At 42.3% G+C, this 72,089-nt stretch overlaps 1 protein-coding gene across 1 annotated transcript; it reads left to right on the plus strand.

Moving 5' to 3' along the window:
- Positions 1–19,739: 19,739 nt before the first annotated feature.
- Positions 19,740–52,642, plus strand: map1b (microtubule-associated protein 1B; the record flags this gene model as incomplete). Its single annotated transcript, XM_084160100.1, has 7 exons — positions 19,740–19,998; positions 24,984–25,085; positions 42,490–42,572; positions 46,499–46,639; positions 46,883–51,860; positions 52,024–52,262; positions 52,487–52,642. Exons 1-7 carry the CDS (start codon positions 19,815–19,817, stop codon positions 52,640–52,642), a joined length of 5,883 nt encoding a protein of 1,960 aa, XP_084016226.1. The 5' UTR covers positions 19,740–19,814.
- Between the last annotated feature and the right edge of the window lie 19,447 nt (positions 52,643–72,089).

The following is a 72,089-nucleotide window of genomic DNA, read 5'->3' on the forward strand; positions in this document are numbered from 1 at the left end:
AGGGGAGAGGTGTTGTGCCGTGAGGTGTTGCTTTATATGTTTTTTGAAACCAGGTTTGCTGTTTATTTGAGCAATATGAGATGGAACGGAGTTCCATGCAATAATGGCTCTATACAATACGGTACGCTTTCTTGAATTTGTTCTGGATTTGGGGACTGTGAAAAGACCCCTGGTGGCATGTCTGGTGGGGAAAGTGTGTGTGTCAGAGCTGTGTGTAAATTGACTATGCAAACAATTTGGGATTTTCAACACATTCATGTGCAGTCAGTCTCTCCTCAACTCTTAGTCAAGAGAGACTGGCATGCATAGTATTTATATCAGCCCTCTGATTACAATGAAGAGCAAGACGTGCCGCTTTGTAAAGACCTAGCTTAACTAGGTCTTTACATTTACATTTACATTTTAGTCATTTAGCAGACGCTCTTATCCAGAGCGACTTATAGGAGCAATTAGGGTTAAGTGCCTTGCTCAAGGGCACATCGACAGACTTTTCACCTAGTCGGCTCGGGGATTACTGGCACAACGCTCTTAACCACTAAGCTACCTGCCGCCCTCTTTCCTTGCAGCACTGGACCACACGACTGGACAATAATCAAGATTAGACAAAACTAGGGCCTGCAGAACTTGCTTTTTGGAGTGTGGTGTCAAAAAAGCAGAGCATCTCTTTATTACGGACAGACCTCTCCCCATCTTTACAATGAAGGCAGAATGTAGTTCAGATAGAGCCTGGTCAACCGTGGGGGCAATAGCATACAAAACAGTATCATCGGCATACAAGTGCAGGTAACCATTTTTTACAGACAAGTTGATATTGTTACTGTAAAGAGTAAAAGGTAGAATTGACCACTGCGGGACACCTTTCAAAATACCCAGGAAACCTGATTTAACACAATCAGTAGATATACAGTGCATTCGGAAAGTATTCAGACCGCTTGACTTTTTCCACATTTTGTTACGTTACAGCCTTATTCTAAAATTGAATTAAATAAAAAAGGTTCCTCATCAATCTACACACAATACCCTTGAGTGGCCCAGCCAGAGCCCAGACTTGAACCCAATTTAACATCTCTGGAGAGACCTGAAAATAGCTGTGCAGCGACGCTCCCCATTCAACTTGACAGAGCTTGAGAGGATCTGCAGAGAAGAGTGGAAGAAACTCCTCAAATACAGGTGTGCCAAGCTTGTAGCGTCATACCCAAGAAGATGCCAAATGTGTTTCAACAAAGTACTGAGTAAAGGGTCTGAATACTTATGTAAATGTAATATGTCCGGGAGGAGTTTTGTATACCTTTGCTTTGCCATCATGGGGTATTGTGTGTAGATTGATGTGGGAAAAAAACAATTTAATCAATTTTAGAATAAGGCTGTAACGTAACAAAATGTGGAAAAAGTCAAGGGGTCTGAATACTTTCCGAATGCACTGTATGTACCATATGGGTTCATATGATCTATCTATATACCATATGCGTTCACATGATCTATCTATATACCATATGGGTTCACATGATCTATCTATGTACCATATGGGTTCACATGATCTATCTATATACCATATGGGTTCACATGATCTATCTATGTACCATATGGGTTCACATGATCTATCTATATACCATATGCGTTCACATGGTCTATCTATATACCATATGGGTTCACATGATCTATCTATACACCATATGGGTTCACATGATCTATCTATACACCATATGGGTTCACATGATCTATCTATGTACCATATGGGTTCACATGATCTATCTATACACCATATGCGTTCACATGATCTATCTATACACCATATGGGTTCACGTGATCTATCTAAATACCATATGGGTTCACATGATCCAACTACAGTTGAAGTCGTAAGTTCACATACACCTTAGCCAAATACATTTAAACTCAGTTTTTCACAATTCCTGACATTTAATCCTAGTAAAAATTTTAGGTTAGGATCACCACTTTATTTTAAGAATGTGAAATGTCAGAATAATAGTAGAGAGAAGGATTTATTTCAGCTTTTATTTCTTTCATCACATTCCCAGTGGGTCAGAAGTTTACATACACTTAATTAGTATTTGGTAGCATTGCCTTTAAATTGTTTAACTTGGGTCAAACGTTTCGGGTAGCCTTCCACAAACTTCCCACAATAAGTTGGGTGTTATTGTGGCCCATTCCTACTGACAGAGCTGGTGTAACTGAGTCAGGTATGTAGGCCTCCTTGCTCGCACACGCTTTTTCAGTTCTGCCCAAATCAAATCAAATGTATTTGTCACATACACGTGTTTATCAGATGTTATAGCGGGTGTAGCGAAATGCTTGTGCTTCTAGCTCCGACAGTGCAGTAACATCGAACAATTTCACAACATACAGTTGAAGTCGGATGTTTACATACACTTAGGTTAAAGTTATTAAAACTCTTTTTTCAACCACTCCACAAATGTCTTGTTAACAAACTATAGTTTTGGCAAGTCGGTTAGGACATCTACTTTGTGCAACAACTGTTTACAGACAGATTATTTCACTTATAATTCACTGTATCACAATTCCAGTGGGTCAGAAGTTTACATACACTAAGTTGACTGTGCCTTTAAACAGCTTGGAAAATTCCAGAAAATGATGTCATGGCTTTAGAAGCTTCTGATAGGCTAATTGACATCATTTGAGTCAATTGGAGGTGTACCTGTGGATGTATTTCAAGGCCGACCTTGGGAAAATCAAAAGAAATCTGCCAAGACCTCAGAAAAAAATTGTAGACCTCCACAAGTCTGTTTCATCCTTGGGAGCAATTTCCAAATGCCTGAGGGTACCGCATTCATCTGTACAAACAATAGTACGCAAGTATAAACACAATGGGACCACGCAGCCGTCATACCGCTCAGGAAGGAGTCTCCTAGAGATTAACATACTTTGGTGCGAAAAGTGCAAATCAATCCCAGAACAACAGCAAAGGACCTTGTGAAGATGCTGGAGGAAACAGGTACAAAAGTATCTATATCCATAGTAAAACGAGTCCTATATCAACATAACCTGAAAGGCCACTCAGCAAGGAAGAAGACACTGCTCCAAAACTGCCATTAAAAAGCCAGACTACGGTTTGCAACTGCACATGGGGACAAAGATCGTACTTTTTGGAGAAATGTCCTCTGGTCTGATGAAACAAAAATAGAACTGTTTGGCCATAATGACCATCGTTATGTTTGGAGGAAAAAGGGGGTTGCTTGCAAGCCGAAGAACACCATCCCAACCATGAAGCATGGGGGTGGCAGCATCATGCTGTGGGGGTGCTTTGCTGCATGAGGGACTGGTGCACTTCACAAAATAGATGGCATCATGAGGAAGGAAAATTATGTGGATATATTGAAGCAACATCTCAAGACATCAGTCAGGAAGTTAAAGCTTGGTCGCAAATGGGTCTTCCAAATGGACAACGACCCCAAGCATACTTCCAAAGTTGTGGCAAAATGGCTTAAGGACAACAAAGTCAAGGTATTGGAGTGGCTATCACAAAGCCCTGACCTCAATCCTATAGAAAATGTGTGGGCAGAACTAAAAATGCGTGTGCGAGCAAGGAGGCCTACAAACCTGACTCAGTTACACCAGCTCTGTCAGGAGGAATGGGCCAAAATTGACACAACTTATTGTGGGAAACTTGTGGAAGGCTACCCAAAATGTTTGACCCAAGTTAAACAATTTAATGGCAATGCTACCAAATACTAATTTAGTGTGGGTAAACTTCTGACCCACTGGGAATGTGATGAAATAACGTCAGAAAGTCCAGGACCCAGTTGCACAGTGCGGGATTCAGACCCAGGGCCTCAAGCTTAATGATGAGCTTGGAGGGTACTATGTTGTTGAATGCTGAGCTATAGTCAATGAACAGCATTCTTACATAGGTATTCATCTTGTCCAGATGGGATAGGGCAGTGTGCAGTGTGATGGCAATTGCATCGTCTGTGGATCTATTGGGAACGTTAAGCAAATTGAAGTGGGTCTAGGGTGACAGGTAAGGTAGAGGTGATATGAACCTTGACTAGTCTCTCAAAGCACTTCATGATGACAGAGGTGAGTGCTACAGGGCGATAGTCATTTTGTTCAGTTACCTTTGCTTTCGAGTTTTAATGACTCCAACCTAAGTGTATGTAGACTTCCGACTTCAACTGTATATACCATATGGGTTCAGATGATCTATCTATATACCATATGGATTCACGTGTGATATAAGTGGATTAAGGACCAATCACCTGACCAGCATGAGCCAGTAGCAGCGATCAGCAAAACGGTAGCTCTGTATTGCAATAGTCATGTGAAGATTAAGAACATCAACGCCCCAAAAAACAGGGAACCGCTTCTTTTGTTTTTCAGGGCTCAAGTTCCTTGTTTCCGTGGGAATGGATAACGGAACCACAGAGCACTTTGTATGACCCCCCTCCCCCACACTCCCTGGTCTCTGCTACTGAGCGTGCAGTCCAGGCATTTACATGACACACCGTGGCAGGGATGGAGTTCCCAAGAAAAATGAAGGGTATAATGACTCTAGTAATACTATAACAACTGATGTGGCACAAGATTCAACTATGAAAAATGACTGTTATTTGTTTCTAGGCTCTATGGAATTCTTTACAGTATTCCCCAGTAGCTAACAAATTCCACCGTAGCCCAAGGAATACGTTGTTGTGCTTTGTCCCAGTGATATTGAAAGGATGTGAGTGCCCCTGTATGCCCCTGTGTTTGTGTGTGTGTGTTTTTTTGCGTGTTTGCGTTTGTGCGAGTGTGCGCATATATGTGCATTTCTCCTATGACCTACAGATGTCTCCAGTCCTCTACAGCTGTTGGTGGGCCAGTGCCATTTGGAATGCCCCAACACACCCTGTCACTGGACAGCTGTCTAGCTCGTAGCTGCCACTTCTCAGGCACAAGTAATGAATTATACCAAGAGACCAATTTTCTCAAATTGATTTGCCTCTATCAACTGTGGGCTTTCAAACCTCGCCAAAAGCAGAGTGAAACTCTCCCTTCAGTACAAAAAGACCAGCATGCTTGACCATTGGTGACAAACTTGTATTCAATCTGTAGATAGATGCCTATCAGTCTTGTAAATGACAGTGAAAGAGGAATGTTTGGTAATTGATTGTGTGAGACAGACCTTTTCCACTTTTCCTTCGCTCTTTTACGAGGCATTGGTTCTGGCCAGCCAAACACTTTCCCTAAAATCTCGTCAGAATCATAATCTAAGAGGCTCCGGAATACTGAAACCTGTTTGTTCCAACTTCTAACGCTGCATGCCTTTCTGTGTTGTCATTGTTCCTGCAAACATGACTAAGCACAACACGGCCCTGTGGATGCACAACAATGCCAAGATGGACAATATAAACTAATACAATTTGGTGATATGGTATGGTATTCGATCATAAACATACAGTACATAGACTACTAACTATGTTTTTAGCCAATTTGATCGTAGTCATAAGAACCATATTTGTAATTATACACTGAGTGTACAAAACATTAGGAAGACATTCTCAATATTGAGTTGTGTGTGTGTATGCATGTGTGTGTGAATGTGTGTGTGTGTGTGTGTGTGTGTGTGTGTGTGTGTGTGTGTGTGTGTGTGTGTGTGTGTGTGTGTGTCTGTGTTTGTGTGTGTGTGTGTGTCTGTGTTTGTGTGTGTGCATGCACGTGTGTGTGTGTGGCTTGAGGAACTAGATTAGCTGGGTCTGTTTGCGGATGAAATCTCCCTCAGCCCTCTCTATGCTCAAGCCTGACTGAGCCAGCTCCCATACTACGATGCTGTGGTTCTTCATATTCTTCTGTCTGATCATGTCAAAACCATTCCCAAGGAGCGGTCCCATGGACTCTTAAAGCTGACCTTCTTTGCTTTCATAAACAGACTGTGTGCTTGGAAATCAGCGACAGCATGGCATCTTTGTTGGCAGAGACTGGTAACATTGGCCAGACATGGACACTACTAGTCCCTCAATACTGCTGAGAATGCACATACGAGAAGCTCCTTGTGAAATACCATTCAGGGAAGGGCTCTGGTAGTCAAACATGCAGTTTGAGAGAGAGAGAGTAGAAAACAGTGTTTACATGCAAAACTGAAAGGGAAATGTCACATCAATATTGAAGACATAATACTGTGATTGACTTCTCTCAAACCAATACTATACAGTGCACATATAGCTACCTCACAAGTCATACAATGAGTTTCAACTTGCACCCAGCTCTTTGTTGTATTCCACAGAATTTTCTGACTTTTTGAATCATTTACAGTATCTCAACATAAGACATGCTCTATTGCAAGCTACCTTTTAAGGATAAACTATTGAAAAAAATAATGAGTCATGTTTGTTTTGTTGGCACCTCAGCGTGAGAGGATGTGTATATGTGTGTGTGTGTGTGTGTGTGTGTGTGTGTGTGTGTGTGTGTGTGTGTGTGCATGAATCTAAACCATGTGTAAGGAGAGAAAGTCCCCAGAAAAGGAGCAGTTACATAGACTTCCCTTAAGTCTTCCCGCGGAGAATACTTCACGCTCAATATCACCTAGCCCTGCCATGACAGATCTGAATGAGTCATAGGCACTAACTAATTTAGATTGAACATACAGTCTGAATCCAGACTCGTTGTATACGCTGAAAGGTTGATTGGGAACAATGCATAGTGAGTGTGTGTGGGCTTGTGCGTGAGGGGTAACACATGCGTGCGTGTGCGTTCGTGCATGCACATATGTGTAGGTCTGTGTGTTAGTGTCTGTGTGTCTCAATGTGAGTGGACATGGTCCGTTGAGAAAATGGCATGGCGGTCTCGCTCTCTTTCCCTGAAAAGTCAATAGCCTCTATAGACACAGAACTGCAGCTCTTACGCTGTTTAAAGGGATACTTCGGGAATTTGGTAATGAGGCCCTTTATCTACTTCACCAGAGTCAAATAAACTAATGGCTAGCATTTTTAAGTCTCTGTGTCCAGTATGAAGGAAGTTAGAGGTGGTTTCGCGACCCAATGCTAACTAGCGTTAGAGCAATGTGCTAGCAGATACACTTCCAGTCATTGCGCTAATGCTAGTTAGCATTGGCTCGCAAAACTACCACTTCCCGAAGTATCCCTTTAAGTGATATCCAGGAGTGATGGGGAGGGGAGAGAGAGAGAAAGAGAGAGAGAGAGAGAGAGAGAGAGAGCGAGAGAGAGAGAGAGAGAGAGAGAGAGAGAGAGAGAGAGAGAGAGAGAGAGAGAGAGAGAGAGAGACTATAACATGATTTGATAGTCCAGAGATGGAAAACATGGAAACCAGTAATTGTGCCTCTGAGAGTCATACAGCTATTGTCTTTTATGGGCAGGTCCCCATTAGTAGCATATGGAGCATTAGTTTTTGATTTATGAAATATTTGAAATACCTGAAAGATTACCACTATATTTTCTACTTCTTCTAACTGGCTTATAGCTAAATACTGTAGTTATCCCGCTACATTAATAATCCAATGAGACATACTAATCGTGCCCGGCTAAAAGCATAAATCATATTACATAATCAAACGTTGTTGTTTTATCAAGTGGTGGTTGGATATTTTTTCGAGAGAGTTATGAGAAACCAAATCTCTCCTTATATGTTCTTGGGTATCCTCCAAAGGTCTGTAGCTAGCTAGGGTGAGGTATGAGAGACACTCAATCACACTGCATGAGGTCATGAGAGCCAATGTGTCGTCTTCTGCAGCAATACACAACACAAACCATGTCTCTAAAAGTCCTTGGAACTAGCAACGTCTGCAGAATTTCCCCATCATCCATTTTCTATAATTTGTTGGTTTTCATTCCACTACTCATTTTATATTCTACTCAGTATAGGATTAATTGGATTGGCTGTCATAGCTAGCCTAATGCCCAGTAGTGGCAGATAGAGGATGGTTTCTTCAGTCTTGTCTTCTCAAGGCTTCTCCTCCTGCTGTTACAACAGCCCCACAGCACCACTCTCTGGACACAGTGTGTAAATAATCTACAGACTGACTGACTGAAGCCCTGTGATACATCTGGGACTAGTACCTTACTGTTGTTTTGCTATTAAGTTCATTTAAAGGCTATACAAATCCCTTTGTTAAGTTGTGACAGAAACAACAATCGTCCTGCTAGCTGAGTTATCAAGGCGAAGTGGTTTGAACACTCTTCTTCAATGGTATGAAAACAAACACATAAACATGTCTCAATAAATACTGCAAGGTTGGAACTTCCCTGTTTTCTTTGGAAGGGGACAAAAAGCTATTGCTCATTGAAGGAAGGAGTAAGTACATCTCATAATATACAGTATTTATAGATTAGCTCTGTCATTCAACAGGACATTACTCAGCGGGGTCACTGTGTTCTAAAGAGATGGAATCTGTAGAAACTGTTTTGCTTAGTCAATTAAATGAATAGTGACGTGTGTGTCTGTGTTTTCGTGTCTGTGGAGTATGAAGTAGATGGAGATTCACTTACTTTTGAGGCTCTTTGCTCCACTTTAGGAGATACAAAAACCAAATATAAATTGTGTAGCTGTATATTTGTTGAGTGAAAATATGCTGTATTTAAGGTGCAAAAATAAATGGACCCTTAACACCACTAGAGGACGTTATCGCTCAGGTTGTCGCAAAGCTCCCTGGTCCTGAACCAGACTGCTTTCACAGCATCTCTTTACCTCGTTGGTCGTAATGAGGGACGCACACAAACACACACACTGATTATTATGGGTTGCGATGAAGCAGTCAGGGCTTCGGGTTCGGGGCTCAGCTCTACCTCCCTAAATCAGGTCTGACACCTCCTGGGGTGATGCCCAAAAAGCCATTACACTAAAGGCTCCTCTCTCTCTCTCACTCACTCTCTCTCTCTCTCTCTCTCTCTCTCTCTCTCTCTCTCTCTCTCTCTCTCTCTCTCTCTCTCTCTCTCTCTCTCTCTCTCTCTCTCTCTCTCTCTCTCTCTCTCTCTCTCTCTCTTTCTCTCTCTCTCCTCATCACTCCTGGATATCACTTAAAGGGATACTTCGGGATTTTGGCAATGAGGCCCTTTAACTACTTCCTCATAGTCAGATGAACTCGTGGATACCATTTTTATGTGTCTGTGTCCAGTATGAAGGAAGTTAGAGGTAGTTTTGCGAGCCAATGCTAACTAGCATTAGCACAATGACTGGAAGTGTATCTGCTAGCACATTGCTCTAACGCTAGTTAGCATTGGCTCGCGAAACTACCTCTAACTTCCTTCATACTGGACACAGAGACTTAAAAATGCTAGCCATGAGTTCGTTTGACTCTGGGGAAGTAGATAAAGGGCCTCATTACCAAATTTCAGAAGTATCCCTTTAAGCAGCGTAAGAGCTGCAGTTCTGTGTCTATAGAGGCTATTGACTTTTCAGGGAAAGAGAGAGAGACCGCCATGCCACCCTGAGCCTGCCAAGTTTCCCTTCCTCAGCATCACTGTTATGTCCTGTCCTGTCCTCTAAACTAATAACTAATGACCTCTCCATCCTGATCTGACATGGAAAAACAGGGAACATTTTTGGGTTCCTAACTGAAAACAGTGGCTGATAGTTATCGCCATAGTTGGTGGAACGATGCTATAGGCTACCTCACCTGTCAAAATATACAAAGTATGATGAAGTTAATCATTGATGGGAAAGGAAATGGTTGTGTTTTGAGACATTCAAACGACATGGCTTACATAAAGTAGAGAACAAGAAAGAGTCATAGATATCGAAGCTCTGAGGGTATAGCTGTGCTCTGTCTTTTTCCAGAGTCAGTGTCAGCTGAGGTTAGAGAACTAGAACAGCCTCCCAGCCAGTCAGCCCATCTCCCCGCCAGCCCAGTCAGTCCAGCCTAACATAGCTATGCCTAATGGAAACATGTCTCCAGCACAGAGCTGCAGACACAACACTGAGTTCAGCAGGAGGGCGGACAGTCAACAAGGGGATGCCTTCAACACACGCGTGCATCCCACGCACACACACACTGAAGGGCATGCATAGCGGGGTGCCTGTGACTAATGCCCTGATAAAACAGGTCTGACAGTGTTTGTCTGACTCTATACACTCTTAAAAAATAAAGCTTCAAGTTGGAACCAAATAAGGTTCTTCAGAGAGATGCCTTAGGGGAACAATTTTGGTTCTCTGAAGAACCTTAAATGGGATGGTTCGTTCTTCTTTGAAGAACCGCACACACTCAACACCTTATTTGCATATTTCCCCGGGTGCCTTTCGAGTGGATTTTAGAGTTACCAATACCACCCATGACTGTGTTTGCTAGCGACAGAGGCAAGGTCGTTGCATTCATACATTTTCAGTCGTGTGGCCTTTACCAAGTGAGATCCTAAGTGAATGTGTTATCATTCAAAATGAATTATTTAAGACAATACAATACATATTTCACAAGGCCTTACTTTGAGGGCCTAGTTTTATTCTAATACAGTGGCCTGAAACTCATGGTTTACAGGCCACATCAGGCCTGAAAGTCACATTATGCTGGCTTGCAAAGTGACAGCTAATTCCTATTGGAATCCAGCCTGAGCGGGGATATCCAACATTTTCTATTTTTATTCACCTGGCAGACATTCAGAATGACTGCCAGGGTAGGGAAGACTAAGATTTGACACTACCTAAAGCATCTAAACTTGAACAACCATTTCAGTAACGGGTGCATTAAGTCCAAGTAACAGATTGGTTTAGTTTAGAAAGATGTATTTTATTTTAGTAGCATAAGATCAATTAATCAATCAATGTACATGCAAAAGAAATTGATATTGAAACAAATATTCTAAAAATCTACCTGCAATAGAGCATGCTGGGAAATATGATAATGATGTGTGATAACTCCGGTTTATATTCACCAACCCTAGGGTTATTTTACACCACTGAGTGTTAATTTTTACAGTGTTAAATGCCCAGTGCAGTCAAAAACGGGATTTTCCTTTGTTTTATATTAACATTTTAGTCATTTAGCAGACGCTCTTATCCAGAGCGACTTACAGTTAGTGAGTGCATACAATTTATTTTATTTTTATTTTTTATACTGCCCCCCCGTGGGAATCAAACCCACAACCCTGGCGTTGCAAACGCCATGCTCTACCAACTAAGCTACATCCCTGCCAGCCATTCCCTCCCCCACCCTGGACAACTGTGCGCCGCCCCATGGGTCTCCCGGTCGCAGCCGGCTACGACAGAGCCTGGATTCAAACCAGGATCTCTAGTGGCACAGCTAGCACTGCGATGTAGTGCCTTAGACCACTGCGCCACTCGGGAGACTATTATATATTTCCACACTATGAGGTTGGAATAATACTGTGAAATTGCAAAAATTATGATAATGCCCTTTCAGTGTAAGAGTTGTTTGAAAAGACCGCCTGAAATTTCAGCCTGTTTTGGTGGGCTGGAGTTTTGGCCTGCCTGGTGACATCAGGTTTGGAACTCTCTTTCTTATTGGTCTATTAATTAATTTACCGCCTGGTGATGCCAGGCGGTAAATTAATTAATAGACTAATAAGAAAGGGAGTTCCAAACCTCTCTGCCAATAACAGCTAGTTTACAGTTTTCCCCTCCCCACTCAGACCAATCCCAGACAGTCCTATTTTTGTTACTTTTTGACCCTTTTAATTGAAAACAATCACTCTAAGGTACTTAACTGTTACCTAGAAATGATTTGACATTGAGATAAAAATGGCTGCATTGGACCTTTAATTTAACTCCTTAATCAACACTTTGCTGTGTGCTATGAAAGGGACACATCTGCAGGCTTCCATAGATTTCAAGAACCTTTTAGAATTCTGAAGAACAGTAGATGCCACATCAAGAATCCTCCACTTAACTCAAAGGTTCTTTCTCTTGCAAAAGTTATCCAAGGAACCTTACGAGCTGAGGAAGAACCATTTAAGAACGTTCCTTTTTTTTGTGTTGGTCACAATCTGCATCGCTTACTGTATATTATGAGGTAGGTCTGCACAAACCAGTGGTGTAAAGTACTTAAGTAAAAATACTTTAAAATACTACTTAAGTCGTTTTTTTGGGTATCTGTACTTTACTATTTATATTTTTGACAACTTTTCCAATTCACACACTTATCAAGAGAACATCCCTGGTCATCCCTACTGCCTCTTATCTGGCAGACTCACTAAACACAAATTCTTCCTTTGTAAATTATGTCTGAGTGTTGGAGTGTGACCCTGGCTATCCGTAAAATAATAAAACAAGAAAATCGTGCCGTCTGGTTTGCTTAATATTAGGAATGTGAAATGATTTATACTTTAACTTTTGATACTAAAGTATATTTAAAACCAAATACTTTTAGACTTTTACTCAAGTAGCATTTTACTGGGTGACTTTCACTTTTATTTGAGTCATTTTCTATTATGGTATCTTTACTTTTACTCAAGTATGACAATTGGGTACTTTTTCCACCACTGGCACAAACTAATGTACTGTATCATCATGCCCACTACGTAACAACTTTCTTTGATCATTTGGTTTTTTTCTTTAGAGACCTTGGGGTGACAAGCCATGTTTCCCCTCTAACTCCATGCGCTCAGTCTCTATCCTCATATGAACTATACAGAGATAGAGACAAGTAGCTACCCTCCCCATCCCTAACCTCCCCCCTCCACTCCATCGCTTGGGTGACACATCAGTTTTGGCAGCTCCATGGGGGCGCAGGCGGGCACTCTTCGCTGTGCTGCTGTGACCCACATCGTGCCCAGGGAGATGCCAGTGTCAGGGAGATGGGGGTCCCATGTACCATCCATGCCCAGTCCCTCACCCCGCCCTGCCTGCTTTAGTGCTTCCACCTTACAGATAGTTTTATCTCTATGCTAAAGCCTGACTCAGGACTGATTCACATTGGGTGATCTCCTACAGTGCAGCAATGCTTTAAGTAGGTCACATAGCACAAGGATTGTGGGGTGTATAGGAGTAGATATAAAGTGGGGTCCGAAATGATTCCCACCCTTGATAAAGATGAGCAAAAAATACTGTATAAAATAAATAATTATATTGTATGCTCAAAAAATTGGGAAATTATATCATTTTATACTAATACAATTGCTCAGAGAAAGAGATTTTGTTTAACACATTAAGACAAATTCTCAAAAAGGTAGGGGTCAAAGTTATTGACACCCCTGTTTTTAATACCATTCAATACCTTCCGAGGATAACAGCACTGAGCCTTTTTCTAAAATGTTTAATGAGTTGGAGAACACATTGCGAGGGATCTTAGTCCCTTCCGCCATACAGAATCCTTCCAGATCCTTGATATCCTTTGTCTGCACTTGTGGACTGCCCTCTTCAATTCAAACCACAGGTTTTCAATGGATTTCAAGTCCGGAGACTGAGATGGCCATTGCATAATGTTGATTTTGTTGCCAATTAACCAAATTCTTTGTGGATTTTGATGTGTGCTTGGGGTTATTGTCTTTCTGGAAGATCTACTTGCGGATCTTAGTATAAAATCATTTAATTTCCCAATTTTTTTGAGCCTACAATATAGCTCAGTGCAGTAAAACGTCAATCAAGTACACAAATAATAATAAAAAATCAAGAAATGTCAGAACCAATCCAATTAACTACCCAAATAACACTGTATCAGTAATCCAAAAGCAATCTATGTGAATACTGTATATACTGTATAGTAGACTATCTTACATGAGTATACTTACTGGCCTACTGTGTCTTGCCTGAACTCTTGAACTGTAACAGACCCATATCCTACTCAACATTAATCACAGCAGGATACTATTCACTTCTTCTCTCTTCTCCATCACTGGACACCAGCACTTTAGAGATCGCTTCGAGAGCACTACTACCCACAAACCCCTCCTCTCTCTCTAATCGTCCTGCAGTGCGTGGCGCCATGGCGATGAAGTCTTAATCTCTGACCCCATGCTGAGGCAGGGCAGATGGTCGCCATCCCGCCAAGGAACCATGGAAACGACCACTCTAATGTCAGATATGTCATTCAACGTACAGTAGACACTGGAGAAAGGTACAGCACACACCATAAGGAAGGTAAGGTACTGGAAGATGCATGCATTGTACCTGCTGTGCACAGATCTCTCCCTGTGTAACTGGGGCAATACGGGGGTGCAGCGAGACAAGGGATTCCCCAAAGATCTGCCCTTTGATTCGCTGATAAAGGAAATACACAGTGTGTATTGTGTATGCTTACCTACAGTTTATGATGGATGCTTCCAAACTCATCATGTCATTTGTTTCCCATGGACAGCCAACTGTCTTTCTGAATTACATCAGAACATTTGACATGCTCCCTCTCAGGCCCTTATCTTAAGACTACCGTTTACTTATTAAAGTCCTGGCCTGCCACCCACCCACCTCCCATCTCGACACTCTCTCTCTCTCGCGCTCTCGCTCACACACACACACACACACCCTCCGCCCCTCTCCATCCCTTCTCCCCCTGTCTGTGTCTGGGAGACCAGGAGACTAGGGGGAGAGAGACTGTCAGTGACAGCCTGCTGCATATTTTATGTTTTCATACTTTCCCAGCTGTGGGTAATGAATGTTTGATATGCTATTTCATCCCAGGACTTCAGTGGCCTCAACATGACCATGCCCCCTCCAACCCAGATCTGGGCCCGTATTCACAAGTATCAGAGTGCCTGTTAGAAATTCATGCAGTAGCGTTAACAAGTTCAAACACTCGAATTAGACTGATAGGCATAAATCCCACCATCCAAATTAACAAGAAAACATGTGTAAAGGATGTCACACTGCTTGCTTAGCGAGTACCGCTTCCCCCCGATTCGGTCCACACCTGGCGCAAACTCCGGACCTCTGCCTTGCTAGCACATGTGACCGTCTTCCCTCAAGCGTCTTACCAGTCAGCGCCATGCGAAAAGCTAGCTAATGAAGCAACGCAACAGGACACTTAAAGCTGAGGAGTATGTTTCATACATCTCCATGTGCTACATTCACCCTTCAAACTTACTCAACAGCGACCCCAGCGCAACTGTAGATCCAGGTCACGGCACCACTGTAAAGGACGTGAGGCTGCTTGCTTAGTGAGTACCACTTCCTCCTGATTTGGCTCACATCGAGGCTCCAACCCAGGACCTCTACTTTGCTAGCACACGTGACCACCCTCCTGAAGCGTCTTACCAGTCAGCGCCATGCGAAAAGCTAGCTAGTCGCTGGCGCAAGTGGGGACACTTCAGGCTGAGGAGTACGTTTTACACATCCCCATGCGCTATACATGCATTAGCCGAACATAAATGGTTTGATATTTGAGAGTCATTATTTCTAACATGAATGGAGCCTACACTTTCTAGCGCTGTTTTGAACTTCTAACACAGTAGGGATAACAAAGGGAGTGGTTTGTGACTCACAAGAGTCAGCTCATACCACAGTTACAGCTCCAACACCGCCAAAACACCGGCAACGCTGGTTAATGCTTGATCTGATTGAATCTAGGCCCTAGTCTCTTTTAATTTATCCTAGCTGTCTGGCTTTCATGTCCTTGTCTTTTCAATATTATTTTCATGTCAACAGCTTTTTGTTTTCCATGACAGAATCATCAGACAGTCAAAGACAGTTTCGGTCCTAATAAAGAAGAACACATCTGTTTATTGTGATGTATTTTACTAAATCAAAAGCTGGGGAGTCATGATGAGCAACAATGAGGGAAGCTGGATAATTAAATGAAGGGAACACTAGTGTAGCCATGTTATTAAAATCAAATCAAATCAAATTGTATTTGCCACATGCGCCGAATACAACAGGTGTAGACATTAGAGTGAAATGCTTACTTACAAGCCCTTAACCAACAATGCATTTAAAAAATAAAGAAAAAATAAAGAAAAGTGTTAAGTAAAAAAAATTAAATAAAATAACTAAAGAGCAGCAGTAAAATAAAATAACAGTAGGGAGGCTATATACAGGGGGGTACTGGTGCAGAGTCAATGTGGGGGGGCACCGGCTATTACCTGTATATATACAGTGAGGGAAAAAAGTATTTGATCCCCTGCTGATTTTGTACGTTTGCCCACTGACAAAGAAATGATCAGTCTATAATTTTAATGGTAGGTTTATTTGAACAGTGAGAGACAGAATAACAACAACAAAATCCAGAAAAACGCATGTCAAAAATGTTATAAATTGATTTGCATTTTAATGAGGGAAATAAGTATTTGACCCCTCTGCAAAACATGACTTAGTACTTGGTGGCAAAACCCTTGTTGGCAATCACAGAGGTCAGACGTTTCTTGTAGTTGGCCACCAGGTTTGCACACATCTCAGGAGGGATTTTGTCCCACTCCTCTTTGCAGATCTTCTCCAAGTCATTAAGGTTTCGAGCCTGACGTTTGGCAACTCGAACCTTCAGCTCCCTCCACAGATGTTCTATGAGACTAAGGTCTGGAGACTGGCTAGGCCACTCCAGGACCTTAATGTGTTTCTTCTTGAGCCACTCCTTTGTTGCCTTGGCCGTGTGTTTTGGGTCATTGTCATGCTGGAATACCCATCCACGACCCATTTTCAATGCCCTGGCTGAGGGAAGGAGGTTCTCACCCAAGATTTGACGGTACATGGCCCCGTCCATCGTCCCTTTGATGCGGTGAAGATGTCCTGTCCCCTTAGCAGAAAAACACCCCAAAAGCATAATGTTTCCACCTCCATGTTTGACGGTGGGGATGGTGTTCTTGGGGTCATAGGCAGCATTCCTCCTCCTCCAAACACGGCGAGTTGAGTAAATGCCAAAGAGCTCGATTTTGGTCTCATCTGACCACAACACTTTCACCCAGTTCTCCTCTGAATCATTCAGATGTTCATTGGCAAACTTGAGACGGCCCTGTATATGTGCTTTCTTGAGCAGGGGGACCTTGCGGGCGCTGCAGGATTTCAGTCCTTCATGGCGTAGTGTGTTACCAATTGTTTTCTTGGTGACTATGGTCCCAGCTGCCTTGAGATCATTGACAAGATCCTCCCGTGTAGTTCTGGGCTGATTCCTCACCGGGAGATTGACAGTTATTTTGTGTTTCTTCCATTTGCGAATAATCGCACCAACTGTTGTCACCTTCTCACCAAGCTGCTTGGCGATGGTCTTGTAGCCCATTCCAGCCTTGTGTAGGTCTACAATCTTGTCCCTGACATCCTTGGAGAGCTCTTTGGTCTTGGCAATGGTGGAGAGTTTGGAATCTGATTGATTGATTGCTTCTGTAGACAGGTGTATTTTATACAGGTAACAAACTGAGATTAGGAGCACTCCCTTTAAGAGTGTGCTCCTAATCTCAGCTCGTTACCTGTATAAAAGACACCTGGGAGCCAGAAATCTTTCTGATTGAGAGGGGGTCAAATACTTATTTCCCTCATTAAAATGCAAATCAATTTATAACATTTTTCACATGCATTTTTCTGGATTTTTGTTGTTGTTATTCTGTCTCTCACTGTTCAAATAAACCTACCATTAAAATTATAGACTGATCATTTCTTTGTCAGTGGGCAAACGTACAAAATCAGCAGGGGATCAAATACTTTTTTCCCTCACTGTATGTGTGACATATCACTTATCAATTCAGAAGTAAACTTGAACAGACATGAAAGTAAAGGGCAGAAGGTGCTGATAGAGGAGAGCTGAGGAGCTTACCCACTCATCATCCTGGTATTTGTGGGATTGACAGGTTCTGTGACAGCAGGCCCTTCTCAGGCAGTGACAGTGCAGACAGAGACAAGCACAGTATCTGAGGCAGAACCAATGGATCATACCAGAGATGATAAGAGATTCTAAATAAGGCTGCCATGACAAACACACACACACACACACACTTCCATACACACACAGGAGAAAGAGAGGGAGATGGAGAGAGAAAAAGAAAGAGAGAGAGAGAAAATAGTCAAATTAAGATATTACACTTACAGTGGGGAAAAAAAGTATTTAGTCAACCACCAATTGTGCAAGTTCTCCCACTTAAAAAGATGAGAGAGGCCTGTAATGTTCATCATAGGTACACGTCAACTGTGACAGACAAAATGAGATTTTTTTTCTCCAGAAAATCACATTGTAGGATTTTTAATGAATTTATTTGCAAATTATGGTGGAAAATAAGTATTTGGTCAATAACAAAAGTTTCTCAATACTTTGTTATATACCCTTTGTTGGCAATGACACAGGTCAAACGTTTTCTGTAAGTCTTCACAAGGTTTTCACACACTGTTGCTGGTATTTTGGCCCATTCCTCCATGCAGATCTCCTCTAGAGCAGTGATGTTTTGGGGCTGTCGCTGGGCAACACGGACTTTCAACTCCCTCCAAAGATTTTCTATGGGGTTGAGATCTGGAGACTGGCTAGGCCACTCCAGGACCTTGAAATGCTTCTTACGAAGCCACTCCTTCGTTGCCCGGGCGGTGTGTTTGGGATCATTGTCATGCTGAAAGACCCAGCCACGTTTCATCTTCAATGCCCTTGCTGATGGAAGGAGGTTTTCACTCAAAATCTCACGATACATGGCCCCATTCATTCTTTCCTTTACACGGATCAGTCGTCCTGGTCCCTTTGCAGAAAAACAGCCCCAAAGCATGATGTTTCCACCCCCATGCTTCACAGTAGGTATGGTGTTCTTTGGATGCAACTCAGCATTCTTTGTCCTCCAAACACGACGAGTTGAGTTTTTACCAAAAAGTTTTATTTTGGTTTCATCTGACCATATGACATTCTCCCAATCCTCTTCTGGATCATCCAAATGCACTCTAGCAAACTTCAGATGGGCCTGGACATGTACTGGCTTAAGCAGGGGGACACGTCTGGCACTGCAGGATTTGAGTCCCTGGCGGCGTAGTGTGTTACTGATGGTAGGCTTTGTTACTTTGGTCCCAGCTCTCTGCAGGTCATTCACTAGGTCCCCCCGTGTGGTTCTGGGATTTTTGCTCACCGTTCTTGTGATCATTTTGACCCCACGGGTGAGATCTTGCGTGGAGCCCCAGATCGAGGGAGATTATCAGTGGTCTTGTATGTCTTCCATTTCCTAATAATTGCTCCCACAGTTGATTTCTTCAAACCAAGCTGCTTACCTATTGCAGATTCAGTCTTCCCAGCCTGGTGCAGGTCTACAATTTTGTTTCTGGTGTCCTTTGACAGCTCTTTGGTCTTGGCCATAGTGGAGTTTGGAGTGTGACTGTTTGAGGTTGTGGACAGGTGTCTTTTATACTGATAACAAGTTCAAACAGGTGCCATTAATACAGGTAACGAGTGGAGGACATAGGAGCCTCTTAAAGAAGAAGTTACAGGTCTGTGAGAGCCAGAAATCTTGCTTGTTTGTAGGTGACCAAATACTTATTTTCCACCATAATTTGCAAATAAATTCATAAAAAATCCTACAATGTGATTTTCTGGATCTTTTTTTCTCAATTTGTCTGTCATAGTTGACGTGTACCTATGATGAAAATTACAGGCCTCTCTCATCTTTTTAAGTGGGAGAACTTGCACAATTGGTGGCTGACTAAATACTTTTTTTCCCCACTGTATATCCTTTCTAAAACATCAGTAGGCCAATATCAATAGGCCTGCACCTGCATTAACAGATGTTCAAATCTATAAAATAGTCATGGCACTTACCAAAATGAGAGGGACACGAAATTTCATTATAGAAAAGTAGGCCTACACCAAAACATTTTGGGGATTCATCAATCTCCCTCTAATCAGCTTCTGGGGAGTTTGATTCGCTGCGGATGACGTCTCCTCCCCCGGTTACCGATCATGACACAATGTCTAGGGGTATAAAAGGCAGGACCACTCCTTTCACGGCGTACTTTATGTCTGGTGACTACCACTCAGCTCCGTAGCTGGATAGGGGTGTGTGTTGCACGGTGTGTAAGCGAGGATGGCGACGCTTGTGGCATCTGCAGACATTGAGACTTTAAGCAGCTCGAGCAACGTTCTGGCATCCCCAATGTCCGCGAGTCTCTCGCACCGTTTTGACGACAACAAATTTTACCTGCTTGTGGTTATTGGGGAAATAGTCACGGAGGATCACTTGAAGTGTGCCATTGCGGATGTAGAAAAAGGTAAGAAGACTGAGGGATGCTATAGCCTTGCCCGGTGTTGAGGAGGTGGTAAGCTATGCACAGCCTAGGTGGTAGCAGCAGCAGCATCACTTTATGTGCTGAATGCTTTGTCATACAACTATAGCCTACTTTATATTCTTATTGGGAATATTGTGAACAGAACCACATTATCCGCCAAGTCTGGATGTCATTGTAACCTTGAACTTAGGCTGCTTACTTTATGTATAACACAATCTCATTTTGGATACATCCACTTCCATACGCATTAGGCTATAAAGCAATAGGCCACCTGAATGGAAAACGTAATGATTTTGTTGTTGCTGAAGTGATGTGATATTGCTGGCTGGGCGCACGGCCCCTCCCAGTGTGGTATCTGCAAATCTGTGGGTAGCGCAAATCAAACAGATGGCATCCGTCGACACCCCAACAACCTTTCCCCCGCACCTCTTCTCCCTGTCTCCATACACATTCTATATAAGGACTGCAGGCTATACCTTTCCATAACATAATCTATTCTGCAGTGTTGCTTTAAATCAGTCACACGTGGTAAAGCTGCGGAGAATGATTCAGCATTCTTATTGTGAGTCAATAAGACATATTGTTTTTCTTGGGGATGTGATGCGGACCAGGGAGAGAGTATCGACCACCCCTGGGAAACACCTTGCGTCTGCTTGTTTTGGTGTGGTGCATCCGTTGTTTCGTGTTCAAAAATGTATACATATGCCTACTGTTATAAAGGGGTCCAAAGCCTATTGTCCCTTTTACCCATGCGTAAATCATAAAAAAATTAAAATAATAATAATAATAATATATATATATATATATATATATATATATATATATATATATATATATATATATATATATTCGATGTTATATAGCCTCGTCTACACTGTTCATTCTCAATTACCGAGACAGCTTTTCTTCCACTGTGTTCATTTACAGAACAACAAGGATGGTATAGGCTACTTATTGGCAGGTGTTCGCACTCAAATAGTACCATATTTTGAACACGATGTTGCTTTGTCTACGTGCGTGATAACCAACCCTCTTCTTGCTGCTGCATTTTAAATCACTCACCGTCCCCGCCCCAGCGGGACCCATCCCACCCCCATCCCTGCTTTTCGTTTCTGCATCCCGCTCTCTCTCATCCGACACCGGCATGTAGGCGTGGCCCACTCCGCACTGCGGTCCCTAATGAAAGTCGTAGGGAGCGCTATTCAAACAAAAAGGGCGTTTCTGAATGACAGGCCACCGGGCACACAGGTTGGTATGACAAGAAGAAACTATGGCGGAAGAACAAATGTGTTTGTGGATTACGGCACCATGTTTCATAAAATGTTGGAACAAAGGTGAAAAACCTGCTGAGGCCTAATTCAAAGGAATGATGCCTTTAAAAATTAATGTAAGGGTTTTCCTACTGTCTTTTTTGTTTACAATATAAACACACTATTAACAAAGCTTTTCATATTTTAGGCCATGTGAAACATTCAATTACTGGTTATGTTTATTAGATAGGGCATAGTAGGTTTTCAGGCATATAGGCTAATTGTTATTATGGCAAATATGATCATATGCCATGAATGCATGATAAAAAAAAAAGGAAAAACTAGACTTTTGTTTTGAAACATTATTATTATTATTATTATTATTATTATTATTATTATTATTATTATTATTATTGTGTTTGGTAGCCTATTATGTGAGAAATCTATTAAATATTTGTGATTTGAATGGGTTGATGCTGCTAGTGCCATTACCTCATGTCAAGTCAAATATCAATCAGGAATTGGACACAACTGAAACAGTTCCAGTAATCCTTCATCATCTTCGAGGAAGGCATTTTTTTCCCTGTTGAATCGATCAGCACACACCAAGCCTCGCCCTTTGGTTTTCTACTGTTGGTGTCTTAACCACACCTATGATGTTATCCCAGGCTCTGACCCTGTCTTGACTGCTCGTCAATACATGTTCCACCTTATCTTATTCCTACAGTTGAAGTCGGAAGTTTACATACACTTAGGTTGGAGTGATTAAAACTCGTTTTCAACCACTCCACAAATTTCTTGTTAACAAACTATAGTTTTGGCAAGTTGGTTATGACATCTACTTTGTGCATGACAAAAGTAAGTTTTCCAACAATTGTTTACAGACAGATTATTTCACTTATAATTCACTGTATCACAATTCCAGTGGGTCAGAAGTTTACATACACTAAGTTGACTGTGCCTTTAAACAGCTTGGAAAATTCCAGAAAATGATGTCATGGCTTTAGAAGCTTCTGATAGGCTAATTGACATAATTTGTGTCAATTGGAGGTGTACCTGTGGATGTATTTCAAGGCCTACACCATGGGACCACGCAGCCGTCATACCGCTCAGGAAGGAGACGCGTTCTGTCTCCTAGAGATGAACGTACTTTGGTGCGAAAAGTGCAAATCAATCCCACAACAACAGCAAAGGACCGTGTGAAGATGCTGGAGGAAACAGGTACGAAAGTATCTATATCCACAGTAAAACAAGTTCTATATCAACATAACCTGAAAGGCCGCTCAGCAAGGAAGAAGCCACTGCTCCAAAACCACCATAAAAAAGCCTGACTACAGTTTGCAACTGCATATGGGGACAAAGATCGTACTTTTTTGAGAAATGTCCTCTGGTCTGATGAAACAAAAATAGAACTGTTTGGCCATATTGACCATCGTTATGTTTGGAGGAAAAAGGGGCAGGCTTGCAAGCTGAAGAACACCATCCCAACGTGAAGCACTGGGGTGGCAGCATCATGCTGTGGGGGTGCTTTGCTGCAGGAGGGACTGGTGCACTTCACAAAATAGATGGCATTATGAGAAAGGAAAATGATGTGGATATATTGAAGCAACATCTCAAGACATCAGTCAGAAAGTTAAAGCTTGGTCGCAAATGGGTCTTCCAAATGGACAATGACCCCAAGCATACTTCCAAAGTTGTGGCAAAATGGCTTAAGGACAACAAAGTCAAGGTATTGGAGTGGCCAACACAAAGCCCTGACCTCCATCCTATAGAACATTTGTGGGCAAAACTGAAAAAGTGTGTGCGAGCAAGGAAGCCTACAAACCTGACTCAGTTACACCAGCTCTGTCAGGAGGAATGGGCCAAAATTCACCCAACTTATTGTGGGAAGCTTGTGGAAGGCTACCCGAAACGTTTGACCCAAGTTAAACAATTTAAAGGCAATGCTACCAAATACTAATTGAGTGTATGTAAACTTCTGACCCACTGGGAATGTGATGAAAGAAATAAAAGCTTAAATAAATCATTCTCTCTACTATTATTGTGACATTTCACATTCTTAAAATAAAGTGGCGATCCTAATTTTTACTAGGATTAAATGTCAGGAATTGTGAAAAACTGAGTTTATATGTAGTTGGCTAAGGTGTATGTAAACTGCCGACTTCAACTGTATATACCGTTTTTTATCTGCACTGTTGGATACTCCATTATGACAAAGTGAAAACATGTTTTTAGAAATGTTGGCAAATTGATTGAAAATGAAATAGTAATTTACATAAGTATTCACAGCCCTGATCAATGCTTTGTAGAAGCACCTTTGGCAGCGATTACAGCTGTGAGTCTTTCTGGGTAAGTCGCTAAGAGCTTTCCACACCTGGATTGTACAACATTTGCCCATTATTCTTTAAAAAATAATCAAACTCTGTCAAATTGGTTGTTGATCATTGCTAGACAACCATTTTCAGGACTTGGCATAGATCTCCAAGTAGATTTAAGTCAAAAGCATACCCATAACATGATGCAGCCACCACTATGCTTGAAAATATGGAGAGTGGTGCTCAGTAATGTGTTGTTTTGGATTTGCCCAAACATAACACTTTGTATTCAGGACAAAAAGTTAATTGCTTTGCCAAATATTTTTGCAGTATTACTTTAGTGCCTTGTTGCAAACAGGATGCATGTTTTTGAATATTTTCATTCTATACAGGCTTCCTTAATTTCACTCTGTCAATTAGGTTAGTATTGTGGAGTAACTACAATGTTCTTGATCCATTCTCAGTTTTCTCCTATCACAACCATTAACCTCTAACTATTTTAAAGTCACCATTGGCCTCATGGTGAAATCCCTGAGTGGTTTCCTTCCTCTCTGGCAACTGAGCTAGGAAGGACGCCTGTATCTTTGTAGTGACTGGGTTTATTGATACACTATCCAAAGTGTAATTAATAACTTCACCATGCTCAAAGACATATTCAATGTATGTTTCATTTTCATTTTTTACATTTTATTAAAAAAAATTGAAAAACATAATTCCACATTGACATTATGGGGTATTGTGTGTAGGCCAGTGACAAAAAATCTAAATTTAATCCATTTTAAATTCAGGCTGTAACACAACAAAATGTGCAAAAAGTCAAAGGGGTACATATGATATATTGATCTTATCTGTAATATTTTATGAATTTAATCAAATTGAATTGAGTCAAGTTAGTAGCCTTGCATTGGTATGGCTTTGCATTTGTATTTTACCAATACAGGAAATGTTCCTATTTTCATCAGAGTTTAAACACACCCAGTTTCATTACAGTAAGCAGCAGTGTCATGGAGAGAGGATCGATGACAACAGAACCCTGGTTATGACTCAGCCTTGGCTAGCAGCACCACCCACAGTCCCTGGCAAACTAAAGCTAAAGCACTTTATAGATATTTCCTATTATAGATTTCCTCTCTCATGCCAAATGGTACGTGTTCATTCCAGGACAGACCCAATGAAATGGAAGAGTGAGACCAACTTTTAATAGATGCTGGTGGCATTGAGACTTATGAATTGAACAAATCTGGACCTTTTGCCTGCTACAAGCCAAATCCAAGGCCCTTGATGCAAAATCAATGGGGAATATTGATTGTGCGCCAGCCTCTGCCTGGCTAGCCTAGTGATATATGAAGTGGGTTCTGCACTCATGTCATTCTTTCCATTGATTGTTTTGTTTTCTGTGCAGGGATTCGCTCATGGGACACCAACCTCATAGACTGTAACCTGGATCAGGAACTAAAGCTCTTTGTCTCCAGACATTCAGCCCGTTTCTCTGCAGACGTACGAGGTAAGGTCAAGCACAAAACAAATGTGAAGAAGTGACAATGCAATCTTGGAGTTACCTTCACAGTCTTCATGTTTAATGAAGGATATTCACCTGTACATCAATTCTTTACAATTTCAGAGAATCTCTCTCTCTCTCTCTCTCTCTCTCTCTCTCTCTCTCTCTCTCTCTCTCTCTCTCTCTCTCTCTCTCTCTCTCTCTCTCTCTCTCTCTCTCTCTCTCTCTCTCTCTCTCTCTCACTCCCCCTCTCTCGCTCTCTCTCTCTCTCTCTCAATTGAATTTCAATTTAAGGGGCTTTATTGGCATGGGAAACATATGTTTACAAGTGTCATATTATGTCTATATACAGTGTTGTAATGATGTGCAAATAGTTAAAGTACAAAAGGGAAAATAAATAAACATAAATATAGGTTGTATTTACAATGGTGTTTGTTCTTCACTGGTTGCCCTTTTCTTGTGGCAACAGGTCACAAATATTGCTGCTGTGATTGCACACTGTGGTATTTCACCCAATAGATATGGGAGATTATCAAAATTGGATTTGTTTTCAAATTCTTTGTGGGTCTGTGTAATCTGAGGGAAATATGTGTCTCTAATATGGTCATACATTTGGCAGGAGGTTAGGAAGTGCAGCTCAGTTTCCACCTCATTTTGTGGGCAGTGTGCTCATAGCCTGTCTTCTCTTGAGAGCCAGGTCTGCCTTCGGTGGCCTTTCTCAATAGCAAGGCTATGCTCACTGAGTCTGTACATAGCAAAATATTTTCTTAATTTTGGGTCAGTCACAGTGGTCTCTCTGTTTAGGGCCAAATAGCATTCTAGTTTGCTCTGTTTTTTTGTAAATTCTTTCCAATGTGTCAAGTAATTATCATTTTATTTTCTCATGATTTGGTTGGGTGTAATTGTGTTGCTGTCCTGGGGCTCTGTGGGGTCTGTTTGTGTTTGTGAACAGAGACCCAGGACCAGCTTGCTTAGGGGGCTCTTCTCCAGGTTCATTTCTCTGTAGGTGATGGCTTTGTGATGGAAGTTTTGTGAATCGCTTCCTTGTTGGTGGTTGTAGAATTTAACGGCTCTTTTCTGGATTTTGATCATTAGCGGGTATCGGCCTAATTCTGCCCTGCATGCATTATTTGGTGTTTTACGTTGTACACAGAGGATTTTTTTTTCAGAATTCTGCATGCAGAGTCTCAATTTGGTGTTTGTCCCATTTTGTGAATTCTTGGTTGGTGAGCGGACCCCAGACCTCACAACCATAAAGGGCAATGGGTTCTATAAACTGATTCAAGTATTTGTAGCCAGATCTTAATTGGTATGTCACATTTTATGTTCCTTTTGATAGCATAGAAGGCCCTCCTTGCCTTGTCTCTCAGATCATTCACAGCTTTGTGGAAGTTACCTGTGGCGCTGATGTTTAGGCCAAAGTATGTATAGTTTTTTGTGTGCTCTAGGGCAACTGTGTCTAGATAGATTTTGTATTCGTGGTCCTGGCAACTGGACCTTTTTTGGAACACCATTATTTTTGTCTTACTGAGATTTACTGTCAGGACCCAGGTCTGACAGAATCTGTGCAGAAGATCTAGGTGCTGCTGTAGGCCCTCCTTGGTTGGGGACAAAAGCACCAGATCATCAGCAAACAGTCAACATTTTACTTCAGATCCTAGTAGGGTGAGGCCGGGTGCTGCAGACTGTTCTAGTGCCCTCGCTAATTCGTTGATATATATGTTGAAGAGGTTGGGGCTTAAGTTGCATCCCTGTCTCACCCCACGGCCCTGTGGAAAGAAATGTGTGTGTTTTTTGCCAATTTTTACTGCACACTTGTTGTTTGTGTACATGGATTTTATAATGTCGTATGTTTTCCCCCCAACACCACTTTCCATCAATTTGCATAGCAGGCCCTTGTGTCAAATTGAGTCGAAAGCTTTTTTGGAAATCAACAAAGCATGAGAAGACTTTGCCTTTGTTTTGGTTTGTTTGTTTGTCAATTAGGGTGTGCAGGGTGAATATGTGGTCTGTCATATGGTAATTTGGTAAAAAGCCAATTTGACATTTGCTAATAAGTACATTGTTTTCGCTGAGGAAATGTACGAGTCTGCTGTTAATGATAATGCAGAGGATATTCCCAAGGTTGCTGTTGACGCATATCCCATGGTCATTTTTGGGGTCAAATTTGTCTCCACTTTTGTGGATTGGGGTGATCAGTCCTTGGTTCCAAATATTGGGGAATATGCCAGAGCTGAGGATGATGTTAAAGAATTTGTGGTCCGTATATTTTATCATTTCATTTAGGATACCATCCACCCCACAGGCCTTTTTGGGTTGAAGGGTTTGTATTTTGTCCTGTAGTTCTTTCAATGTAATTGGAGAATCCAGCAGTGGATTCTGGTAGTCTTTAATAGTTGATTCTAAGATTTTTATTTGATCATGTATATGTTTTTTGCTATTTGTTCTTTGTTACAGGGCCAAAAAGATTGGAGAAGTGGTTTATCCATACATCTCCGTTTTGGATAGATAACTCTTCGTGTTGTTGTTTGTTTTCCAATTTTCCCAGAAGTGGTTAGATTCTATGGATTCTTCAATTACATTGAGCTGATTTCTGACATGCTGTTCCTTCTTTTTCCTTAGTGTATTTCTGCATTGTTTTAATGATTCACCATATTGAAGGCGTAGGCTCAGGTTTTCTGGATCTCTATGTTTTTGGTTGGATAGGTTTCTCAATTTCTTTCTTAGGTTTTTGCATTCTTTATCAAACCATTTGTCATTGTTGTTTATTTTCTTAGGTTGTCTGCTTTACATTTTTTGATTTGATAGGGAAGCTGAGAGGTCAAATATACTGTTAGGTTTTCTACTGCAAAGTTTACACCTTCACTATTACAGTGAAAGATTTTGTCCATCTATAGCATTTCTTAATATTATTCAGTTCAGCCGGTGCCCCCGCACATTGACTCTGCACCGGTACCCCCCTGTATATATAGCCTCCCTACTGTTCTTTTATTTTACTTCTGCTCTTTTTTTCTCAACACTTTTTTTGTTGTTGTTCTATTTTTACTTTTTTGTTAAAAATAAATGCACTGTTGGTTAAGGGCTGTAAGTAAGCATTTCACTGTAATGTCTGCACCTGTTGTATTCGGTGCATGTGGCCAATAAAATTTGATTTGATTTGATTCCTTTGGCTTTGATGCCTCATGTTTGATCATGATAGGGTGTCAGTGGACTGACTGAACGCTCTAAGAGACTAAGTGATAAAGTAGTCTACAGTACTACTGCCAAGACATGAGCTATATGTGTACCTACTGTAGGAGTCTCCTCGAAGCCTGCCATTGACCATGTACGTACCCAGCGTCCAACAGAGCTGCAGGAGTTGTGACCCGTTTTTGTTGGTTATGTTGTCGTAGTTGTGTCTGGGGGGCCATATAGGGGAGGGAATGCTGTCACCCCCAGGTAGGTGTTTGTCCCCCTGTGTGCTGGGGGTGTCAGGTTCTTGTCCAGTTCTGGCATTTAGGTCGCCACAGACTAGTACATGTCCCTGGGCCTGGAAATGGTTGATCTCCCCCTCTAGGATGGAGAAGTATGGGGATTCTATTGGGCCGTATAGGTAGCACACATGAGGACATTTTTCTCTGTTGAGATAATTTCCTTATTAATTTCTAGCCAGATGTAAAATGTTCCTGTTTTGACTAATTTAATAGAGTGGGTTAGGTCTGCTCTACGCCAAATTAGCATACCCCCTGAGTCTCTTCCCTGTTTCACACATGGTAGTTTGGTGGATGGGACTACCAGCTCTCTGTAACCTAGAGGGCAACCAGTGGGTCCGTCTCCTTTATGCCATGTTTCTTGTAGGATGACAATGTCTGTATTTTAAGTCTGGGTTCCTGCTCTTTAGGCCAAAGGCAGATGATCTCAGACCTTGTATATTCCAGGATGAGATAGTAAAAGCTTTGTGTTCCATAGTGTTTAGTGTTGTTTTGGTGTGGTTTAGGCCCGGACCATCACAGTAGGTGTGAGCAGAGCATGTTGAGCATCTGATACATACCTCTTAGGTCGCAGGATGGTGCTTGGGCGAGTGTGATAGTGGGGGTTGGGCCTGTTGCTCGGCTCACGGCCTGGGCATATGTCCTGCTGTCATGTTGAGGTCCTTGCCGCAGGGGCGGGGGGCATGGGGTGGGCAGAAGGGGCATAGGTCTGATATGGGGGGGCCTATATAGGGTGTGGCCAGGGTTTGCTTGGGGTGGTCTTAGCTGGTTGGGGTGTGGCTGGTGATGCTGTGGTCTGGGTGTATGTCCTCTTGGCGTGGGTTCTCTCGGTGCAGGTCCTTCAGGAGGGGGTCTTGCAGGTCTGGGAGGGTGTCTCGCTGGTCTAGGCAGGTTGTCCGTTGCTCTGTTGCTCCTGTGTGAGGTGCTTGGGCTACGGTTGAGGGTGACGTCCTTCAGGGTCCTGGCAAAAGTTGGGATTGCTGCCTTGTAGAGGTGGACCTGGTCGTAAAGGCTGTTCAAGTCCAGGGTGGAGTGGTTGGCCAAGTAGACATTAGGTTTTGAAGCACAGTCTCGCGAAATGCTTGCATTCACTCGCTGTATGGTGGCAGGGTGAAAGAATTTTCGTGGTAGCATGGTGGAGATAACCTGTGGAACTCTCCTAACATTGTTAGGCTCAAGAGTTTTCACACTTCCGTGTTAATTGAAGTTGCAGCCAGTTCAGGTCAGTTCTTTCCTAGCAGCTTGGTAGCTTAGTAGCCTTATTTATATAACAAAATTATCTAGAGATTATTGTCTTTTACTTTTTGGCTTCAGAAGTAGGTTCAGACTGAATATTACTCACTCAGCTTTGTGTTGGATCGTATTTCCAGGTTCCGCTGTGTTTCTTCTGCAGGTTTTGGTTTGTAAGAAGTTGTTTTTCTTGATAGTCCTTGGTAGTAATAGTCCGTTCAGGTCATTTTGTCCAAAATCAAGGTTTTAGGTATGGAAATTTGATTTAGATTGAATGTTTTGATGTTGAGGTTAGTATCCTGTATAAGTCCTTGCGAAAAAATAAATCAAGTTTATCTTCATGTATTTAACTTTAATTCTACATTTTTGCAGAAGAACTCAGGAGCCCACACTACCCCCCTCTCTCTCTCTCACTCCCTCTCTCGGTCTGTCTCTCTCTCTTTCTCACTCCCTCTAACGCTCTCTCTCTCTCTCTGTACTGTGGTTAGTTACTAGGTGCAGTAACCCCAAGCAGTGTACAGTGTGTGATCTCTGAGCTGTCTGAGATTATATTATGTATCCCTGGATCTGCAGTGTCAGCGGTGAGCTCGGCTGTGTCCCTATAGTGTGGACAGTGAAGGAGTAGTCCTAATGGGCTAATGAGCCTATAGCTAGCAGGACATCTGGTGGGCAGGGTGCCCTTGACTGGGAACAGACAAGAGGTCCCATTTTATAGACCTTATGCCATACTAATAACCTACCTAATGTCCATGTTATTTAATTGTAATTACACTGTGAACATTGCTTTTATTATTGCCTTTATAACTATGGAATATTGTCTCTATTATAGAGTACGACCCATACAGGTCATGATCAGCGAGGTATCTCATTGGGCTGATGGCTCCAGCTATAACATGCAGTAGATGGCACGCACCTGGCTGGTGAAAGTTTGAACTGCGTTATAGACACACATTTATAGTTTTACTGTCCTTGGAAGAGACTCTGCTTGGTTAACACAGTGAATGAAAGACACTGGTAAAATATTGCTGGCCTGGCCTTCCACATTTGAAATAAAGAGGGGAGTTGCGTGACACTCAAAAGATGGAATTGAACCCCTTTTTCCATAATGTTGTGACATTTAGCTTGTATCTCACACAGACTAGTAAACCACCAGTCTGCCCTCCTAAGAGAGAGGTGTTGATCTCAGTGAAGGGCTGTCTGTCTGTTGGCTGAGGAGGTGAGGGCACACACACGATGAGCCATTTGAAAGATATTACTGCCAATGGGCTATGTATGTGTGCTTGTGTGTATGTGTGCTTGTGTGTGTGTGTGTGTGTGTGTGCTTGTGTGTGTGCTTGTGTGTGTGCTTGTGTGTGTGTGTGTGTGTGTGTGTGTGTGTGTGTGTGTGTGTGTGTGTGTGTGTGTGTGTGTGTGTGTGTGTGTGTGTGTGTGTGTGTGCTTGTGTGTGTGTGTGTGTGTGTACAGTGGCTTGCAAAAGTATTCACCACCCTTGACATTTTTCCTATTTTGTTGCTTTACAACCTGGAATTAAAAAAATTGGGGGGGGTTGTATTATTTGATTTACACTACATGCCTACCACTTTGAAGATGCAAAATACTTTTTTTTGTGAAACAAACAAGAAATAAGACAAAAAAACTGAAAACTTGAGCGTGCATAACTATTCATCCCCCCAAAGTCAATACTTTGTAGAGCCACCTTTTGCAGCAATTACAGCTGAAAGTATGAAAAATGTATGCACTCACTAACTGTAAGTCGCTCTGGATAAGAGCGTCTGCTAAATGACTAAAAATGTAAAAATGTAAGTCTCTTGGGGTATGTCTCTATAGCTTGGCACATCTAGCCACTGGGATTTTTGCCCACTCTTCAAGGCAAAACTGCTCCAGCTCCTTCAAGTTGGATGGGTTCCGCTGCTGTACAGCAATCTTTAAGTCATACCACAGATTCTCAATTGGATTGATGTCTGGGCTTTGACTAGGCCATTCTAAGACATTTAAATGTTTCCCCTTAAACCACTCGAGTGTTGCCTTAGTGGTATGCTTAGGGTCATTGTCCTGCTAGAAGGTGAACCTCCGTCCCAGTCTCAAATCTCTGGAAGACTGAAACAGATTTCCCTCAACAATTTCCCTATATTTAGTGCCATCCATCATTCCTTCAATTTCCCAGTCCCTGCCGATGAAAAACATCCCCACAGCATGATGCTGCCACCATGCTTCACTGCAGCCTTGCTGCTATTCCAGTTTCAACTGTTCTGCCTGCGGTTACGAAACCCCTACCTGTCCCAGACCTGCTGTTTTCAACTCTTAATGATCGGCTATGAAAAGCCAACTGAGAGACCTGAGCCCTAGGACCATACGTCGGGACTACCGGCCGTGGTGACTCCTTGCTGTCCCCAGTCCGCCTGGCCTTGCTGCTATTCCAGTTTCAACTGTTCTGCCTGCGGTTATGGAACCCCTACCTGTCCCAGACCTGCTGTTTTCAACTCTTAATGATCGGCTATGAAAAGCCAACTGAGATTTATTCCTGATTATTATTTGACCATGCTTGTCACTTATGAACATTTTTGAACATCTTGGCATGGTTCTGTTATAATCTTCACCCGGCACAGCCAGAAGAGGACTGGCCACCCCTCATAGCCTGGTTCCTCTCTAGGTTTCTTCCTAGGTTTTCGCCTTTCTAGGGAGTTTTTCCTAGCCACCGTGCTTCTACACCTGCATTACTAGCTGTTTGGGGTTTTAGGCTGGGTTTCTGTACAGCACTTCGAGATATTAGCTGATGTAAGAAGGGCTATATAAAATAAAATTGATTGATTGATTGATTGTTCTCGGGGTGATGAGAGGTGTTGGGTTTGCGCCAGACATAGCGTTTTCCTTGATGGCCAAAATGCTCAATTTTAGTCTAATCTGAGCAGAGTACCTTCTTCCATATGTTTGGGGAGTCTCCCACATGCCTTTTGGCGAACACCAAACGTGTTTGCTTATTTTTTTCAGTAAGCAATGGCTTTTTTCTGGCCACTCTTCCGTAAAGCCCAGCTCTGTGGAGTGTACGGCTTAAAGTGGTCCTATGGACAGATACTCCAATCTCCACTGTGGAGCTTTGCAGCTCCTTCAGGGTTATCTTTGGTCTCTTTGTTGCCTCTCTGATTAATGCCCTCCTTGCCTGGTCCGTAAGTTTAGGTGGGCGGCCCTCTCTTGGCAGGTTTGTTTACATGAAATCCAAATAAAAATCAATATAAATTACAGGTTGTAATGCAACAAAATAGGAAAAACGCCAAGGGGGATGAATACTTTTGCAAGGCACTGTATGTGTGCCTGTATGAGCTCACCTCTCTGACCATGGGCTGTGTCATTGTCAACCGACAGCTGGTGAATCAGCAGTTTGTATATTTCCATACCTAGAGGTTTGCATATTGAATTTGCTTTGATCACCCATGTCTAACAAATGGTGTTGTGATGTCAGTGACGTGGGAATGTCCTATGTAGATGCAGTGGATTGCATTGAATACTCTCCACATCAATGGGATATTTTTTTAATTACATCCTCATTTCATAATATGAAACTGTAGATTACAAATAAACCTCACATATGATACATACAGATGTAAACCCTAAGCCAGTGGGCTATGTCATTTTTAAGTGTCTAGCCAAAATACACTTTGACACTTATGATATCGACTGCTAAGCAGTGACACAGCAGGGGTCTATAGCCATTTCACTTTCACCTCACTGAGCATGAAAAGCTTTTGGCTTTTTTTGTTCTTCTGAGGTACACTCAGCCCTCCTCCTTGTCCCCCGTTTTTGTTTTCTCTCCTCCATCCTCCCCGGATCTCTCTTTCTTTCCTCCAAACAGCCTCTCCCTCTTTTTCTCTTCTCCAGCCTCTTTCGTTGTGTGTGTTGTTGCCGTGCAACGCGGCTCAGATGCAGATGCAGAGGAGACTCCTGGGTAATTAGCTGGATGAACCCCCCCACTGGCCTGGGTCTGGGCTTCACAGTAAAGGAGGGAGAGAGAGGGATATATAGGAGGGATGAACGGATGGAGGTAGGAAGGGATGGATAGAGAGATTAACTCCCCAGTAGCCTGGGTCTCACAAAAGAAGGAGGGAAGATAGAGGGATGGAGGGAGGGAGGAGAGAGAGAGGGAAAGGGATGAAGGGAAGGAGGAAAGGAGAGAGGGAGTGGTGGAGAGAGGGAGGAAGGAAAGAGAGGGATGGATGGATGAAGGGTAGAAGAGAGGGAGAGAGAGGGATTAATTCAGTGAAGAAGGTGAAAACAGAGACTTAAAGAGTCAGCGCTACATAAGCAGCAATACTGGCTATGTCTGTCAGGGAGGGATGGTTTCCTCTTTCACTTCCGATGCATAGGCACATCCCTCTCTCGCTCTCTCTGTCTGAGGAGTTGCTTAGTCAGTCAGTCAGTGTAATCTAATCTGCTCTTTAATATCAACTGAATTTAATGCTTATCAAAGGACTTGTCAAGAGAATAAAAAATGAGCTCACATGGGTTCATTTTATTGTGTCCCATTAAAAAAAAAACACGAATAAGAAATATTATTTTATAACAAATACGCTTTCTCCCCCGTTGGATAGCGGATGATGTCCGTGGTTCTGAAACACATCAGTGCGCTGCTGAATTGCCGCCTTTTCTTAGACTATGTTGCTGTGTGCATAATAGCAAAGTTAACCAGCATATTGGTGTTGAGAGCAATGCGGTGGAGGCAGCAGCGAAGTTAAGAGACGAGAAAACAGCCCTTTCCTTAATTGTCTAAGAAAAGTGAGGAGAGAGGAAACCCCAACTAAATTAGGTCTATAATCAATAGCCAAACTGTTAAATGTGCCTGGCTTTATAAGTCATCCATAAACAGTACCAGTCAAAAGTTTGGACACACCTACTCATTCAAGGGTTTTTCTTTATTTTTACTATTTTCTACATTGTAGAATAATAGTGAAGACATTAAAACTATGAAATAACACATATGGAATCATGTAGTAACCAAAAAAGTGTTAAACAAATCAAAATATATTTTAGATTTTAGATTCTTCAAAGTAGCCACCCTTTGCCCTGATGACAGCTTTAGACATTCTTGGCATTCTCACAACCAGCTTCACCTGGAATGCTTTTCCAACAGTCTTGAAGGAGTTCCCACATATGCTGAGCACTTGTTGGCTGCTTTTCCTTCACTCTGCGGTCCAACTCATCCCAAACCATCTCAATTGGGTTGAGGTCGGGTGATTGTGGAGGCCAGGTCATCTGATGCAGCACTCCATCACTCTCCTTCTTGGTCAAATAGCCCTTACACAGCTTGGAGGTGTGTTGGTTCATTGTCCTGTTGAAAAACAAATTATAATCCCACTAAGCGCAAACCAGATGGGATTGCGTATCGCTGCAGAATGCTGTGGTAGCCATGCTGGTTAAGTGTGTCTTGAATTCTAAATAAATCACTGACAGTGTCACCAGCAAAGCACCCCCACACCATCAGACCTCCTCCTCCATGCTTCACGGTGGGAACCACACATGCAGAGATCATCCGTTCACCTACTCTGCGTCTCACAAAGACACGGCGGTTAGAACCAAAAATCTCAAATTTGGACTCATCAGACCAAAGGACAGATTTCCACCGGTCTAATGTCCATTGCTCGTGTTTCTTGGCCCAAGCAAGTCTCTTCTTATTATTGGTGTCCTTTAGTAGTGGTTTCTTTGCAGCAATTCGACCATAAATGCCTGATTCACGCAGTCTTATAGTGTTTGATATACTGGTATGCTTTTAAACTGCATTCATTGTAATGGAAATTGGTCTGGTTTTAACCCTGCTTCCCCAATAGATAAAATTAACAAACAAATTAAGCAAATGCACCTGTGCTCATGTTGAGCTTTGAAAACAAAATGCCTACAATACTAATAGCGCTATTACACACAGTTAATAAAAACAATTTCATCCTGCATAAACAGACAACATGGATGTCACTAGTTGTTTTTTCTCACAGGAGGCATGATCAGTCCTCAGCAGAGGAGGGAGAGAGGGAGAATGCAATTACCCGTCTGATTGATAGATGATATGCTGTCCGTCAAACTGCGTCAGCTAGCACAGACCCATTAGAGGAGAGGAAGGAGGGAGGGAAGGAGGGAGAGGGAGTTAGAGAAAGGAGAATGGAGAGAAAGGAGAAGGATGGAGGGAGGGAAAGCAGAGGGATGGAGGGAGGAGAGCCCCACTGCCACACAGGGAGTTAGCTATGCAAACAGCAGATGGCTATATGATACTGTAAGTATGGATTTTCCTGTACTCTGTCTTTGCTGTAGACAGCAGAGCTGGCTAAAGAGCAACTGGAGAATTAAGAAGTCATCTCTTGCTCAACACCCAATCTATCAACCCTCCTTCCCTTCCGGAATGTGATAGAGAAGAACAACATGGCAGATTCCAATCAATATCAATTGAAAAGTCAGAGATCAGTTTGTCATGCATTAATTGCATTAAGATCAGATTGTTATGGATGTACTGTACTGTATATTTGTAAGTCGCTCTGGATAAGAGTGTCTGCTAAATGACGTAAATGTAAATGTAAATGTAATGTAAATGTATATGAGAACATGAGGCCCGTTTGTGGAGCACTTTAAAGATGATCTATACATGTAGATAATGTGATAATCAACAACATTATTTGTTTTATTATTAATTTATTTATCACACTGCAAGTCTCTTGACATGTAGCTTTATAACTAATGAGGTGTGGTGGTCTTACTGGCGCTTTTACAGTCGCCGAAGCATCACCCAGGTGGGTGCTACATTTCAGTTGTGGACGGTCCAGCCTACCTACGGAGGAAGAGGAGCTGTAACTATAGAAGACGATGAGGTGCCGGATGAAGAGCTCTGTGGCCTATGTGTCAGATGTCTCTACCTCTGTCTGTCAGATGTCTCTACCTCTCTGTCTGTCAGATGTCTCTACCTCTCTGTCTGTCAGATGTCTCTACCTCTCTGTCTGTCAGATGTCTCTACCTCTCTGTCTGTCAGATGTCTCTACCTCTCTGTCTGTCAGATGTCTCTACCTCTCTGTCTGTCAGATGTCTCTACCTCTCTGTCTGTCAGATGTCTCTACCTCTCTGTCTGTCAGATGTCTCTACCTCTCTGTCTGTCAGATGTCTCTACCTCTCTGTCTGTCAGATGTCTCTACCTCTCTGTCTGTCAGATGTCTCTACCTCTCTGTCTGTCAGATGTCTCTACCTCTCTGTCTGTCAGATGTCTCTACCTCTCTGTCTGTCAGATATCTCTACCTCTCTGTCTGTCAGATGTCTCTACCTCTCTGTCTGTCAGATGTCTCTACCTCTCTGTCTGTCAGATGTCTCTACCTCTCTGTCTGTCAGATGTCTCTACCTCTCTGTCTGTCAGATGTCTCTACCTCTCTGTCTGTCAGATGTCTCTACCTCTCTGTCTGTCAGATGTCTCTACCTCTCTGTCTGTCAGATGTCTCTACCTCTCTGTCTGTCAGATGTCTCTACCTCTCTGTCTGTCAGATGTCTCTACCTCTCTGTCTGTCAGATGTCTCTACCTCTCTGTCTGTCAGATGTCTCTACCTCTCTGTCTGTCAGATGTCTCTACCTCTCTGTCTGTCAGATGTCTCTACCTCTCTGTCTGTCAGATGTCTCTACCTCTCTGTCTGTCAGATGTCTCTACCTCCCTGTCTGTCAGATGTCTCTACCTCCCTGTCTGTCAGATGTCTCTACCTCTCTGTCTGTCAGATATCTCTACCTCCCTGTCTGGCTGTACCATCTATGCTCCCTCCTCTCAAGATACTACCTTTCTGAACTGTCTATCATCTACATCTGTGGAAGACCATCACCCAAGAATGGCCAGATCCCTACATTTGTTTTGTTGAATAGATTTTTGTTTATTTTGTTTTTAAAATGACTTTGGGATTCTACTTGTAATGACAAGCGCTATATAAAAGAAATCTATTATTATTATTATTAATGCATGCAATAGATAAGAACACCAACTATCTTCAGCCATCCTAGCTGTAAACTGAGTTGTTGCAGTTGCCATCGCTATTAATAATCTGCAATTGTGTCCTCCTCTCAAATATGAGAAGAGATTGAATAGACTGGTTGTTTTGTGGCATCACTTTTCACTCCTATTTTGAGTTCAGTACAAGTTGGACAGTGTCATTATTGTGGACCAACAGCCGTACCAGGCACTGTTAAATTAGCAAAATCAGTCTACTGAAGTCGTTTTTTCTTCTGTGTGCCTTTTCAGTAAAATAGCCTAAACAGTGTCTGGTTTAGAGAGGGGAGACGAGGATGAGGTCGAGGGACATTGGAAATGGTGCCTAGGGACAGTGAAATGTCATGGGACCTCTGGATTCAGTTGAAAGAAAGATAAAGTGACAGATCGACGGGATGGATGGATACGAAGACAGACAGTAAAGAGCTAAAAAGAAAAAAGAGCCCAGCTGAAGAGCAGATTGATCGTACTTGCTTTCCAGGATTTTTCTTACACAAAGGAGAGTATTTTCTCTCTCATTTCATCTGTCATTTAAAAGGAACTCCCTTGCCTAGTGGCTAAGTGATTGGATAACTAGCTAGATACTTAGCTAACTGGACAATTTTTCTGCTCAGTTATAAGGATAATGTGCAGTGATGCGTGTCACATTACCTCCCCTCTCACTGAGAGGGCAGTGGAGGGGTTGGAGGGACGGAGTGATGGAGGGGGTGGAGGACGGGAGCAGAGAGGAGCCACTGTAAAGGTCAGGGGTCAATCAGTGGCCCTTCCTTTCTCGTTTTCTCTTTCTTTTTACATCATTTTCCAAGAGGGAGATGGGCGTGTTAGTTGTGTTTATAGACAATGCTTGCTAGGACTGTGGCCTAGTACTGCTTATAGCTTAGTTTAAGGATTTTATTTTGCGGTTGTTCCTCATGTTCTCTGTAGAAAAGTAAAGTAGGGCAATAACCAAAACACTTGATCTACATAGAGAACCAGACAAAGGGGACAAAGCACCTACTTTTCCATTCCATTAGCTTCAACCTGCTAAGACAACAGGGGCAGGTAGAGAAATAGCCTGTTCGTGTAGTTTGTGTATGGAGATAATTACAGACAAGCTAAAGGTTGTTTCCCTCAGTCACTTATTATACTCAAACAGAAATCCAGAGACTCTAGTTATAGGCTGCCGGTTCTACTGATCGATCTCTATAAAGACTGTGGGTTTGAAACATTCTCCCTGGGTGTTTAAAGTAATACATCTGATGCTGTTATGCCAGTCTTTGAAAACAAATGAATACACAGCAAGTGACTACAGTATTAGCACCAGCTTTGAACTGCACTAAGAGGTACAGTACAGCGTTAAAGAGACTACCAGTTATTTTGAACTTGAACTGAACTTGTTCCAGAATATTAAAATAAAAAATCTCTCCCTGGAATAATAATGATAAGCACTGTGGATTTACAACAGCAGTCTGAGTGTCAGTATCAAAAGCTGTAGACCCTATAGGCAGCTATCCAAGACAAATAATCACCCATGAATGATGGATATATACATTTCTATTGCGGAATCTGTAACGCTTCAGCGTATGCTCAACATATTCCTCCTTTCTAAATTAGAGTGCCTGATCCTTGGCAGTTGAAGGTTTGTAAAAAAGAAAGAAAAGATAAATTACAGGATATCCAACTGAAAAGAGAAACATTACCATCTAGCTAAATCTATTCCTCTGATATGTGAGGCCAATCATGATGTTGGAGCCAGTCTAGCGTTAGCAGCAGTGCATAGAGCACCTCCTCCACAGTGAGTGACACTCCTTAGGGAGAAGCAATAGCAGGAGGGTTAATGGGTACAGCTCAGAGGAGGATCTATCTAGAATATGAAATATGTATGGATGAATCGGCCCTGCAGCCAGAACCTACTGCAGTATGGAACCCCCAGAGACCAGACACTATCTCTCGCTCTTTCTGAGATAATCACGACTCTTGTATTCTCTATATACCAGCAGAGCAGCAGATTCCCCCACCCAGCCCTCAACCTCCAACTGAGCATGCACTGTATTTCTGTTTTTCTATTCTGTTGGAATCCGGTTGTTAGTGTTACAAACCATGGGCTGGTTTTCCAATAGCGATAGAACTTAAGCTTTTACGTGTGTTATCATGTTACGATATGTGATAGAATCAAGCACAGCTTTTGTAAATTATGAGGAACATAAAGGCCAGTCTCTTCAGTTAAGTCATGTAGCAGTATAGCCACAATGAGTGAAAGGAGGAGGAGGAGACCGAGAGCAAGATGGATTGTGATGCCACTCAGGTGATTAAAGGAAGGAATCTCAACTACTATAGGTGAATGATGAGTCTGTGGTTGCCATCTCAGTGTATTGGTGCCACCTGGACCAGAGGAGCACAGACAAAGGGCAGAAGCACACAATCAAATTAAATATAGACAACATGTCAGTTTTGTATTAATGTTATATTCCCATGCTGCTCTTGTTATATTCACTTCTTGCTCTTGACTGGGTAGTTATCAGGAAGCACAGGTCCTGTTTTATCATGAAATTGTGAACTATTATCAGCTCTGCCTTAAGAACACTGAACACCCAGTTGGTTCTTAAGATATAATAATGGTGAAGGAAAGGATTAAGATAAAGCAAGCTGCTGAAAGATTCCCACTGGGCACAGACATCAGTTCAACGTCTATTCAACATACACTGAACAAAAATATAAACGCAACATGTAAAGTGCTGGTCCCATGTTTCATGAGCTGAAATAAAAGATCCCAGAAATTGTCCATAAGCACAAAAAACTTATTTCTCTCAAATGTTGTGCACACATTTGTTTACATCCCTGTTAGTGAGCATTTTCTCCTTTGCCAAGATAATACATCCACCTGACAGGTGTGGCATATCAAGAAGCTGATTAAACAGCATGATCATTACACAGATGCACCTTGTGCTGGGGACAATAAAAGGCCACTTTAAAATGTGCAGATGTCTCAAGTTTTGAGAGAGCGTGTAATAGGAATGCTGACTGCAAGAATGTCCACCAGAGATGTTGCCAGAGATCTGTACACAATATCTGGAAGCTGAAAATGTCCCAGTTCTTCCATGGACTGCATACTCACCAGACATGTCACCCATTGAGCATGTTTGGGATGCTCTGGATTGACGTGTATGACAGCATGTTCCAGTTCCTGCCAATATACAGCAACTTCGCAAAGCCATTGAAGAGGCGTGGGACAACATTCCTAAGGGCCACAATCAACAGCCTGATCAACTCTATGCGAAGGAGTTGTGTCGCGCTGCATGAGGCAAATGGTGGTCACACTAGACACTGACTGGTTTTCTGATCCACGCCCTTACCTTTTTTTAAAGGTATCTGTGACCAACAGATGCATATCTGTATTCCCAGTCATGTGAAATCCATAGATTTATTTAAATTTACTGATTTCCTTATATGAACTGAAACTCAGTAAAATCTTAGAAATTGTTGCATGTTGCGTTTATATTTTTGTTCAGTGTAATTTCATTGAAATGACGTGGAAACAACGTTGATTCAACCAGTGTGTGCCCAGTGGGCTTCTTGTGTAGTTAGATTCTGGGTAGCTGGGCTGACTCAGATCCAACCATTTCACAGGCATATTGGACAGGCAGTGATAAAGGCACCTCTTTGGAGAGGACATCAACATTTATATAGTCACATTAACACTGTCAGAAACATCCATATCTGAACAGTTTGATTAATAATATGTAGCCAGAGAGAGAGAGAGAGAGAGCGAGAGCGCGAGAGAGAGGGAGAGGGAGAGAAATGAGATTCCACAAAAAATGATTAACGATTGCCTTTTTGATATTAAAGGAGAGAATTATGAAGTTGGAGTTACATGATTAATTAATTTAATGAAGAAACACTGGAGTCATTAGATACAACTGAAACTAAGAGAGTACAAAGAGATGGTTCTTTCTCACTGATTCCCTGGTTGACTTGGGAGTGGCTGGGGGTAACTGGGGGTGGTGGGTGGGTCGTTGGTGACAGGGTGTGGGGGTAATTGGCTGTGTGCATCCTTGATAAGTGAGTAAAGGAGACTACTAAAATGATATATCTTCTCTGGTGGGCAGACATGCCAGACTGGCCTGACAGGGCAAAGGAAGAAATGATCTGCTGCAGCTGTAGCCTCTGTTTAATAGGGCCATATAAAGTTTGGGGCTATTTGAAGGGATAGTTTGGGATTTTTGCAGTGAGGCCCTTTACTTCCCGAGAGCCAGATAAACTCGTAGATACCATTTTTATGTATCTGCAACGCCAGTTAGCAATTTCACTAACACTAGTTAGCAACTTCCTTCAAACTGCACGCAGATACCGGTGCCGACAAGTTGAAAAATCTGTCGATGTGACCTTGAGCAAGGCACTTAACCCTAATTTGCTCCAGGGACACCGTACTACTATGGCTGACCCTGTAAAACAACACATTTCACTGCACCTATCCAGTGTATGTGACAATACAATTTCAAAAAAAAAAATGGTATCCACCAGTTCTTCTGACTCTGGGGCAATAGATAAAGGGCCTCATTGCCAAAATCACAAACTATCCCTTTAAAACATGCTTTTACAAGCACCCACTATCAGAAAATACAAACAAGCAGAAATAATTTCAGTATTTAATTTATATTTTAGATTCATCTAGACATTGTGTTGATAGTTTTATTTCCACAACACACATTGATTGAGTTGTTCCGTATCCCTGTGTTGTTTTCAGGGCAGAGAATTCTTCACCACAAAAGCAGCGTTCTCGAGACAGTAGTGCTGATCAACCCCTCAGATGAAGCTGTCAGCACTGAGGTAAGTACATTGCATTCAAACACACCTGGGCTGCGTTCAGTAGGGCACATTGTAGCAAAAGGCTTTGCAACAGAACAAAATAAAAAATGTTCTTATAGAACAAGTTCAGGTTAGCACCTCACCGTTTCAGAACATTTCAAAGCTCTTCAAAACGTTTTTCCTTTACTGAACACCACCCTGGAAAGATGGAATGCTTTCAGTGGTCTCATTGGTATTTTCTATACTCCTTTATTGAGACACTTCGACTCTTGATCTCTTTGTTCCTCTCAACCTCCTTCCTTCTCTCACACCACAAGAATGCGTACACAGGGGGCCTCCCGAGTGGCGCAGTGGTCCCGAGTGGCACAGTGCCACTAAAGATCCTGGTTCAAGTCCAGGCTCTGTCGCAGCCGGCCGCGACCGGGAGACCCATGGGAGCGGCGCACAACCGGCCCAGCGTCGTCCAGGGTAGGGGAGGGTTTGGCCGGCAGGGATGTTCTTGTCCCATCGCACACTAGCAACTCCTGTGGTGGGCTGGGCGCAGTGCACGCTGACTCGGGTGTACAGTGTTTCCTCTGACACATTGGTGCGGCTGGCTTCCGGGTTAAGCGGGCACTGTGTCAAGAAGCAGTGCGGCTCGGTTGGGTTGTGTTTCGGAGGATGCACGATTCTCGAGCTCTCGACTCTCGAGCTCTCCTGTGTCCGTATGGGAGTTGCAGCGGTGGGACAAGACTGTAACTACCAATTGGATACCACGAAATTGGGGAGAAAAAGGGGGTAAAATACCAACAAAAAAAAGAATGCGGACACAAACATACTCTTGACTCCCATACATAGAAGACATCTTCATAGACATACACACATTTCAAAGCAACTGCAACTTGAAATGGGTGACTGCTTGGCACACTTAATTGGCCAATTATCCTCCCCAGTCCTTTGTTTGCTGCTACTCTGCTATGTGAACTAGAATAGAACCATCACAATAAGAAGCTCTGGGGACGAAGACTACTGCCTTGGTTACAGCTAAAGCTAAGACAACAAAGACAACAACCCTTGGTTTACTCAACAAACAGATAGGTTCTGAGATTCTAGCCTGGAATCTAAACAAAATACTGACTGAATAGTGAAACATGAGCAAAACAGAATTCTATTATTTTTGGATTCTAGGTTACTGTTTTGTCCCTATATATTTTTACTTTGCAGTGCAGCATTTTACTAAGTGAATTCACCCAAATTACTAGAAGGTTCTAAATTGAAAAGAGAAACAGAAGCATGTTACACAAGGGCAGATCTGTCGATCCTTTTTTTCACTCTTCCAGCTTCCCTTCCTGCCTGGCGGTGTCTGCAATCAAACTGTGCATTAATAATATCTCACAGCACTGCAGGTTTGACCCTGGCTAGCATTCCGGAAAAGTCCATGCCTGTGAAGAGGAAAAAAGGCAGAGGTTGGGCACTAGAGAGAGAGAGAAAGAAAGAAAGAGAGCGAGCGAGCGAGAGCAACTCCACTAATAATCTAAGGGATTTGAAGTAAAATGAAGTAAAATGGGTGATATTTCTAATCAAGACTGTCAGCAGTAAAAGGCTAAGTGAACATTGATATAAAATCAAATCATATCAAATGTTATTTGTCACATACATGTGTTTAGCAGATGTTATTAGGCGTGTAGCGAAATGCTTGTGCTTCTAGCTCCGACAGTGCAGTAATATCTAACAATTTCACAACATATACCCAATACACACAAATCTAGTAAGGAATGGAATTTACGAATATATACATATATGGACGAGCAATGACAGAGCGACATGGACTAAGATACAGTAGAATATTATAGAATAGAATACAGTATATACATATGAGATGAGTAGTGAAAGATATGTAAACATTATTAAAGTGACTAGTGTTCCATTTCTTAAAGTGGCCAGTGATTTCAATAGGCAGCAGCAGCCTCTAATGTGCTAGTGATGGCTATTTAACAGTCTGGTGGCCTTGAGATAGAAGCTGTTTTTCATTCTCTCTGTCCCAGCTTTGATGCACCTGTACTGACCTCGCCTTCTGGATGATAGCGGGGTGAACAGGCAGTGGCTTGGGTGGTTGGTGTCCTTGATTATCTTTTTGGCCTTCCTGTGACATCGGGTGCTGTAGGTGTCTTGGAGGGCGGGTAGTTTGCCCCCTGGTAATGCGTTCGGCAGACCGCACAACCCTCTGGAGAGCCCTGCGGTTGCGGGCGGTGCAGTTGCCGTACCAGGCAGTGATACAGCCCGACAGGATGCTCTCAATTGTGCATCTGTAAAAGTTTGTGAGGGTTTTAGGTGTCAAGCCAAATTTCTTCAGCCTCCTGAGGTTGAAGAGGCTCTGTTGCGCCTTCTTCACCACACTGTTTGCATGGGTGGACCATTTCAGTTTGTCAGTGATGTGTACGCCAAGGAACTTTAAGCTTTCTACCTTCTCCACTGCGGTCCCGTCGATGTGGATAGGGGGGTGCACCCTCTGCTGTTTCCTGAAGTCCACGATCATCTCCTTTGTTTTGTTGACGTTGAGTGAGAGGTTATTTTCCTGGCACCACACTTACAGAGCCCTCACCTCCTCCCTGTAGGCGGTCTCGTCATTGTTGGTAATCAAGCCTACTACTGTTGTGTCATCTGCAAACTTGATGATTGAGTTGGAGGCGTGCTTGGCCACGCAGTCATGGGTGAACAGGGAGTACAGGAGGGGGCTGAGCACGCACCCTTGTGGGGCTCCAGTGTTGAGGATCAGCGATGTTGTTTCCGACCTTCACCACCTGGGGGCGGCCCGTCAGAAAGTCCAGGACCCAGTTGCACAGGGCGGGGTTCAGACCCAGGGCCTCAAGCTTAATGATGAGCTTGGAGGGTACTATGGTGTTGAATGCTGAGCTATAGTCAATGAACAGCATTCTTACATAGGTATTCCTCTTGTTCAGATGGGATAGGGCAGTGTGCAGTGTGATGGCGATTGCATCGTCTGTGGATCTATTGGGGCGTTAAGCAAATTGAAGTGGGTCTAGGGTGACAGGTAAGGTAGGGGTGATATGAACCTTGACTAGTCTCTCAAAGCACTTCATGATGACAGAGGTGAGTGCTATGGGGCGATAGTCATTTAGTTCAGTTACCTTTGCTTTCTTGGGTACAGGAACAATGGTGGCCATCTTGAAGCATGTGGGAACAGCAGACTGGGAAAGTGAGAGATTGAATATGTCCGTAAACACACCAGACAACTGGTCTGCGCATGCTCTGAGGACACGGCTAGGGATGCCGTCTGGGCCGGCAGCCTTGGGGAGGTTAACATGCTTAAATGTCTTACTCACGTCAGCCACGGAGAAGGAGAGGCCACAGTCCTTGGTAGTGGGCCTCGTCGGGTGGCACTGTGTTATCCTCAAAGCGGGCGAAGAAGGTGTTTAGCTTGTCTGGAAGCGAGACGTCGGTGTCGGCGACGTGGCTGGTTTTCCTTTTGTAGTCCGTGATTGTCTGTAGACCCTGCCAAATATGATAAATTCACTTTGAAATGGACTATAAGGATTAAAGACATAAAGTACAACATGACACTTGAGGGATAGTCATACAACCCCTTTTCATTTACCATTGCATCAGATTATTTTTACAGCTAACAGCATTTTCCAAGCTCACTAAAGATTGTCTCTGAGCATAAACTTTTTATTTGATATATTAGTTATTATTATTAAAAAAAAAAAAAAAATTGTCATTTAGCAGATGCTCTTATCCAGAGCAACTTACAGTAAAGTGCATACATTTTTTGTACTGGACCCCCGTGGGAATCAAACCCACAACCCTGGCATTGAAAGTGCCATGCTCTACCAACTGAGCCACACGTGACTGTGATTGCAAAATAAATTCATGCCACAATTGCAATGAAACTCCAATGATACAGACGTCTTTCATTCTGACATGTTTGCTCCCTTTTTTCTGCATAGGTTTGTCAGATGATCTCAGACACAGCCAGAAACAAGCTGCTAGTGCTTTCAGGACAATGCTTTGAAAACACAGGAGCGCTGATTCTGCAGTCTGGCTCCTTCTCTTTCTTCAACTTCATAGATATATTCACAGACCAAGAGGTGAGTCAAATTGAGCAAATCGTTTGCTAAGCAATTACTGTTTAATTATAATTGTATAGTTTGCAGTACTACTCATGATCTGCTGAAGTTTACTGACCTCTCAATTAGCAAACCTCCTGATTACATCTGATTGAATACAATACATCTGATATCTGTCATAATTGTGAATATGTTCTGTTTGATCTCACAGTCTCATGATTTTAATCTCAGGTCTCCAAATCTCTCTCTCTCTCTTTTGCCCAGATTGGTGAATTACTTAGCACTATTCACCCAGCAAACAAAGCAAGCCTAACCCTCTATTGCCCTGAGCAAGGCGACTGGAAAAACTCAAACCTGGACAAACACGACCTACAAGACTTCATCAACATGAAGCTCAACTCACCACTGATACTCCCAGAGATGGAAGGTCTCTCAGAGTTCACAGAATACCTGTCGGAGTCAGTAGAAATCCCATCGCCATTTGACATGCTGGAGCCTCCGACCTCTGGCGGTTTCCTGAAGCTCTCAAAACCATGCTGCTACATTTTTCCCGGCGGCCACGGCGACTCTGCCCTCTTTGCGGTGAATGGGTTCAACATGCTTATCAACGGGGGCTCTGACCGCAAGTCCTGTTTCTGGAAGCTGGTGAGACACCTAGACCGGGTAGACTCCATCCTCCTGACCCATATCGGGGACGACAACCTGCCAGGCATCAACAGTATGCTCCAGAGGAAGATGGCTGAGCTGGAGGAAGAGCAGTCACAGGGTTCCCAAGCTACTGGCGACTGGTTGAAGAACCTCATATCCCCAGACATTGGGGTTGTGTTCTTGAACACCCCTGAGAATCTGGGGAACCCTGCTGAACCCAACTTCAGGGTGAGGAGGAACATTGAAGAGGCGGCACACACTCTCCATTACCTGAGCAAGCTGAATCTGAGGCCCGAGCCTCTGCAGAGGCCGGTCGGGAACACTATCGAACCCATCATTCTGTTTCAGAAGATGGGTGTGGGGAAGCTTGAGATGTATGTGTTGAACCCGTCGAAGAACAGCAAGGAGCTGCAGCACTTTATGAAGCAGTGGACAGGCACCGAGAAAGACAAAGCCTCTGTTACTCTGCCCAATGGAAAAGAATCTGAGCTCCCAATTTCTTATATGACCTCAATCTCTTCCTTGATTGTGTGGCACCCATCGAACCCTTCAGAGAAGATAGTACGTGTCCTGTTTCCAGGCAATGCCACTCAGTATCACATCCTTGAAGGTTTGGAAAAACTAAAACACTTGGACTTCTTGAAGCAGCCAGTTGTCACCCAGAAGGAGCTATCTTCTAACTTGGCACCAGCTTTAAAGCAAGCAAAGCTGAAACATAAAACGGACAGCAAGGAGAGTCTGAAGTCAGTCTCTAGGCCATCACCAAGCAAAAGTTTCAAGAAGGAGTCAAAGGAGGAGGCTCCAGAGAAGGCAAAGACAGATGCAGAATCGGCTCAAGAAAAGACTAAAACATTTGAGAAAAAAGAGAAACCTTTGGTGAAAAAGGAAAAAGCGAAGGCACCGGAAAAAGAAGTGAAGGTGAAAGCAGAGCCAACTTCTGAAACTCCAGAAAAGAAGAAGGCTGAAATGAAACCAAAAGCTCTCACGGAGAAGATTATCAAAAAAGAACCCAGGAAGTCTGTAGAAAAGAAAAATGATGAAAAGGAGGTAAAGAAAGAAATAGCGAAGAAAGATGACAAGCTAACATCTAAAAAGGAAGAAACACCCAAAAAGGAACAGAAGCAAGAAACACCCAAAAAGGAACAAAAGATAAAGAAAGACATTTTAAAGAAAGACAGAGATTTCAGGAGGGATTCCCCCATGAAGGTGAGGAAGGAAGAGAAAAAGGAGCAAAAGAAAGACGATCTAAAGAAAGACATGAAGAAGCCGTCCAAGGATGTAAAAAATACTCCATCTGCTTTAGGCGAAGGAAAAAAACTTGCACCAAAACCAAAACCTCTGAAAAAAGATGACACTACAAAGAAAGACTTTGGAAGCCCTTTCAAGTCCAAGGCAAAACCAAAAGTCACCAAGAAGGACCCCAAGGCCACGGATGCTAAATCTGCTGTTGCAGGAGCTGCAGCTGTCACAGCAGGAGTGGTAGCCACCGCCACTTGTGCTGCGGAGGTCCTTGAGACAGAAAGAGCCATGATGTCTTCTCCAGAGGACCTCACTAAGGACTTTGAAGAGCTCAAAGAAGAGGAGATCTTTCAGGAAGAAGAGCCAGTGGTGATCCTCAGAGAGGACCTCATGCACTCTAAGGAGTCCCCTGAAGCAGCAGAGTCTCTGGATGAGGGGATCACAACCACTGAGCATGAAGGAGAAAGCGGGGAGACTCCAGAGGAACAGGAGCATAAAGGGAAGTTGAGCGGCAGCGGCAGTGAGAAGTTTGAAGATGAGGGAACTGGGCTAGATTACGAAGAGAAGGGAGAGACAGAAGAGGTCCATGAGCCAATGAGAAGGGAAATGGACAACCATAAACATGCTGATGACAGTGAAGAAGAGGACTCTGAGGACGAGGATGCAGAGGCAGACCAATGTGGAAAAGATCATAACAGAAATGAAAGAGAAGTACAGAAGTGGGGCATGTCTGTGACACCCCCTCCCAAAACGTCTCCGGCTGCATCTATTCATGATGAGACCCTTCCAGCTGGCTCTGATGATGAAGTAGCCTCAGATGATGAGAACCGTGACGAGGCATACACTGCTACATCTGGCCACACACAGTCAACTATTGAGATCTCCAGTGTGCCTACTCCAATGGACGAAATGTCCACTCCAAGGGACATTATGAGTGACGAGACCACTAACGATGAGACAGAGGATTCTCCCTCTCAGGACTTTGCCAGGTTTGGAGGAACCGTGTTAGGAGACTTTGAGAGGAAGAGGCTGTCTCCGCTACACGACGGCCCAGAGTCAGACCATTCAAAGAGCGATGCCACCGAAGGCAGGGACTACAACGCTTCTGCGTCCACAATATCTCCACCATCGTCACTGGAAGAGGACAAAGAGGAAGGGTTCAAGTCAGACAAATTTGGTCTTGATTCAGCAAGCTCTGTACTCACCACTACTTCACCTCTCATACGATCCCCTTCAGCTCCCAAAGGAACCTTTGACTCATACTCATCTGGATTCGTGGCACCAATTGAACTGTGCACAATGCTTTCAGGATCATCAAAGGCAGCAGCTGGGTCTTCTACTAGCCCAGATGACAAGACATTGGAAGGTACCACCTCACCTCATTCCTCTGGTCACACCCCTTACTTTCAGTCTCCCGTGGATGAGAAGGCTGGCTCTATACCACCTGCAAATGACCATGGTCCTGTAATTGTAGAGGTTACAAGTGACAAAGAAGATTCCAACAGGGTCAGCCCCATGGACGACCCAATTCCTGACCACACCTCGCCTGTAGAGAAGGTGCTGTCCCCAATGAAGAGCCCGCCGCCTGTAGGAGAAGGAAAGCCACTCTTTGATTTAGATCATATGTCAACAATGCACTCGAGTCAAGATGAGAAGAAAAATGGGGCTAGCGACAGTACCTCAATCTCATCCACAAACCCCTTCGCAGGTTTCAAAGAGGAGAGTAAAATGTCGATCTCGGAGGGAACCACGTCTGATAAATCGGGTAGCCCTGTAGATGAGGCTGTAGCAGAGGACACTTTTTCACATATTGCCTCAGCTTCCACCGCCTCACTGGCCACCAGCTCATTCCCAGAGCCCACGACAGATGACGCTTCCCCTGCTCTCCATGCTGAAGCCGGCTCCCCTCAATCAACAGAGGTGGAGGACTCCCTATCTGTCTCTGTGGTTCAGACTCCAACCCCTTTTCAGGAGGCAGAGGTCTCACCCAAGGGGGACAGCCCCAGGCCCATGTCAATCTCTCCAGACATCTCACCAAAGACAGCCAAATTAAGGACACCAGTGCAGGAGCCTAAATCCCCAGAGCATTCCACCATGTCATTTGGCCAGGAGTCCCCTGATCACTCGTTAGCCCTAGATTTCAGCAAACAGTCTCCAGAGCACCCCTCTGCGGGCAGCCTGCGCGCCACGGAGAACGGGCCAACAGAGGTGGACTACAGCCCCTCAGAGGGGAATGATCTGAGATCCTCCGAGCAGTACAGACCCACTGTGGACAAGCCTATGCTCTTCAAAGACAATGACTCAGGTCGCGCCACCTCTGCGTCCCCATCAGACGCATCTCAGTCCACCCCCTCGACAACTACGCCTTGTCAGATGAGGGAAATGTCACCGGGCTTAGCCCAGCAGATGGACAAATCCCCTGCCACCCCGAAAGGGTCTTCCCCCTCTTCCCCTTCCTATTCTTGCTTCACTCAGAAAACAGATATGTCCTTAGCAGCAGAGACTAATCCCTTCAAATGTGGTGGCGATTCCAAATCCCCTGTCAGCCCCAAGGTTCCCTCCCCATCCTACCTACCACTCTCTTTCAACCTCTCCGACTATCAGAAGTGTGCAGGTGGTTCCAGGGACCCAGACTCCTCCAAGAAGAGCCCCTCTCCTGGGTCTAGGACAGATGTTGACCTTTGCCTTGTGACCTCTTGTGAGTACCGCCACCCTAAGACAGAGCTGTCCCCGTCCTTCATCAACCCCAGTCCTTTGGAGTACTTCATGAACGAGGAGAACCCTCTGGAGGAAGAAAAGCCTCTGGCTAAGTCAGGTGGAGGACCTCCACCCCCTGGTGGTAAACTCCACGCTAAGCAATGTGAAGAGACCCCACCAACCTCCATCAGTGAATCTGCCCCCTCCCAGACGGATTCGGATGTTCCCCCTGGGACAGAGGAGTGTCCCTCTATTACTGCGGACGCAAACATAGACTCTGAGGATGATTCTGAGACACTACCAACAGACAGGACCCTGACTTACAGACATGCTGATCCTCCTCCTGTGGCTCCCAGAGACTGTGCTCCGTCTCCAGCCCACCCAGATGTCACCATGGTGGATCCGGAGGCTGACAAGCCCCCCGCTGACGACAACAACCAGACCAAGGACAAGGACTCAAAGGCAGAGGGAGCTGAGAAGGCTAAGAAGAAGAAGCTCACCAAGACCAAGTCCTCCTCACCAGCCAGAAAGACTGGACTTTCAAAAGTAAAGGATTCAAAAGTAATGGCCTCTCCTAAGAAGAGTGTGGGAGAAGGGAAAGATGCCAAAAATGCAACCAATAGCTCTGCATCCAGGGGTGTGAAAAGTGCCACAGCAGGTAAGACTCATATTTTTTTACTCGGTCATGAGTCTAGAAGCTTTGGTTAGTTTTCTGATGAAATACGTTTAAGGTTTAAGCTCAGTTTGCCTCAGTATAGAATCACATGTTTTTCATCCATTATGTACATTGCTTTTCTAACAAAGCTGCATCTCTGTCTCAGGTTCAGGCAGTGGAAAGGCAGCAGCTGCAATACCCGTACCCAACTGCCCTCCCATGTACATGGACTTGGTTTACATCCCAAACCACTGCAGCGCCAAGAATGTGGATGCAGAGTTCTTCAAACGGGTCAGGTCCTCCTACTATGTAGCAAGTGGCAACGACCAGACGGCCCAGGAGCCCAGCAAAGCTGTCCTGGACTCCCTGCTGGTGGGCAAAGCCACGTGGGGAAACAACATGCAGGTACAGTGAGACAGTCAACTTTTATCAGAATAACCGTTTTATAATCCCATAGTATCAGAAAGAGAGGCACCATAGAGACAATAGACAAGACTTAAATAGTATACATTGAGAATATACTGTCAGAACCTTTTTAGCTTCTTAGAGCTGAACAAAATGAAGCTAATATGCTCAGAGTTTTATGAAACAATAGTATGCAAACCCTAACCCTTCTTCCCTGTTGGCAGGTGACCCTGATCCCGACTCATGATTCAGAGGTGATGAGGGAGTGGTACCAGGAGACCCATGAGAAGCAGCAGGACCTGAACATCATGGTGCTGGCCTCCAGCTCCACCGTGGTCATGCAGGATGAGTCCTTCCCCGCCTGCAAGATAGAGCTGTGAACCTGATCCTGGGCTTCGTTCCATTCCAAATTATGCTTCTCTTCTTCCCTTAACTTCTCCCTTCACTGGAGTGTGCACTCCATTGACGTTCCAAGACGTTTCTGCAAGGGAGCACCTTCTGAGCGAGGGGACTGATGGAGGGAAGGGGTCTTAGTAATTTGGATTGGAACAACCCTCTGGACTCTTCTGATCAAATGATCTAGTAACCGAGAGATCTAGTGATCAAGTGGATCATGTTGTTAGTGGTATCTTTGTGTTGGGGTGAGGGATGACGTAGACATAGAGTAAATGTAAACGCATGTCATTTAAACAAAGGCTGTGTGCCAACATTAATGAAATATACATAGCCTACATTAAAATTATGTTCTGGTTTGAAAAAACTATGGCAAACATAATTGTTTTAATGAAGTCCACAATACCCATAGGAAGTATCTGACACAAGTATCAGCTTTGTGGAGCACTTTGAGTAAGGGATGATGTCATAGCAATATCCTGTACGGAATGAAATATTGGATCTGGCCACTATAGAGAACATCAATTGAGAACATAAAATGCTCCCACCATATAAATTGGCGCTCTTGACGTACATTGATTTCTTCAGAAAACTCACTTTCCCATGAGCACCAATTATCAATTAATTATCAAGTCAAATCAATATAGAAAAATTCATGAGAATATACTTGTTCATATTGGGGACAAAAAAGGTTCTGACAATACTGCCAAATTATTGAGATATTATGATGAAATCTATTTGTCCTCAAGGTTGGGACTACACGTCAAAAAGTGTATGATTCTGGGACATGCCGTTACTTTCTTAATGTAATCCGTTACAGTTACTAGTTACCTGTCCAAAATTGAAATCAGTAATGAACATTTTGGATTACCCAAATTACTTTTGGATTACTTTCCCCTTTAGACACATTAGAAGAAGACACAAAGTATCCATCAAACACATTTGGTGTGTCATCATAGTGGTCTTTGACTTGTGGTCACACTCGCTCAGGTGGAACAAGCTTAAACTTGCGCCTTTGTTCAATGCTGAATTGAATGTCATTGAGAGAACAGAAAGGTGTCATAATGTATTTTAAGCAAACATCCTTTCTGAATTTCAAAGTAATCCAATAAGTATTCATCTAGTTTTTCAAAAGTATCTGTAATCTGAATTTTTTTTTTTTTCATGTAATCAGTTACTCCCCTGGGTGTGATAGTAGGTCATCAAGCAATGCCTCAAGCCACTGATTATATCTCTGTCTATAAAAATAACTAATCTATAAAATTGATTTAACCCAGCTGCATACACCAAAGGATCAAGGAGAACACATTTAAGTTATTGCCTTAGGAAGTGAATTGAATGTAAAAGATTGATGCACTGAGGACAAATAGCCTATGTAAGAATGATTAGAAAATGTAAAACACAATAAAACAAGAGTCTGTCCCCAACTGTCAGATAATCTCTGTATAGAGTGAGTTTAGTTTAATACTGATGGAGTAAATACATAGAGCAAGATGAAAGTTCAACTGCACTGAGGGGCCTATTAAACATAAAACATGTTTATTGTCTTAATTCATTGTGATTATTTTGAGAACAAGACAATTATAGTCAAGATTTGTCCATGACTCTAACACTATCTTGATTTAGAATTACGCTGCACACTTTGTGATCCTGTTCGTGCAAACGATTGTTGATTGTTTTTGTCAACATGAGTTAATGCAAACCTTTTCTTTGGGGGCCATGATGCTTGTTATTTCATCTCAGTGTTTTAAGATTTGTTATTTATTTAATTTATTCTTGGCTAACTTTTAAAATGTAATCTAGTCTCCTAAAGATATACAATATGAAAAATATGTGTATAATTGGCCAAACTTAATTTAAAAAGCGCGCTGTTTTAAAATAATGTCAGTTATGTTCAGATTTGGTCTTTTTAGCTTATTGGTTTCTATTGATTTCAATAGAACCCTATGTAGTGTACTGTAAACGTCTGCTCAGTCCGTCCTCCCTAGCCAAGTAAAACTCTGCATAATTCGTGGGGAACTACATTTACATTTTAAATTTTAGTCATTTAGCAGACGCTCTTATCCAGAGCGACTTAAAGTTAAGTGAGTGCATACATTTTTTTTCATATGTTAACGGTTGGCTTGTTTTATGTGATTTCGGAGCTCCAGTTCGCCCACACTTGTCGACGCTCAACTCCGTTGATGTGAAGTACATAGTGGAGTTGAGTTTTACTTGGCTAGTCCTCCCCAGCTTTTTGTGTAGAACCACAAATGGAGCCCTAGCGACTGCTTGAATGTGCTACAATATGTTCAGGCTTGTGAAGCGAGATACTTTCCTAACCTTACATTTTTTTATGTTTTTAAAACACTGTACTATAATTATAAAAAGCTTTGTGGCAGGGTGAATGGTCGGAAGAAATGTGCATGAATAATGTAAAATATACAAAGCTTTTTTTCTCTTTTTAAGGATTGGGGAAATCTGTTCTTAAATGTCAAAACAACAATTCAAGGCTGTGCTAATATAAGAGTTGGTTGTTCCTTGAGGTGTTACCAGTATCACCATGATGGCATGGAGTGAAAAGTGAAACTAAAGGCCCCATCCTCTGACTATGTTGGCAATTTTAAGATCTTTAAATCTGCTTCATCATAGTCCATGGCCTTGGCTACTCAAGGAGGATGTGTAGTACCTCGGCCGACCACGGGTGTGTATAAAGCAGTGGTCAGTATGCCTTTTGTGGTTGCAAGATGGCAGCACCTCTGCCAAATCCCTACGAGTCAGGTAAAGCTCGGTATAGATACGCCTTGATAAGAGTCAAACACGGGGTTGAGTGACTGTTTGGGGTATGAGTTGGGGTGTGAAAGACCAAAAAACGAGACACTTTAAAAGCCAGGACAAATGATGATAATTGTAACACAAAGCCATGAACAGAACAATAGAAAACACTAATGTTCAAACACCAACCGCGCACATCAACCAAACAATTTAATGACCACTCCTATAGGGAGGCCACGAACATACTACAGCATCCACCACTCAGAACAAACGGTCACTGGTAAGTAAAAACTAACAACGTAAACAAAATATTACAGTCAACCAACCAGGGCCAGGGACTTAGTTACTTCCTCCACGACAGGTCTCCATGGCAACACAGTTATCCAGTTGTCCTGTACAGCTCTGCAACAGGATACTTTAATCATAAGCATGACCATCCTGCCGTTAAACCACAAACTATTGTGACCGATCGACCACACACCACTCTTTCTTGATCTTTCCTCACTCAACTACTGTACTGTATTCCTTGCTTTAACTCTCTCTTTCTATCTTTCTCTATTTTGGGTGATTGTTAATACTGTCTGTCTGCAGCTCTGTGGTATAAAATTGTCTTGTGATCTCTGCATCCTCCCTCTCCTTTTCCAAACTCATATCTAATGTAGCGGTTAGTTTCAAGTGAAAGTATTATTTAGTGCTTTTCTGATATTTGTGTGCAATGTCTCCTCTCCCTCCTATGGGACATTTGATGTAAAGGGAACTACTATTAAAACCTACAAAAAGAGTCACAATAAACTCTTGTGGAAAATCTGTGAATCTGTGTCTGTCTTTTTTTCTTGAATGAAGGTATATTTGGAAGTAATGGTGCTATGATGATAATGATTGTGATGATAATGATTACGATGATGACATCAACAAGAAGAATGGACTCACTATACAAGCTTACCCTATGTTGGTGACCTAAGAATCATAAAACAAAACAGGGCTATATGGCTCAACTCATGACCCAATGAAAAGCTGTGCTTCACTCTACATTACATGACAGAGAGACATGAGAGCAATCCTTAATTGTATGTGTGCTTCGCCCTAATGGACAGGCATTAGCTCTTTACCAACAGGTAAGGGTCAGACCCAAAATCAATATATCACATCAAAAACAAACAGCAGTAACACAAATCCCTACCCCCTAGGAGCGAGGAAGACCACTGGAGCAAAGCAAACCCCCCTACCGACCAACCAACCAACCGTGGACAGAAACGTAAGGTTGTTGTTGTAGCTATAATATCTGCTCTCACGTACTGTAGATTCAGAGACACACAGTCTCCTGGCTGTATGGAGGCTGGCTGGTAGGTTAATGGTTAACATAATTTCTGGGTGTGTGATTGGCTATAAAAGGACAATGAGGCCCCAGGGAGAGACAGGCTCCATGGCCTCCAGGGTGACAGGTGTCCCTGACAGGCATACAGTCCAGGCAGACAGGCCCAGCAAGGGGATTTATGACCCCGAGAGAGGAGAGAGGAGAGAGGGAGGAGAGATTGTAGGGAGAGATGTAGAGGACGGAGAGAGAGAGAGAGACTGAGACGAGGGAGAAGAGATTGGAGCAAGAGACTGAAACCAGAGGAGAGATTGGAGGGAGATAGGGAGACAAGGGAGGAGAGATTCGAGGCTCAGACAGTCACCCTGTTTGTAATGTTGTCACCACTGTGCTTGGTAGGGGAACCAGCCTGGCTTGAGACACATTTTCCCATTAGAGACATGTTGGACAGATTCTTAGGCAATGAGGGTGTGAGAAGCATGACAATGCAATAATTTTACTCTTGCTGAAAATAAAAATGAACCCGAAAAGGTTGAACAAGCAATCAACAATTAACAATGAAACTGATGGAATAAAGAATGAACCAACCAATATGATAGATGGACCTGGAAGCATTGCACCTGCAGGTGGTCTATAGCCTTCTCAAGGTGACCTTTCTCATGGCAGCATCATTACCAGCACAGCAGCATCGTTAGCAGGTGTCTGTCTGTCTGTCTAGGCCACAAACACACGTTTAGGGGGAGGGGGTTGGAACAGAGTCCTAATGAGTTCGTTAGACGGGGAGATTATCAATGTAACCCTTCCAGATTGACAAACACACACACATGCACACACACATTAATTGTAACCCCTCCAGATGACAGTAATTAACTGGTTGCTGCCCAGGAGCCATATGGGATCATTCTGAGTGCAGAAATGTGAAGTTCTTTGTCACTTGCAATCTACACTGTGTGTGAAAAACATTAAGAACACCTTCCTAATATTGAGTTGCCCTCCCCCACCCCCCAAACCCTTTTGCCCTCAGAACAGCCTCAATTCGTCGGGGCATGGACTCTACATGGTGTCGAAAGCTGGCCCATGTTGACTCCAATGCTTCCTACAGTTGTGTCAAGTTGGCTGGATGTCCTTTGGGTGGAGGACCATTCTTGATACACACGGGAAACTGTTGAGTGTGAAAAACCCAGCAGCGTTGCAGTTCTTGACACAAATTGGTGCACCTGGCACCTACTACCATACGTCGTTCAAAGGCACTTAAATCTTTTGACTTGCCAATTCACCCTCTGAATGGCACACATACACAATCCATGTCTCAATTGTCTCAAGGCTTAAACATCCTTCTTAACCTGTCTCTACACTGATTGAAGTGGATCTAACAAGTGACATCAATAAGGGATCATAGCGTTCACGTGGATTCACCTGGTCAGTCTATGTTTTGTACACTCAGTGTATTTTACTTTATTTATTACACTGAGGGAAAACATAGAATTGCTAAATCTTCAACAGGAGGGTGTTGTAATATTCAGGAATTGAAGAATATTTCATGAATTGAAGACTTCTTATCCCCGAAAAAGCATATGTGTGTGTATTCATCTTTGGGGAGGGTGGGATTACTGTAATATACTGTACACTGCGTCTTTAAAGGCCCAGTGCAGTCAAAATTCAGTTTTCCTTTGTTTTATTTCATATTGTACAACAGCTGATGAAACTAACACTGTAAAACTGTGATTTTTTTCTTGTCAGTGTTATTTCCTGGTTGAAAATAGATTCTACACAGAACCTTCTAATCAGCAGGATTGCATGGGCGGGAGTTTCGGCTTTCCATGGTGACATCACCATGCGGTGAATTGGTTAATAGACCAATAACAAAGAGAGTTCTAAATCTCTCTGCAAATAACAGCTAGTTTTCACTCCTAGACAGTCCTAGCCAAATCATTGCTTGAGAAATATTTATTTGCAAAAATACTATTTTTGTCCATTTTAATGGAAATCTATTACAGTAAGGTACTTAATTGTTACCCAGAAATGATTTGATATTGGTATAGAAATGGCTGCATTGGTCCTTTAAGAATATGACACCTGTACATACAGGGAGGGGTTGAAGGGTTGTGCAGGTTGTATGATTTACTCGATTAGAATGCATACAATATGCAAATGTAGAAACTATGGAGCCTCACTAAAGTGAACCCACATTGATTTAAGGTGGATAAAAACAACCTTTTAAGAAAATACTATATATTATAAATGTGAGAGATGGATCTTACTAATTTACGATCACCCCTTCAAAACCCTTCATTCATCTTCACAATTAAAGACAAACCGCTAGTCACTATAGTCACTGAGTCATTTAATTCACTTTAAAAGGACATAGGTGGCAAACCGCCCACTGCGTCATGGCACTACTAAGCACCATAGACAGTGAGAGAGAAACCCAGGACATGTATTAATGATGATGGCACAGGCTCACCCCCGGGCCCTTTCCAGCGCCCAGACGAAGAGCACACAGGGATAAATCAAAGAACAGCCAGTCGCTGGTGGAATAACTTGGCAGAGAGTCAGAGGAAGAAGTCTGGGTCGCAAACTGGACCCATTGTATAAGCTATGTGACTAGGTCCACTAGCTGTGTCTGTCTGTACAAACCCTGCAGTATGTTTGAATGACTGCAATTGATGGTTGCGTCTAAGAGAAAGGTTATTCTCTAAATTGAAGGCAGAACATTTCACGAGATTAAGAAATGTATATGCAAAAATCTTTCTAACCATCAAGTGGAATAAGTGGCATAAAAACCAGCTATTTTAAGGTCTTGCAAGAAGTATATACTGCATCAGAGACGTCACAGATACTCCAGCAAGGGATGTATTGTAAACCAGCCAGGACGTGGGAGGAGAGGACCAGTAACACAGAAGAGGGGGGAGTGTCAGGAGAATGTGTCTAGTCAAGGACACACACCAAGGCCACAGCGTCTGTCAATGTGTGTGGGAGAGAGAGGAGAGAGAATTAGATAGAATGAGAGGGAGAGAGATAGAGATGGACAGACAGAGAGAGAGATCGATAGAAAGAGAAGCAGGGAGAGAGAGAGGGGAGACTGATAGACAGAGACGCAGAGAGAGAGGGCACCGACACACATACTGTAGAGAGCAAAAGGATGAGCATAACTCTTCACCGCCAGTGTGTTCATGCAGTGCAGGCAGCATACCAATCAGCCAGTCTGGGATATTCCAGGCTGTGTGAGCCACTGAGCCAGCTATAGCTAGCCAGGGCATCCTGTGCTTTGGGAGAAGGTTAAAAGGGTTACACGGCTCCACAGGGCTACATATCAGAGGTGCCCTTGGTCTCACACAGTAAACCACTGACAGGCACATACAGTATACTGTAGTTATATTGTGTGTCTCAATGGTTGTGTCAATGTATGTGTCTATATGTAATTGGTTTCCAGTGAGTACTATCTGCTAGCCCTCAAGAACCACCTCTATACTGTAAGTACTGTACTGGTAACTGTCTTGCTTGTAGTAGGCCTACTGGAGTTAATAATCATACTACTGCTACTGATACCACCGTTAATATAAGTGCTATACTTTATTTACTTCTACTTCTACTACTACTACTACTACTACTACTACTACTACTACTACTACTACTACTACTACTACTAGTACTAGAAATACTACTAGATCTACTACTACTAGATCTAATACCACTACTACTAGATCTACTACTACTACTACTACTACTACTACTACTACTAGATCTACTACTATTACTAGATATACTACCACTAGATCTACTGCTGCTGCTGCTACTACTACTACTACTACTACTAGATACACTACTAATACTACTAGTAGATCGTCTACTACTACTACTACTATTAGATCTACTGCTACTAAAACTACTTCTACTTCTATTAGATATACTACTACTACTACTATTACTAGATATACTACTACTAGATCTACTGCTACTAGATCTACTACTACTACTATTACTACTCCTAATACTACTACTATTACTAGATATACTACTACTACTACTACTACTACTACTACTACTACTACTACTTCTACTACTACTACTACTATTAGATATACTACTACTACTACTTCTACTACTACTACTATTAGTACTACTGGATCTACTACTACTACTAGATCAACTACTACCACTACTACTACTACTACTACTACTACTACTACTATTACTACTACTACTATTAGATCTACTACTACTACTAGATCTACTACTACTATTATTACTACTACTAGTTCTACTACTACTACTACTACTACTACTACTACTACTACTACTACTACTACTACTACTACTACTACTACTACTACTACTATTATATATACTACTACTACTACTTCTACTACTACTACTACTATTACTACTACTGAATCTACTACTACTACTAGATCAACTACTACCACTACTACTACTACTACTACTACTACTACTACTACTACTACTACTACTACTACTACTACTACTACTACCACTACTACTACTACTACTACTACTATTACTACTACTACTATTAGATCTACTACTACTACTAGATATACTACTACTAGTATTACTACTACTACTACTACTACTAGATCTACTACTACTACTACTATTACTACAACTAGATCTACTACTATTACCACTATTAGATCTACTACTACTACTACTACTAGTACTTCTACTACTACTAGAAATACTACTACTACTACTACTACTACTACGACTATTATATCTACTAATACTAATACTTCTACTTCTACTAGATCTACTACTACTACTAATATTACTAGATATACTACTACTAGATCTACTGCTACTAGATCTACTACTACTACTACTACTAGATCTACTACTACTACAACTACTACTACTACTACTACTACTACTACTACTACTACATCTACTACTACTACATCTACTACTGCTATTACTAATACTACTTATAGATCTACTACTACTACTACGACTACTAGATCTACTACTAATACTACTAGATCTTCTACTTCTACTACTACTAGATATCCTACTACTACTACTACTATTATATCTACTACTACTACTACTACTACTAGATAAAATACTAATAGTAGATATACTAATACTACTACTAGATCTACTACTACTATTACTACTACTAATATTATTACTACTACCAGATATACTACTACTACTACTACTACTAGATCTACTACTACTACAACTACTACTACTACTACTACAACTAGATCTACTACTACTACTACTACTACTACTACTACTACTACTACTACTACTACTATTAATTAATTAATTAAATATATTAATTAATTAATTAGTACTACTACTACTACTACTACTACATCTACATATACTACTATTACTACTACTGGATATACCACTACTACTACTACTACTACTACTACTACTACTATTACTACTACTAGATATAGATATACTACTACTACTACTACTACTACTAGATCTACTACTACTAGGGTTGGGCAGTATGCAGATTTTCATACCGTCATACCGTTTCTGTACCATACTGGGGTATAAGGTATTACCGGAAGTGCACACAAGGGGCGCTATTTCAATATACAGTGCATTCGGAAAGTATTTAGACCCCTTGACTTTTTCACATTTTGTTGCGTTAAAGCCTTATTCTAAAATTGATTAAATAGTTTTTTGTAAATGTATTACAAATAAAAAACTGAAATATCACATTTACCTAGATCTACTACTAATACTACTAGATCTACTACTACTACTACTACTACTATATATACTACTAATACTACTAGTAGATCTACTACTACTACTACTAGTAGATCTACTACTACTACTACTATATCTACTACTACTACAATATCTACTTCTACTACTAGTATATCTACTATATCTACTATTACTACATCTACTACTACTACTACTACTACTATTAGATTTACTACTACTACTTCTACTTCTACTAGATCTACTACCACTATTACTAGATATACTACTACGAGATCTACTGCTACTAAATCTACTACTACTACTACTACTACTACTAGATCTACTACTACTACTACTACTACTACTACTACTAGATCTACTACTACATCTACTCCTACTGTTACTACTTCTAGATCTACTTCTACTACTACTAGATCTACTACTACTACTACTAGATCTACTACCACTCATACTGCATCTACTACTACTACTACTACTACTACTAGCTCTACTACTACTACTACTACTACTAGATCTACTACTACATCTACTCCTACTGTTACTACTTCTAGATCTACTTCTAATACTACTAGATCTACTACTACTACTACTACTACTATATATACTACTAATACTACTAGTAGATCTACTACTACTACTACTAGTATATCTACTACTACTACTACTATATCTACTACTACTACAAGATCTACTTCTACTACTAGTATATCTACTATATCTACATCTACTACTACTACTACTACTACTACTACTACTACTATTAGATTTACTACTACTACTTCTACTTCTACTAGATCTACCACCACTATTACTAGATATACTACTACGAGATCTACTGCTACTAAATCTACTACTACTACTAGATCTACTACTACTACTACTACTACTACTACTACTACTACTACTACTAGATCTACTACTACATCTACTCCTACTGTTACTACTTCTAGATCTACTTCTACTACTACTAGATCTACTACTACTACTACTACTAGATCTACTACCACTACTACTGCATCTACTACTACTACTACTACTAGATCTACTACTACTACTACTACTACTACTAGATCTACTACTACATCTACTCCTACTGTTACTACTTCTAGATCTACTTCTACTACTACTAGATCTACTACCACTACTACTGCATCTACTACTACTACTACTACTACTACTACTACTACTACTACTAGATCTACTACTACTACTACTACTACTACTACTATTACTACTACTAGATATACTACTACTACTACTACTACTACTACTACTACTACTACTACTACTACTACTACTACTACTACTACTACTACTACTACTACTAGATCTACTACTACTAGGGTTGGGCAGTATGCAGATTTTCATACCGTCATACCATTTCTGTACCATACTGGGGTATAAGGTATTACCGGAAGTGCACACAAGGGGCGCTATTTCAATATACAGTGCATTCGGAAAGTATTTAGACCCCTTGACTTTTTTCACATTTTGTTGCGTTACAGCCTTATTCTAAAATTGATTAAATTGTTTTTTAAAAATGTATTACAAATAAAAAACTGAAATATCACATTTACCTAGATCTACTGCTAATACTACTAGATCTACTACTACTACTACTACTACTACTACTATATATACTACTAATACTACTAGTAGATCTACTACTACTACTACTACTATATCTACTACTACTACAAGATCTACTTCTACTACTAGTATATCTACTATATCTACTATTACTACATCTACTACTACTACTACTACTACTACTATTAGATTTACTACTACTACTTCTACTAGCTCTACTACCACTATTACTAGATATACTACTACGAGATCTACTGCTACTAAATCTACTACTACTACTACTACTACTACTAGATCTACTACTACTACTACTACTACTACTACTACTACTACTACTACTAGATCTACTACTACATCTACTCCTACTGTTACTACTTCTAGATCTACTTCTACTACTACTAGATCTACTACTACTACTGCTAGATCTACTACCACTACTACTGCATCTACTACTACTACTACTACTACTAGATCTACTACTACTACTACTACTACTAGATCTACTACTACATCTACTCCTACTGTTACTACTTCTAGATCTACTTCTACTACTACTAGATCTACTACCACTACTACTGCATCTACTACTACTACTACTACTACTACTACTACTACTACTACTACTAGATCTACTACTACTACTACTACTACTATTACTACTACTAGATATACTACTACTACTACTACTACTACTACTACTACTACTACTACTACTACTACTAGATCTACTACTACTAGGGTTGGGCAGTATGCAGATTTTCATACCGTCATACCGTTTCTGTACCATACTTGGGTATACGGTATTACCGGAAGTGCACACAAGGGGCGCTATTTCAATATACAGTGCATTCGGAAAGTATTCAGACCCCTTGACCTTTCCCACATTTTGTTACATTACAGCCTTATTCTAAAATGGATTAAATTGCTTTTTTTTCCCCTCATCAATCTATACACAATACCCCATAATGACAAAGCAAAATAAGGTTTTTATCAATTTTTGCAAATGTATTACAAATAAAAAACTGAAATATCACATTTACCTAAGTATCCAGACCCTTTACTCAGTACTTTGTTGAAGCACCTTTGGCAGTGATTACAGCCTTGTGTCTTCTTGGGTATGATGCTACAAGCTTGGCACACCTGTATTTGGGGAGTTTCTCCCATTCTTCTCTGCAGATCCTCTCAAGCTCTGTCAGGTTGGATGGGGATCGTTGCTGCATAGCTATTTTCAGGTCTCTCCAGAGATGTTGGATCGGGTTCAAGTCCGGGTTCTGGCTGGGCCACTCAAGGGCATTCAGAGACTTGTCCCGAAGCCACTCCTGCGTTGTCTTGGCTGAGTGCTTAGGGTCGTTGTCCTGTTGGAAGGTGAACCTTCACCCCAGTCTGAGGTCCTGAGCGCTGTGGAGCAGGTTTTCATCAAGGATCTCTCTGTACTTTGCTCCATAAATCTTTCCCTCGATCCTGACTAGTCTCCCAGTCCCTGCCACTGAAAAACATCCCCACAGCATGATGCTGCCACCACCATGCTTCACCGTAGGGATAGTGCCAGGTTTCCTCCAGACGTGACGCTTGTCATTCAGGCCAAAGAGTTCAATCTTGGTTTCATCAGACCAGAGAATCTTGTTTCTCATGGTCTGAGAGTCCTTTAGGTGCCTTTTGGCAAACTCCAAGTGGGCTGTCATGTGCTTTTTACTGAGGAGTGGCTTCCGTCTGGCCACTCTACCATAAAGGCCTGATTGGTGGAGTGCTATAGAGATGGTTGTCCTTCTGGAAGTTTCTCCCATCTCCACTTGGTCACCTCCCTGACCAAGGCCCTTCTCCCCCAATTGCTCAGTTCAGCCAGGCAGCCAGCTCTAGGAAGAGTCTTGGTGGTTCCAAGCTTCTTCCATCTAAGAATGATGGAGGCCACTGTGTTCTTGGGGACCTTCAATGCTGCAGAAATGTTTTGGTACCCTTCCCCAGATCTGTGCATCGACACAATCCTGTCTCGGAGCTCTATAGACAATTCCTTCGACCTCAAGGCTTGGTTTTTGCTCTGACATGCACTGTCAACTGTGGGACCTTACATAGACAGATGTGTGCCTTTCCAAATCATGTCCAATCAATTGAATTTACCAGAGGTGGACTCCATGTGAGATGTCAATAGGGTCAAATACAAAACTTCACCTGCACTCGACATGACTTCTCTGACCCCTCTCTCTCTGTCTCTCTCTCTGTTGTTGTCCCATAACGACCCAGCAGCCTCTGTCTACAGTGGGACCTTGTCTGACTGACCCTCAGGGGCCTGTCCTGACTAGCACACAGAGGCAGTAGAGGCAGTCCCTGTTCCAGCTTAGCCACGTGCTTGTACTGTTCTCTCTATCGCTCTCATTCTCTAGGACAGAAATAAAAGGATGGGACGCTGCCCTTATTTACTGTGGAACTCACTCTGACATTTCCTGGAACTGCAGTATTCTGTTGTGATTTGTTCCACACATTTAGGCTAGTCTATAATACTGTGCATCACAATGAGAACAGAACATCCAGTTTCTGTCTGGTTGTGGACATGGGTGAGAGACAGAAAAGATTAACATGGAGGACTCTAGATTTGTGAGTCAGAACTGGAGATAAATTCAAGATAAATCTCTCAGGTTACATCACACGCTTGCACGCACATGCACATGTACACACACAAACACACACACACACACACACACACACACACACACACACACCTCTGCCACCTCATATCATAAATGATCCAATGCACTGAGAAGAAGCCCTAGCTATATCTGATTGGCCGGGAGGATGAAATCTCAGCGGGATGGGGTGAGATGGGATCCTGTTGCTACAGCAACAGAGGTGAACCTCCCCCCACTCACCTTGCTCTCAGTTCCTCTATGAGACAGTTACCTCATAGGTGGAAAGGGCTCAGAAACATCCATCTATCACAGAGGCGATCAGTGTTTACACAGCTTCATAATGACATCACTGAGGCCTGCAGGTCCCCTGACATCTACTGTCTTTAATGTTTCCCTACTGTCAGAGGAGGCGGTCTGGGATCAGACAGAGAAAAGAGAGGAAGATTAATGACAATATGAAGTCTGTTTAATGCCTTGTGTCTATCTCAGTCTCCCACCAAATTAGTTATCTGACGGTCAGAGTTTCTCTGTGATACTGGCCTTCAGGTTTCATTACGGGACCATGTCGTCAGTTTATGATCCTAAAATAGAGAGGTCGGTTAGAATATTTTTCCCACGATCTGGACTTGATCAAACAAACACCATGTAGAAAGCTTGGTTCATGACTGGACAACTATTCTGCTTCAGTTATTTTGCATCAGCACCGTTTCCTTTAATACAGGCAGAGATGACATTCCCCATGGGACAGTGCTGCCTATTCTACTCAAAGAAAGGCCCCATTACAAAATCCTTGCAAGATGTAATCCCACCAATTAACTGTGTCATAATGGGCGGAGGACTGTTAGATCCTGAGACTGGGTCTGCTCTGCTCTCACAACATGAATAAATGACGAGAACAAGGGAATCCCTCGCCGACACAAAATAATCGCAGGCAATACACACACACGCACACGCACAGGCACGCACACACACATATTCACGCACGCACACACCTACACACACACACACACATGCCCGAAGAATAAAGGAAGCGGCTGCAGGCTACACTGGCCTACAGTCATATGAAACTGTTCATTATAAACTGGCTTTTTAACACAGCGAAATGATGGTCCTCAACCCTCATTCAACAATCACACAGTCAGCAATATGGGAATTCTCATTCAATATGGCCACAGATGAACACATTCCCAATGTTTACTTTCTCAACCAATCAACTATCTGCTCTCTTTATGTATTATCCAATGAGATTATAGCTCTCTCTGATTTGTCCAATCCACAAAGGTTGTTTAATACTCCCACCACCAGGCAAAATCATCCCAAGTGTCTGAGTATCGCCCTGAATATTCATTTGCTTTTCTTCTCTTTTCCTCAACCATATCCCTTTCTCCTCCCCAATTCATAACTCACATTACAATAGCCTCTACATTTGCAAGGTAAGGAAACAATATGCTGTAAAATAAATCCTCCATCCCAACTAGCACATTTGGTTCCTTGGAAGTTGTGGGAAGGTATGTTTTTGGTATCACATTGGTTTTGGGAACAAAGCCATATATTTTCTGACCGGTAAAACTGAACGTTTTTTCAATGTTCTGGGAACATTTATTTTTAGGTTGCAGGGCGGTTCTGAGAACGTTTCACTCTGGTTCATTTAAAGTTTTCCTGGGAGGTTTTTAGTAACACTCTGAGAACGAAAGTTATAGGTTATTTGGAGGTTTTTGAATAATTTCCTTAAAACTTTCACTGAACGTTTCAATAAGACTTTTAATAACACTGCTATCTTATTTTTGGTAAACTTTTTTGAACTCCAAGCACAGATAGGACACATGGAAATTATTTCCATAGGTATTAATCATGAAATTTCGAACCTATAATCTTCTGTTCTCTATACATTGAATTAGTTCACTGCGCCACCAGGATGGCGCTAGCATGCCATGTTTTTTTACCCATTCAAAGCTGTTCATTTTAGGCTATTCAAACAGACCCCATTTTAAAGCAAACAAGCACTCATTAAGATTAGTGGGTGCGGCCAACACACCTGAACACACTTAACAAGATATAGAGTTTTGTTGACGCTTAGAACGGAATGTATATGTTTTAAATAACATTCTTAGACTGTTCTCTGAACGGTACTAAAGTTCTGTTGTGGTTTTTATGGAACGTTTTCTTAACGTTCTCTGAACAATTTGAGAACATGACTTTAAATAGAACCATTAAATTATTACATTATAGTCATTTAGCAGACGCTCTTATCCAGAGCGACTTACAGTTAGTGAGTGGATAATTTTTTTTTCTCATGCTGGTCCCCCGTCCCAACAGAGTTGGTGCTAAACAAGTTGCCCCTAACCTATAGAAATAGGATTTGTAGAAGACGCCCATTGATGTAAATGGAGAATGACCGTTCTAGGACTTCCATTTCTATGCCCTAACCGCTGATCTCGGGTCAGGAACATTGTCACCCCCCATGGGCCGGTTTCCAAGACCGATATTAAGCATAGTCCTGGATTTAAAAAGCATTAAATTAATTTTTTTGTCCAGGACTAGGCTAATCTGACTAGGTGTAAGATCTGGTTAGGGGTGTCTTCTTACCCCAAACTATTTGACCGTAACATAGTTGCTAAGAAACACGAAGAAGAGGTGGTTGTTAGTGTCAGATATGTCAGTTGGGATTTGAACCTGAGACAGACATGGTCTGTAGGATATTTTCTGGTTGGAAAGTAGGAAATAAAATGAGTGATTGTACTTATGACAGTTTATCTATATACAATGCACAAGAAAAATGTCAATGTTTTTGTTTCTTTGTTGTTTTAATAAAGCATTAAACTTCGAGCCTGGGTGAGATGCCAGACTTCAGTTTCTTTCCTCTCACAGAGGCTGCATCCCAAATAGAACCCTATTCCTTATATAGTGCACTATTTTTAACCAGAGACCTATGGGCATTAGCGTGCATTTGGGATTCAGCCACAGCTACACATCCTAACAGTACAGAAGATGGGTTTCTAGTATCTCTATAGGAAACCGCTCAATCTGGCAACCCAGCCCCCAGGCCAGCCACTATACCCTGAAGGTTTCTGTACGTTAACAGAGATGGCAACAAGACCCACACGGCCGGCCCTATGCCCTAAATCAGGGGTGTCAAACTCATTTTAGCTCAGGGGCCACATGGAGGAAAATCTATTCCCAAGTGGGCCGGACCGGAAAAATCATGATATATATAACTTAAAAACAACAACTTCAGATTGTTTTCTTTGTTTTAATACGATCAACATACAACATAAAGCTGGAGCCTGAGGACAGTGTGTCCAAAATAGTACAAGCACAACATCACTATTAATCATAAAACACGTCAAGTTTATTTGAAAATTCTAAAGAAAAAGAACACACAAACACACAATGCCTCAGTGATTAACATAACTGTTTCACAGATCACAGAACTATATCAGGGTGTCATTTCTCAGGCAGAAATGTAGATAAAAATAATGAAATCCTGTTCCCCAAACAAGTGCAAGAACCACAGAGTCAAGAATAGGTTAAATATACAAATAAAATAAAATCAATTAAAAACAATAGCACATCAACATAAAAACATATAAACATAAATCTGAAAGCGTTGCTCAAACTCCCGTAACAGTCCAGTTATTTTATCTTTGAACCGCTTCATGTCTGCCACATGTTGGGTCGCGCACACATTTTTCAGACAGGGGAAGTGAGCTGCATCACCACCGGCAAGTTGCGTCTCCCACAATGACAGCTTCAACTTGAAAGAACGTATGCTGTTATAATACTGCGTGACAACTTTGTTGCGCCCTTGCAGCTGTTTGTTCAAGTTATTCAGGTGCTCTGTAACATCCACCATAAATGCAAGGTCCGGCATCCATTCTGCGGAATGAAATTCTAACACTGGTTTGCCCTTTTCTTCCATGAACTGTTCAATTTCTTCTCGTAAATCAAAGAAACGCCTCAGCACAGCACCTCGGCTTAACCATCTTACCTCAGTGTGGTATGGCAGGCCATAGATGTGGTCTTTCTCTCTGAGAAGGCTGTCAAACTGACGGTGATTCAGGCTTCTGGATCGGATGAAATTAACAGTTTGGATGACCACCTTCATGACGTTATCCATCTTTAATGACTTGCAACACAAAGCCTTCTGGTGCAAAATACAGTGAAAAGTCAAAAAATCACGTCCTCCATTTGCAGATTGCACTTTCTCTCTGAACTTTGTCACAACGCCTGCTTTTTTCCCGATCATTGAGGGCGCACCATCTGTAGCCAGGCTGACAGCGCGGGACCAGTCCACTCCGACCCTGTCCAGCGCGCCGACGAGTGCGGTAAAAATATCAGCTGCTGTCGTTGTATCTGTCATCGGCACCAACTCCACGAACTCCTCGGTGACGGTCAATGTGTCATCAACTCCGCGGATGAAAAAATTGCCAGTTGTGCAACATCTGTAATGTCCGTGCTTTCATCAGTTGCAACCGAAAACGCAATAAATGACTTTACTTTTTGCTTCAACTGGCTGTCCAAATCCACTGAAAGATCGGAAATCCTGTCTGCAACTGTGTTTCTTGTCAGGTTGATATTTGCAAAAGCCTGCCGCTTTTCAGGGCACACAATCTCCGCTGCCTTCATCATGCATGTTTTTACAAATTCACCCTCACTAAATGGTTTTGAAGCCACTGCGTTTTCATTAGCAATGAGGTAGCTAGCTTTCACTGCAGCGTCACTGATGTCTCGGCTGTGAGTAAACACAGACTGCTGTTTCTTCAGACCCGCCAACAGTTCATTCACCTTCTCTCATCTCCGCTGTCCTTGAAAGTTGTCATATTTGTCGGCATGAAGACTCACATAGTGGCGACGAAGGTTATATTCTTTCAGCACTGCAACATGCTCTGAACACACCAAACATACAGCTTTCCCATTCAATTCCGTGATTAAATAGGATGACCATTTTTCTTGGAACACTCTGCACTCTGCGTCCACTTTTCTCTTTTTTGACAGAGACATATTGGGGCAATGAGGGTGCCAAAGCACATAATGTTAAAAGTAGAAGCCGTAATAAATATCGCGGGCAAAACAAAGTAGCTCATTGGCTGCACGTGCTTGACCTACTTGCTCTGCCCCGGTATAAACAGTTTGCTTGCTTAACACAATTGCTATTGCGCCATCCAGTGGACGCAATTGGAACAGCAGTTTATTTTATTGAAAAATTGCAGCGCATTTTTATACTTAAAAAAAAAAAAAAAAAAAAAAACGTTTTTTTTTTTTTTTTTTTTTAATCATCTCGCGGGCCGGATTAAACCCGTTTGCGGGCCTGATCCGGCCCGCGGGCCGTACGTTTGACACCCCTGCCCTAAATAGTGCACTACTAACTTATGGGCCCTGGTCAAAAGTAGTGCACTATATATCGCTCTCAACAGAAATGTAGCAACAGTGGGTCAT

Source organism: Coregonus lavaretus, assembly GCF_964263955.1.
Source record: "Coregonus lavaretus genome assembly, chromosome: 4".
In the NCBI taxonomy this organism is placed as follows: domain Eukaryota; kingdom Metazoa; phylum Chordata; class Actinopteri; order Salmoniformes; family Salmonidae; genus Coregonus; species Coregonus lavaretus.